General features: G+C 40.1%; 2 protein-coding genes across 2 annotated transcripts; one reads left to right on the forward strand and one right to left on the reverse strand.

The window, feature by feature from the left end:
* Positions 1-2,807: 2,807 nt before the first annotated feature.
* Positions 2,808-21,057, reverse strand: LOC306949882 (neuroserpin; the record flags this gene model as incomplete). The annotated part of the gene is made up of 8 exons (XM_079539931.1): positions 2,808-2,884; positions 4,156-4,245; positions 5,451-5,537; positions 11,127-11,224; positions 15,101-15,305; positions 16,257-16,451; positions 18,779-19,009; positions 20,808-21,057. 8 exons carry the CDS (start codon positions 21,055-21,057, stop codon positions 2,808-2,810), a joined length of 1,233 nt encoding a protein of 410 aa, XP_079396057.1.
* Positions 21,058-46,325: 25,268 nt separating this feature from the next.
* Positions 46,326-50,801, forward strand: PDCD10 (programmed cell death 10; the record flags this gene model as incomplete). The annotated part of the gene is made up of 7 exons (XM_079539462.1): positions 46,326-46,421; positions 47,172-47,225; positions 48,317-48,434; positions 49,016-49,142; positions 49,500-49,578; positions 49,860-49,942; positions 50,720-50,801. The coding sequence occupies 7 exons, from the start codon at positions 46,326-46,328 to the stop codon at positions 50,799-50,801; spliced, it is 639 nt and encodes a 212-aa protein (XP_079395588.1).
* Between the last annotated feature and the right edge of the window lie 21,288 nt (positions 50,802-72,089).

Consider the following 72,089-nt stretch of genomic DNA (forward strand, 5'->3'; position numbering starts at 1 on the left):
AAAAATGATTGGCAAGGCAAGTACTTTCTCCCACTGAAGCTCCCAAGAGCATTTCCAGCAGCACTCCAGGAGATGAATGCAAGACAGAGAGATGACAGCATCAGGGAACTTCATCTTGTGCTTGAACTGTCTGCATCACAGGGTTGCAGTAGACACTCTGCATCAGACATCATGGGTCACTTACACAGCACAACCATAGACTTTCAGAATGTATTTTGATACAGCCCCCAACACAAAATAAGATATTTTTTTTTAAAGACTACACACCTAAACTCACATGCAGGACACTAACAAATCCCCCTTACCATAAAAACACTAAGACAGAAAGAATCATTGATAGTTTTGTCTCAGAAGCAATAGTATCTCTGAAAAGAATATACAAAAATCTATCTAGACTAAATCTAGACTAAAAACACAATGGAAGATTATATATCTCAAAGTGGTAACAACACTTAAGGTGCCAATGAAAATCAGTATTGTTTGAGAGCTGCATTCTTTGTGCTATACAGCAAACATCATAATTTGGTAATAAACCCATTCATATACCAGAAAACATTCATTTATCTTCAAAAAAAAAGGAAATAACTACTTTGTTAGAACTAGGCAAATATGAAGTGAAATAGCTAGTGTTTGCACTTCTGTTACTGCTTGCTTTCTAATTTGCCCATTGAGGCAATTTGCAGACTCAGACTTGGCATAGGAGACTGCCTCACTCCAATTAGTACCTACATTCAGACTAACTGCTAGGGCTCTATGTGCACTTGCCTGATATCCTTCTGACTGGCAGTTGTCCTTCCATAATTCCACAGCTTTAGCTCAAGTCTATCTTCAAAGTCTTTTCCTCAAGTAAGGAGCATCTACACTGCAAGAAACTGGTGTAAAGACAACGAAATTGGCCAGGAAGCACTTTCAGTGAACTAGGAATAAGCCCAACTGAGAGTTACCTGCTTTTCTCTCATCTTTCTATAATAAAAGCCTCTACAATAACAAGGTGCTTCAATAAGCACCTCAAAAATTGGCTACGAAGTGTTTAACAGCATGAAACTTGGGCTCCTGAGAAGGTCGAAAATGTATCCTTGGCATACCAGTTACTTTTCGATGCATTAAATGGCTTTCTGTAAATCACCTTAACACGTACAACCAGCCCTCCTGTAACTGCACCAAAGGAGCTGCATTTACCTACTCTGAGGCCAGTCCTCCACTTTCCTAAAATCAGTCCTGCTCCTACTCTGGAAGCAAAAGGAATGCCAAACAAAAAATATATTTTTCTACCGTACAATATTAAGATCACAATTTAAATTTCAATACAAAACATCTCAGATCCAAGACTAATATAAACTATGGGTAATAGGAATCAACGAAGTACCTGAAATACTATTAAGGAGCTTCATTTCTCCTCTCTGCTATAGCTCTAAACAGGTCAAGGAGGCAAGGCTTGATAAGTGCTCAAATGCCCTTTCTCTGTGGCAGTTTAACCAGCCTCCATGGAGATCATTCTTCACTTTGTAGCCTGTCCTGTAAGATTTGCACCAGCAGGATAAAAGAGTGAGCAATGTGTCAAATCTGGCAAGTTCTCCTTGCATGAATAACTTTGTTAGCAGTATCTAGTCTGTTTTGAACTGAATACAAACCAGAGAGCCCCTTTAGTAAGTTATGATTAGCCAATATATAAACTCCCATGAAATGTAGAAGACAACACTGCTATTGACCAAAGTCCCACTTATCTAGAAGTCTGTATTTATGACCTGTTCCAAAAGAGCTCCTTTCACCCTTTTTTTCCCCTATTCTCTTACCTTTTTAATAACTTCTGTTCGTCTCATGGTTTGCACAGTGAGGGACAAAATTATATGCCTGCCTGGTGATAACTTGAAAATGGAAATCACAATTAGTTCGCAAAGTAACATTTACTTGTGATGTAAGTCATTCTCCTGTCTGCCAACACTCAATGAAAACTTAGGGAACAAAAGGATTATGTTGGTCCTTCAGACACTTATGAACTAAACATCTTCAGACACTTAAATTAAGAAAATAAACATTTTCTGTATTTTATTTTAAGATCATTCTAAATCATTGAAGTGAGATACTGTAAAGCCCAGGTTAAAGTATAACAACTGCTTTTGGGGAGAAAAATGTTCACACAGTGTGACTGTTCAACTATTTTAATTTGGACATACACAGCTGTTCTACACTGACTAGCTTGAAATATTCATGCGATCAAATTTTATTGGTATCAACACTTACGGAAGGTGAATCGCGGAGTTGCATGCAGGAGCATTCATGAAAGCAGCATTTTAAAGCCACATGTTGGAGTTTACACAGTCTATCACAGTTCTCAGATAGAATCCATTAGGTTTAGATTCTTCCATTAACTTTGAGACAGCACGCTGCAGTCTGTTTACTATTACAAGATTACATTTTCCAGATGTAGTTCAACTATAAATCAAGACGGTTTGCCATTTGATTACTCAGAGCTGAACACACTGTGCTCCTGTCTCATTGATCCACTGAGTCTTTGCACTGTAAACAATCCAGGAATTATGGATTTGCAAGACTTTTTTTTTTTTACTTTACAATTCACTAAACAAGAAACAGTTGTTGACATATACACAATTTTATTTCAAGGACACAGCAATCACAGTAACAAAAACAGAACCATTATTTTAATACTGTGAACTTCTCTGGAAACTGACTTGCACATAGATCTGAAAGCATTTTAAACAATATCTTGGGGGGGACACAGCAAACCTTAAATATATTAACTTCAAACTTGATGTGCTTTTTTTCCCTCATTTTATAGCTGGCAGTAGTTAAAGCTCTTCAAAGTCGTGGCCACTTGTATTCATTGCTTCAGGGTGCATCACCCTCCCCATGAATAACACAGTACCTGTGACAAAAGGGAGGAAGGGAAGATATCAGCACAAAAAGCTGAAGTTAAATGATGATGAATACTGAGTTCTTGACCATGTGGTCAAGAATTTTTATAGGAATTTGTGTTAGAATTTGGCACCCATGAAACTGTACGGATCAATAACACTAGAGAATAAGGACTTCTTTATATTCAGAAGTGATACAGTACACAGACAAGAACAGCAGACACTGTCTGCATTTCAGTATCCTTCAGTTTATTCTAAAGCCTTGATTCAAAACCCACCACAAATCAAAACAGGTTCACTTTAAATTCCAACAGTTCTGATGAAGGCTCATAGAAATATTGCCACCGATGTAGTCAGAGCTCCCTAGACTGGAGGGGGTTCTAAGCATGCAGCTAGCCTAGCTACAACCAGACATTAAATGAACCAGACTTTCTCAACCACTTCACTCCCTCTCCAGCCTGAAATGGTGAATAACATTCCTCACAGAATTAAAAGTGAGCAAAAGCCACTATACTAATCAGACTTTTACTAGACATGGTTCATTATTTATTCCACATTTTGCAACCCACAATAAGAATTCTCTATACAAATACTTCTCAGCTATTTAATCACCATTTATAGCTTTCATGCTTATATATCTCTAAACCAGTTTAGAAGTAGTTACCAAGCACAAGCACTTCAGATATTCTAGTGAATAAGGGTAACCATTACAGTTTTCTTGCACGGTAGAACAGTTAAGATGCTCAAGCACAGACACATCTGACAGCTTGCGGCTGTATGTTTTGCATCCCCGCCACATCCACATCATTAAGATAAATACAAAACTAAGGAATTACTTAATCATTGCCCATTTTACAAGTGCTGTTCTCATCTCTTGCCTGCCACAGAACACTTCGAGAGTACAACAGAATTATAACTAATATCTGTCCATTATGCAAATCACTTGGTACTGGGAACACAGCTTATTGGTCTCAAACAAGTGCCAAGTGCTCATGGAGTACAATAATTGCAGTCATTCAGGGAGAACACTACATTTTGATGAAAAAGGTTAGGTTTTCCTTCATAGTCTTTAATCATAGAATGAGTACTATTCAGGATTACATCAGATTTTGGTGTCTTCCTTGAAGAAACACTAGGGGGACACAGAAGGAGCCAGCCTTTCAATTTTTATTTCAAGACAAATCAAGGAAAGTTTATAAGCAAGAGCATTTGTTAGAAATAGGCAATTTTCTTTCATACCCAACAAGGCACTGTGCAAAGTGTGGAGGAGTGAAAGTCTCACCTGTTCTTCTGTTTCTGACCAGGAAGAAAAAAGGATGATCAACTATAACTTGGGGATACAGTACTGCCATTCTGCTAATGGCAATCATACCTGAAGGATAAAGAACAAGAAACTTAAGAATTATTACACATTCTCTTCTGCTCTTAATGAAACATCGTTGCAGCTCATGAACAGTGAAGTTCTGCACTCCAGCACTTAACATAACCAAGAAATAGCACAAATAATTTAACCAAATATAAAGGAGACCTTTAGAGTAATGGCATGTTTATTTACCCTTTAAGAATAATTAAAAATAGAACTGAATTAGAAATGGAGTGATACAATTTCCCAGGCTGAGGAAGCAACTTCTAAAATGAAGACACTTAAAAGGAATGATGAACTGTGCCTCCCTGTAAGAATAAGATGTACTGTGCTGGACAGTGCTACTGGCCTCTTTTAACAGCTTCAAGCTGATAATTGATAGAAAAGGTAACTTAACAGGTACAGAGAATGCAACAATTAAATAGGCTGATGTAGCAGCTTTCAGCTTCGCTTCAATCTTCAAAAAAGCAGAGGGAAAGGGTGAAATTAAATAGGAGTCAGGGGGGATTTGGCTTTTCATTATTTTTATTTGGCAAGACATGATTTCCCCAGGGCATCATTTCCCAGAGTTTCATTTAGTTTTACAGTTTCACTGCACTAACAATAAAAACTCACGCATGCAACAATCTCTGTCCATGTTAATGTTACAACCCAAGCTAGTTACTGGTATTTATGATCAAGGAAGCCATCTATCTTTTCCCCCAGTACAAGCAGAAATCAGCTGATGATAGAAAACAACTTAATTTCAGGAAAAGCATGTGATAATCAGGTAAATAAACTACCCAGCCTCCTAACATCAGTACTCTTAACTTAGGTTTTTCCATTTATCACTTCCAATCTTGTTTCTTTAAATGAGCTTATTAAAATGCAACTGCAGCAACTCTGTCTTAACTGTTCTGGATCAAATGCTTTTGACCATTTCTAATTAGTGTATCAAAATGAGGAGTGCTTAAGTTGTATGAAGAGCAAACAGTTCACACCTGCCTGACATCCAGAAGCAAAATATGGATGACTTTCCACAGGACCCTCTCAACTGTGAAACACACCATATATAAGCATTACAAAAGTTTTCCCTAATTCTGTTCTGAAAACCAGTGTAGTTGTGCTGCCTTGACACTGCATACTGGTTAGCTTCCTGGTATTTCAGCAAAACAGTTAAAATACTAATTAACATAGAACAACATTTGATTTCATTCTGCTTTTCAGTCAGGTACCTGAGGCAGCAGCAGCTTCTGATCCTTCCTCGTTAACTTCTAGGAAAGCCTTATGAAATGCCTTTGCAAGGTAGAGTTCTTTATTATCTGGAGAGGAAAGAAAAAAAATACCTATTTCAAGCACTTCTACAGTAAGAGTGAAAAACTTAAGAAAACAGCCGAACACCTTAGCACTATTAGCCACCTTCTATATCAAGCCAGAAAAATTAAGAGCTCTGTGCATAGGACTGGCACGAAGCATGTTCAGCCAATGCCTCTAACAGCAGTTACCACTTCAAGATTGTACTGCTCTTCTATATATACACACACTATATGCATTAGAATGCCATGGCACTATCTAGAGCATCAGTACAGTAGCCATTATCTACCTTCAGTTTCTTTTAAGTGCATTTACTTCAATAAAAATCACCACGGAACCGAGTTATTTTCAGTCTTGTTTTCCATTTTTCTTCCCCCGTTTTCTAATTTAGCTGCAGTCCTACACTTGTTTAAGTGAGCAAATGCTCCACTATTTTTCTTCATCATCTAAACGATCAGACCTTGATCAGACCTACTGGAGTAGTCAGCACCTTGCAGGAAGCAATACATAACATCATTTAATCAGTTGGACTAAGTTTCATCAGTAAGACGTAATGAGGATTAGACATACATTTATTGTACCTGCATAAAATCCACAGTAATGACAGAGCACAACAGTTAGAGAGGAAGAAAAGCTCTCAACAGGAACTTACCCATGAAAATCTAATCTAACCACCCCACTGAGACAGCTATGCTTTTTTGCATTTCTGAACCTTAACAAACTGTTCAAAGCCAAATCTCCAGCTGAAGGCTGAGTAAGGAAGGAAAGCTTAGGATTTTTTTTAAATTGTTATCCACAAGTGCAGCCAGCATTCTAACACTAACAAACCAAATCCACAAGAGACAGTAGTTTAAGATGCCTCTCCCCAGACCTCATTACTGCTACATGCACTCAGAACCAAACTAGATCTGTTAGTTCAAACTAGTTCCTCTGTTGACCTTAAATCTCACCAGAAGCCCTAAATGATTACCTTTGGAACCAACCATAACAGACTGCTAAATACTAGAAATCCTAGGCATCAGAACCAAGCTTTCAGCAATGCTACTTTGAGAGCTAAGACAAAATTTCCACTATTGCTTTTGAATGTGGGACATGCAGAATCTATCTTGAAAACTAAGCACAATTCCTCCCTCAGCTTTTGCATCCCTTGCAAAAATTAACAAAATGCCACCAGAAAACACAACAACATTAACAGCACTTTTAAACCTTGAGTGTTGTCTATTAAAAATAGCTGGATAAACAATAAGTGTTAAATGGTCATCCTGCAAAGCTCTCATTCTTACAAACACATTAAGGCTCATGTTTCCAAAAAGTGTTTTGCTACAAACCTAGGACATACCAGATCATTTACAGAAGTGATAGTGTACAGAAGATAACAGCAGCCAGAAAAGCTAATCCCAATTGCATGCCTAGCATCACATGTGCTGACTTTGTAAACATGTCAGGTTACCAGGGTTCCTGGTAAGTTTATTGGTCAATTCAGCACATTTCTTTATTCTAGGGTATCTGTGTTTTGCTATTTTTGCTTGAGAACATTTCAAAGCTCTACTGAGCACTTAAGTTAAATATGACATAACAGAAAAAAAAAAACAAGAACACTGCAACCTTCACAGAAAAATGCTGTTTCAGAGCTTCTTTTCTTAAACACAATTAAATATTTAATAATAAAACTTTCCACTTACCCTAATCAGGCCCTTGAATCATTTTTTATCACAGTACTTCACCCTGTTCCTGTGACCTGTAATACTCACAGCAATATTCCCTATTTTAATCCTGTATGTTTGATTCTGCATAGCGTGGCATTATGTTACTCCAAAGTATATTTCTAACCAGAACACTCAGCACCTTAACAGATCAGTCTCCATCTAATGAGCTTACTGACTATTATGAAATTGAGCCCTAACTCAGCCAACACAAATATTACTAACATTTACCATCAGCTATAAAAATGAGATAGGTTGTAAATGTACTCTGGTTCTAAGTATAGAAAATACATTGTTGACAAGAATGCAAGTAGTGCGTGGCTAGGGAACAGATGAAAAACCTCCAGTTACATTAATAGCGTTTATTCAGTACACAATAAGTCTCACAGATGAAAACTACAGTGTAACTTACTCCTAAGAGTAAAACATCCTCTCATTCAGCACATACCTTATGTCCTAAAACAAGTTTCTGATCCACAGAAGGTATAAGTAGTCTTCACTCAATGTGGTGTGGACAGTTCATTGTGCTGAAGCCATTTTTTTTAATCCCAATCTCATAACCCCAAACCATATCCAAATATCTGTGGTTAAGTTTTCCATAAGAGTACCTTTATTTGGTTCCAATTCCTTGCCTTTCACTCTGATGGATATATTTGTCCTTGGATGGTGAAAATAGCAATGTCATATACCAGTTTCCTTCTTCTAGACTATTTGTCTTATACTGCTGCTATCACAGCCCTCCTTGAGTTCATTTCCATATGGGGAGCAGGGACAACACTAGGTGAAAACCTCTTTGCTGTGTTTTGCCATTGTCAAGTGGCTGAATGAGTTCAGTATCATACACAACACGTCTTTCCCTTCAAAAGAGGAAGAGATGAAATTTACCTGAGCATTTCCTATCACATTTTTTTATTAGCTTCTCTGAAACAAGACTTCCTAGGGAGCAAGTGTGCTCTGTTAACTATTACTCATACAATCCCCAGGAAGATTTGGCATCGCAGAGTTTAGGCTTTCTGCAAGCCCCTTGCCTAGATAGCCATTAATACATAGGTGTGATCTGGGGCTTATTTCTAATGTACGTGACTCTGTTAGCATCACATTTCATTTGTCACTACACTCCATATGCTTGTGAACTCCTACTCAAAGCTGCCAAATGGTTGCTCTGCAAGTCTCATTTTAAAGAAAAGCATGCAGGTTTATTGGCTTTCCTAGCTCAAGATGCCCCAGAAAAATTACATCTACCTCAGTCATGACTGTGAAGATGAGAGCACCACTGAGATGGTGCTCTGCCTATTATTTAATATTGTGAAATCAGTCATTAAGAACACTTCACAGCTCACTGAAACATAGGTCATCTTGAGCTTACAAGCAGTTGCCAGTTAAGGCATTCTACAACAGCAAAAAAAATATTACAATCATTTGAAAGAGAAGTTGACCTTTAGCACAGCAGTCTGAAACTTGCTGAAATTCTTAGTGTCAAGATACTCAAACTGCAAGTCTGGGTAAGTTATAACATCCCAAACATTGGAAGTTCTTTCAAAGTTTGTTTCTTACTATGTTTCAACTCTGAATATTATGACCACAAGATAGAATCAGAGATGGAAATAACATCTGTTCAAGTTTGGTTTTTTTTCTGAAAGTGAGTCAAATACTCACAACCAGGTAGTCAAACAGGAACATCCTCCTACTCACCTGCACAAATTGACAAGTCCTGCAAGAAAGCTACATCTAAAGCAAGCACCTAGATGAATACTTAATCTGTGGTTGCTCACAGTCCAGATATCCTGAGAGGTAAACCTGACTCATCCAGATCCATTTTTCCATTTGAGTGTAAAAAGTAAAAAACTAAACATGGAAAATTCTGCAATCTTCCAATTTCATTTGTATCCACTGAACTCACAGAATTTCACTGAAGTCAACAGTCTGTGCCTTGATCTGATTACAGGATTAGGGCTGTTGAAATCACAGACACCTTGACAACAATCCAAAGGCAACAGCAACAGAAGAAGGGGAAGAGTTATTTTAAACAACACAATTTCTCGTAAGTCTCCTTATTTTCTCCCTAAAATTAGTGGAGTTCTCATTCAAATACCTGCATTTAGGCTTTCCAAAGCACTAACAGTTGACCTGCATGTAAACTAACAGCCTCAGCTTCCTTGTTACCTGACACGCTATTCAGCTATTTGCAAAAGCAAGTTCTTAATATCCCTTTATTGTTTTTTGTTCCTTCTTCTCCCCTCATTTTTAGAAGGAGAAAAAGACAGCGTTTTAATTACCTGAAACATCATCTCCATAGCATCAATAGTGTTTTTCAGTGAAGATAGTACTTCAATAATATTTTCTTACTCTTAATTTATGAAATACCTGCTTCCTGGCAACGCATGCTCTCTTAAAAGTAAACAGAATGCTACAGTAAGACTATTGAGTTTTCTATATACACCACTTCATTTTAAAAACAATCTCTTCTTTAAATGGCAGAGTTAATTCACTCATGCAAAACATGACATTTTGATTTTATACAGTGCAATTGTCAACAATATGAAACTTCAGTCACATGGATTAAAACAAGTTCCAATCTTCCTGTTAATCTCAACTACAGAATTACTCACCAATGTTTAGGCATACTTCAGATACAACGAAATAAGAACCAAACGCTGCCTTGGAGTTCAACCTGCTCTGTGCATTTTCCATTCTCCGTGGTATTTCTCCTCAAGCAAATATTTTACTGTACATAGAGAAGCTATTGTAAAGCTCATTTTTCTTTGAAGCAGTAGAGAAATTGGAAATATTTTTCTTCAGAAAATTTACTTAGGAAGCACTATTCATTTATGCAAATTCTTTTCACATTAGCTAATTCCAGCTTTCCTTACAATTTCACAGGAAAAGGAAAAGCAGCAAAATAGCAGAATAGGCTACATATAACCTATGAACGATGTTTCTAACTTGCAAAAATGAAAAGCATGTAATTCCAAATGCTTCAACTGCACATTTCATACTTCATTACTACTACGTTGAACAAGATACACCAGCATGATTGCTTCCACAAACAGACAATTAGGAATTACTTCCCATCAGCTATGCAAATCTCTGGCTGCTTAGACAGTAACCCACAGAGCAGAAATGTACAGAGCATATATAAGCAAGCATAAGTTACATGAACATCAGTCATCCCACGCTGGTAACGTGTTTTTAGATAGAGAACATCCTGGTCTGTCACACCACAGGTCTAGACAGACCATGCTAAATATACTGCTCATAAGGAGGCTTTTCTTACACACAAGAACTTGAGCAACAGCAACACAGCTACCTTTTGTGACACTCCTGTATGTTTCATTAAAGTATTCATTAAGTATTAAAAAACTCGAATATCTGCTTTCCACCGGAAGTATTAGATATTTCAATGAAACTGTTCATAGTGCACTGAAACAGACAAGCAGCATGCATACTTCCATCCCAGAACTCTTTCCTGTTACACTTACATACAGAAGGTACTTTTGGGGATAACCAATCATACAAGTATTTAAAGCCCTTGATTCCACGAAGAAATAGCCTCTGGAGAAAGATGACAACTACCATGGTGCATAGAACTCATTGCTATGAAGGCACTGAAGCCACGCACTGCTCTAACGTGGATCTGCATCTTGCACATTTTTAAGATTCAGTTTGATATCTCAGAATGACTTCTCCCAGATCAAAAACACTCCCTCCCACTCCAATGCTCACCCACTTCAGACGCTCCTATAGAGAGCAACCCTGCATCACACAAAGCATCCCAGAAGATCAGAAGTTTGCTAGCAAGTTTCATTTTTTTTTTTTTTTTTTAAATGAAAACACATTGGAGATCTTACTGGTTATCCTGAAATGGATGATTTCAGCACTCACATCTCCTCTTACCAGACATTGCAGTGAGGTCGGCATTACGGCTGAACACTTCCGTAATTCCAAGACCTTTCAATACATCTTTCAGATCAATTTCTTGCTCTACTGTGAACCTGAAAAATGAAAGAAAAATGCAAAAAACTAATAAGAACTGCTTACATTGGTTAGAGTATTAAAATTTCTAGGCAATGACAACTGAAATAATGAGACAACATGAAATAAGAGCTTCAGTAATAGTCGTATAGCATAGCAACACTTCCTGTAAAAATGCTTACACTAATTAGTTTACTTTCACAGCTGAAATGTTTTCTTACACAGAAGAAATTAAAGGCTGCTAGTATGATGTACAATCCCTGACCATAACTCTGCATGTACAAACCTCAGCAGCTTGAAAAAGGGTAATCTGAACATCAAAAGACAACTGGATTGTCTTATACAAACCACATTCCTGATGACATATCTATTCCATCACAAATCATTTCCCAGTGAAGAATTTTATGTAAGTTAAAATAAGATCTGGAGAGAGCTGGAGACTGACAAATCACTGGCAGCATCAGAATCGGTCACGTACCCTGTCCAGATGGATTCTGGCCTATGCCTGGAGTAAAGCAGGAGAACCGATTCTTGCCATTTTACTGTTTAGGCAGTTCTCAAAAGTATCTGAAGAGGTTAAAGAGTCACACACTCGAGGAAGTTTCCCACATTCTGGTATGAAATGCATCAGCATTCTTAGAAACATAGAAGGCTTTAGAGAATCCTAGCTTTCTCACAGTTGGAAGAAACATTTCAAGGCCATCTCACCCAACTCCCCTGCAATGAACAGAGGCATCCACAGCTAGATCAGGTTGCTCAGAGCCCCATCCAATCTGGCCTTGAAAGCCTCCAGCAACTGAGCATCCACATTTCTGGGTAACCAGTTACAGTTGCTCACCATCGTTACTGTGTAAGACCTTTCCCTTGCATTCAACCTAAATCTATCCTGTTATCCTTTACCTTAATGAATGATTGTTTACAATTACAACAGTCCAGAACTTTAGGTTTTGTGTAAAGCTTCAAGTGTATTAAGTCATCTTCTATCTAGACTTTTAAGACAAGAAAAATAAAGATGGCTTCATCTTGCACGAGGCCATGCAACTCTTCTGAAATGCTGAGTTTTCAGTAGAGTTCCTAGGTGCTCAGGATCTACAGAAGAGGATTTGAGCACACTTTCCAGCTATACAGTAGAAGAATAACTACAGCCTAGTGTGACTCATCCCAAAGGCTATAATTTCAAGGCTTACTAGAAGTCCTGAGAAAAAGTGAAAAATGCCTGATTCCCAGTTTGGTTCTAACATATTACATTCTGCAGAACAAGAAGCAAAGCAATGGCTCCATTTGACAAATCAACAATTTCTTGCTCAGAAGACAGGCCTTAAGGATCTGAATTGCAATTTCAGCCCAATAAGCAACTTTGTATTATAATACCAAGCTGCCAGCTGACATCAATTCCAACTTTTCAGATGGAATTTCAGCAAGGTTGTCCCGAGGTGCTAGAACTAGCTTGCATAATTCAATAGCCTGAAAATAAAACAACAAGAAAATCCCACAGTACTGTTGTTCTGACCAGGCAGATCAAGGCAGGTTATGGTTCTCTCTGGCAAGGTCCTTCTGTGAGGGCTAAATATAGGCTGCAGATGTTGGCTACATGTACTGCAACAGCACACAGCTTTGTTTCTCTTCTGTGACCATCTCAAGAACCATGAGATCTGACCTCATCAGAACAGGACTCGAAAGAATGTAAAAAAAAAAAAAAAAAAAAAAGGTTTGTTTTCTTGAGAGAAAGAAAACTTTCAGATAAACAAGGATCTTTCAAAGTTATGTGAAGTGGGAAGGTCATTGAAGAAAGCCAAGCATACTGGGACAGACTTCAAGGGGTGATCTGGTGCAATTGTCATTAGGTAGTAGCTCTTCCTGTGTTCTTCAAATACATTACTAGAGAGTTCTGTATATTAGATTCATGGTCTGTTTCAATTCTATGAATAAATAGGATTAGACTGTTGATCGTTTTTGTCTGAGTTAAACTGCAAACAGATTTGAAAATGAAAAAGTAGTATAACTTAACACTTCTGTTCAAATTCCTCCTTCGCTATTAAGAAGAGTAATTTGCACACAGATAATGCAAACAGAAATTACAATGTTGTGATTAACTATGCTTTCAGCTAGTGTTCAGGCCCTAGGACAGCTTCGAAATTTTCACTGTATAATTTGATAGCATCTTCCAGGATATAAAAAATTAATTTTATTCCACTGCTGTTTTCAGTTTCTCAGTGGACAGAGCCTGCAGGCCACATTTCATAACATGCCTTCCTGAGTCAGAGCATAAAATATTTATGAAGTTTTTATTCTGAGCATTGATAAAATCCTGCAGATCCCCTCTGAATCTCTAATGGAAATCCAACACCTTGGGAGTGTGCAATTAATCTAATTTTTATAGGAAATTGCACTGTTACTGTGTGGTATTTCAAGTTCATGAGTTCTCTCATAACTGGAAAATGCTGAAGGTAATCAGAACCCAGTTGTATCTGTTTTGCCTTTGCTTAACCTTAATTCAAAAAGCATTTAACAATTTTCTGGAGGCTCTTAGATGAGAGTGACGGGCATGAAGACTAGCCTAAGGTAAGAATTGTTGGGTACAGAATAAATAGGTTATATGACCACACAAAAACACAGCCTCAACTCAGGCATAAACGTGTCTGAAGTTCTGGCTACAAAGAACCCTGAACTTTCTGCTTTAGGTTAAGAAGAAATCAGCAAAAACTAAAACTGCCAACAAAAAACTTAAGGCCAGGATCATTAACACAATTTAAGCAGTACTTATGTATTTACTTGAGATACTTCAACTTCCTAAATTCAGAAGCTTAGTTTTCATAGACCTCTGGATTCTGTGCATCTCATACATGGGAGAAACAGAGATAAAGCATCAGCACCTGATACAGAGGCAGCAAAATACTTCAGTTATAAAAAAGAAGCTTAAGGGATGGAAGACTCCCCATTTAATTTGTTGGTAACATCACGTACCATTTCATTGGGAAAGGATAAATAGCTTAGCAAAAGTAGTTTTCCCACCCTTTAAAGGATTTTGCCCTGTTCCTTGCATGTGCAGTATAACCCCAATTTCCAAGTCACATGAAAACAAGAATCATTTCTGTGACTACAAGGCTTCACTATGGTTTATTTTTTTCTGCTGCCTTGAGCTGTAGCAGCAAAGCTCAATAAGTACAAAAGCATGTACCATATTGTTATATAGACAGCTTAATACAATTAATGAAATCATTATGAATCTTTTGAAGACCGTTATGATGAAACCACACATTGACTTTCAGTAACAAACAAGTATGAGGTACACAAACATTTAGAGGCAGATGAAAATTCTTGGAAAGGTAGCAGTGCATTTGAGTAAATACACCTCTGAGCATATAGGTTATGTCTACAAACAAACCAATTTCACTGGTCCTCTAATGAGCATGAGTTCAACCCCTCTAACATCTAAGGAAGACATTGATTGAAATTACCTCTCAATACTCAACTATTTGTATCTACATATACCATTAAAACTTCTTGAATTAGCAGCAAATAGTAATCTAATTAGCACCCAAATGAAACATTTGTTAATTCAAGCTTAAAATATTTGTATGGTTCCCATCTTAAATGGAACTTAACCATAATGAGTTCTGCAATAAAAAGAGAGCCATCGCTCTGAGTAGATATACTTAATGAAATTCTCCTTCCTGGAGCTTATACCTGGAAGGGACACAAATGCAGCACTGGGCTGTTGCTCAACTACTGTTAAGCACTGCACACCCCCAGATCTTCTTGTCACAGCCACCTTTGTGTGGGTGCTCCATAACTACAGTCTTGGTCAAGAGCCCAGTTTTTACCTACGCTGCTATTCCAACCCAACTGAACACAGCAGCCTCCCCCCTTTTACTGACACAGCAGCATATTCTCACCTTGGTAAATATACTTCAACTTTTTGCTTTTTTACTGAGTTAGCCCACTCATTAATCAATGAGGCTTTGACAAGTGGCTCCAACGTGACCAGTGGAACTTCTTGTCTGGTAAGAACAATCATCATACTAATTTCATCTCCTTCATATGGTATTTCTAGAACTTGGTAGATACCACCTGCTTCATTAGAGCCATCACTGAACTCTCCTACAAGAGAAACAGGGAAATTCCATTAGAAGTACATTCTTTCATTTTTAGTGGAGATATGAGAAATATAAGAGGTAGGTAATGCTGACTAGGTACAGGAGTTAATTGACCCTCTACTCTGTAAAAAAAAGTTGTAGCTCTTTCATCATATGATTTAAGTCTTATACCTCCTTTCCTAAGGAAGGTAATCTTACACAATCAGTCTGTAGGTAACCATACTTCCAAACATATTACCTAATTTCCTCCTAACTTCCATTCAGTGAGTAAAGTCTAGAAGTTGTTAAAGCTAAGATCTTTGTGGAAGCAGGCAGAGTTTTTCTTTCGGAAAGACAGCTTATTAACAAAGAGACAGTAAAATATTGCCAACAGTAGACACCATAGAATCCATTAGGAGTTCAAGCTCAAAGGAAAAGCCACTATTAGCTCTGTTTGAAGAATTCATTTCATCTAGGACTACTAGGGCAGTAATGGATAAGTGTCCTTATATTAAGCATTATTTGGAATAGTTAGAAGGGATCTAGAAAGAAAAAATCAGAGCAAAACTACCCAGGTTACCAATTGGAAATTATCACTGAGGACATTATGCAAATACCTCTTGAACACTGAGGGGCATGGGAGCAACCATTTCTCTAGCAAGTCTGCTCCAGTGTTTAGCCACCCTCCCAATAAGGAAATCCTCCCTAATATCCAGCCTATTAATTTCAGTACTTAACATAGTACAAGAATAAAATTTCACCAAAAAGTAGATATAACTCTATAATTGTAAAAAAAAAATTAGAAAATAATGAACAAACATTCTGAAATTCATCATATGGCACTAAAACATACCTAAACAGGAATCATGAAGTCATTACATATATTGCTGCTGGTACAATACACAAGTACATACTATAAAAACATATCAAATAAGCATCCCTCCACTAGATTTAAACCGCTGCATTTCCAACTCACCATAATAAAACTCTCCCTGCTGGTACATCATTGGAATCTGCACTTCAGTTTCATCATCCTTAGTAAAAGAAAAAGTTCTTGTATTTTCAGGTCTGAACTGTGATTTCCAATTGCCTTTAAAGTAGATTGCGTTGATGAGAACCAAATGAGTTAGAGCACCAAAGTCTCTTGACGACACAAAATCTTTGATCATATCTAAGAAGAAAAACAACTGTCAGTCTTCATGTCAAATGGAGCATTAAATCAAATCTCAAGGCAGCTCAAAAAAAAAAAAAAAAGCAACAAAATAAAAAGCTACACTAACACGTAATTTCCAATTCAAATGTTTCATTAAATCTCAGATTAAACTCCAGTGGTTTGTAAACCGAAAGTCACAGTGTAGGTGCACAAATCTTCCTATCACAAATTAGCTGTTACTGTATCGCTACTTACATATACCCCATAATTAAATCAAGGGAGAAACAAAGTCAAACCATTTACACTGGTGCTGTAATACATTCAGCATTTTTCTCTTCATGTCAGATCATCTACACATTCTGGTTCTGATCCAAAGAAGAATTAAAAGTGGATGTTTGAAACATATGCATATCCATTGAAACTTCACCTGGGCTAGTGTTTAAGTGCTCAGTTTCTAATCAAGTAGTGTCTCACTGATTAGTAAAGGCTAATCTATATAGATTCTCAGCATTTGTTCCACTCGCATTAGCACTTGAAAAGCACAAGCAAAGACAGTGTCTGCTCTACACAAGGGAGGTATGTCAGCTAAGCATGGCAGCTGCTTCACTCCTATTCCTAAATCATTCACATGAGAATACAGTCTAACCTGCTTTAGCTCATCTTAAACAGCTGCCTTTCCAACAAAACAATTTTGAGATCACTAAATGTGACAGGCTGACCACATTAGTGGGTGTTCTTGACAAATTTCAGCCTACTTCAGATGGCTTTCTTGTTCATTTATTTTAGCTGACACCACGTACAAAGTGTTAAACACATTCCTCAGTCTGGTTATGGCTCCCTTAATGCCTTGTTTATAATACAAATTATGCTCTCTGGAGCATATGACACCTACCAACTGGTGCGAAATTTGTGTATTATACAGTAAAATTTGTTATGGGTCACTGTTCATACCTCATCCCAACTAGAACATCTTCAGAAATGAGATGTGACCCATACTTACTCTATAGTAGGAAAAAAGAAAAACTAAGGAATATGCTTGTCTTTTATTACTTAGTACATTTTCTCTTGAGCTTTTCAGTCACATCTGAATACACTGATATACATTAAGAATCACCTCTGGCCAGAGAAACCTTGACAGTTATGTTTTCTACTCTGAGCTTCCCATCATTTTCAACATGCTGGAACTGGAAAGCTGACTGTCTTGTACTCCTTAATTAATGGGAAAATGAGCCCTCTGTCAGAACTGGCAGGCAGGAGGGAATGAGATAGAGTGCTTGGAGATTATGCTGAGGGACTGTTACTATCACAACCTGATGCTAAGAGACCAACAGCTGCCTTTGTTAGCTCAGTTATTTCCAAGGTGATGGGTACAAACTTGGTCAGCAGATGTGGCAGGCATTAAGCATAAGATCTGGGTGCCCCTTTAAAAAAGAAACAATTTGGCTTTTCCCTCAGAGATGATGCATACTAGAACACTGCACTAGCTGCTGCATTACTTCCATTGCCTCTATTTTTGCAGCTTGAGATAAAGTGCAGAATTCAGCACAGTAGGTTCCATTTTCTCACAGAAAAAGCTAGATGCTTTTTAAAATGAACTAAACACATTATGCAAGATGTCTTTCAGCTTTAGTGCTGCAAGCTTCCTGTAAAGCATTACGATTCTTAAATGCACGTACAACACGGCAATCCACTAATTCCTTAAAAGAATCCTAAAGTCTGCATCAACCAGATCTAAACAGGCGTATTTATACCAGTCATTCTGTGCTTACTCCTTTCCTTCCACTGCATTTTTTTTGTTATAGAACTCTGACAGTATTTCTACAACCAAATACTCTCTAAACATGTTATCTCATAACCACACATTGTAAAGATTAGATCACAGGGTCTCATTTTGTGCTTGAAGTAACCTCCAGTATTTATTAGCCTTCCATTTCTCCATAACTTGTACCTATCAGTTCCTCAGTCCTCCACACAGACCAATAATCCCTCTGTAGATAAGAGTTTAGCATTTTACAATAGCACTTATCTACACTTGTTTGTAACTTAATATAGAAATCAGTATTAAAAATTTAAAGAGACTTTAAATGAAAATTTGCTCCTTCAGTAGATGTTACAAGTATTTCACTGGAAAACATTCAGACAGATCCCATCATATGATTTAATGGTTAATGCTACTTAGAACATTACTTCTCTTCAGACAGCTACATATTTTTTCTGTGGCAGGATTCACACTACAATTCTCTTTATGAGTGGAGAAACAAAAGAGATGAAAAGGTAAAAATTCAATGTCCTAACTCCAGAAATAAAGACGCTTACTGCAGGAAATAGAAACCACGTAAACTTACTGTTGGTATGATTCTCTACCCACTTATTGATGTGGGTAGCTACAGCTGCACTCTGGCTGAAATCTATATTCTCTACTTGAGCTTTAAAGTATTTTTTCACCAACTGCAAAAATTTTTCACTAACATGGAATCCATTTTGAACATAGAGAGAGTTAGCCATATTCAAAACGTAATGACTTTCTTCTGTAGTTGCCATATCAGACAGGTCCTTCAGAAAGGCAAACTCTTCACCTGAGGGAAGAAATACAAGTTCAGTGAGAGCACTTCAGAAAAAAAATCCATCATTTTGCACTAGAAATACAGTCATTTTATAAAGTCCAATTTGTGTTCTTACATCCAGCAGTTAAACACATGCAGTCTGACTGAAACCTGAACACCTTCAGATCTGAGAAGACAATCTGCAAAGCAGAACACATTTAGAGCTTACTCTTTCAACTCCTTACAATTATCATTAACAAGCCATTTGAACCCCACCAGACACTGTGATAATCAGTGATAATCCTCTCTACATCAAGGAACTAAAAATTCTTCTTATGAGTCATACTTCCATGCTTTGCCACCACAAGCCAACAGATTTCCCTTATGTTCTAAAAAACAGTTATTCAGGAGCTTGGCAAAGAAAAATCAGTGCTCAGTTCTGATTGTTAGGGCCCACACAGAGTTTCCCTCACTAAGACAGGCCTAGAATTTCCCAGGATATAGCATGGATCATTTGCTTGGGTAATGAGGAGTTCTGGCAGTGACAGCATCAGGTTTCTGTGGCTTTTAATCTAACTGCCCTCACAGCCAAAAGGATTCCAAAAAGCCTGCCTGAAGACAGAAAGCTCACACTGCTGCACTGCCTACCTGAAGCTGAACATTGATTCTCTTCACGATGTAACTTAAAAATTGAACACAGTTAAATATTTCAAGCTCAAGTTGTCAGAATGCTTTCAACTCGCACTGTGTCAAGAACAGTGAATGGCCCAGCTCAAATGTGCTGCATTAACTTCTTAAGTTACAGATAAGGGGTTAATTTATCAACCATCAGAAATCTGAGTTAAATGTGCACCGTAATCTCTACAGAAAGCTATCAACTGCATACAGGTACAGCACACAAAGCTTGACAAACTTTCTTCTGAACTGTATTCAGAACTCCTTCCTCAACACCCATCCACAGAGGGCTTAGCATCCAATGAGTTCTATGAACAAGGAATTCCATTCAAGTTTTCATTATTCCAACATCAAAATTAGTAAAAATTCACTTCAAAAATATTTTCCGCCATTCATTGATCTTCTCCATTTGGAGACAAATCAGAATGGTTGGCATTGAATATGTGTTCTGTGGCACTACATCCAGATGCGTGACTTTTTTGCTCATCCCACGCTATAGCAGTACCATTGCTCTGTTAAATAATGCCTCTTGTTTCTCAGCAAGAATGACAGGAATACATGAATCACAAAAACACTTGGAAGGGACCTTGAAGATCACCTAGTTCCAACCCTTGGAGTACATGAAGTATCATGCAGAAACAACCAAGACGTTGCTATTTCCTAAACTAGCTCGCACACTATATTGTGTAGTGCAAACAGAACACAGCAGACATGTTAAGCTAAAATCTGCATGTCCTATCTACAAGAACAAGTTCCATCAAAGTAAGAGATGATGCTTCTGGTCTTACTACTGAGTTCTCCTACTTCTAAGCAATATTGCCTAAAACAATCCTTTCCTTTTCAGGTTTCATTATAAGCCATCTTACAACTCCAGAGGCAAGAGCATCCTTTACGGAGAGAAAACATAGATCAACAACATGCTGCAATCACTTGGGATTCAGCTGCCCAAGCCAGGATTGTCCATTAGCATTGCTGCTCACACAGAATCCACTCAAGCATGCTCCAGCACGCTCAGGCCATCACACAGAATGTCAAGAAGCCCCCTGATTAATAACCTCTGGACATCATCAGGCCATTTCCACGGTTGCTGAAGCATTGCCAGCTGTTTCTTTAAGTCTAAAAATCTGTTGTAAAGCACGATTATAAAAGTCCTTACCATTTTTTAAGCTGTCAAAACCCAACGTATGTCGAATTTCTTTCAAAGTGGTTCCATGGGCTCCAAGCTCTATCATTCCCATGGCTATTGCAATGCTCAGGGGACAGAAAAGAATATTCTCATCTTCTCTTGCAGCTCGTAGCTGATTGTAAACATTCACAGAAAGCTCAGCAATAGTTTCATCAGGAAAATTTGTCTTGAAGGCTTTACTTGGCAGAACAAGCAAAGATAATAATCCAAGGAAATACATGTCGTGAGATATTAAGACCTGCAAGACAATTTTAGAGGAAATAAGTTAACTCCACATAACAATAGATTAAACTCAAACACAGTGGTAAGCTCGGCAAATTTCAAATTTTTGTGGGAAAAATCTAGGCAAGGAGTTAAGGGCACACTTGAGTTTCCTGGAGGAGGCACATACACCCTTCAAAACGAAGCAATGAACCATTTCCCCCCTGAAAATTAGGTATTGAATGACTTTATGCTTCTGCAAACTTTCAATGCAATAATAAAATTCAACTCCTACAAAAAAACATCAAACACAGCCATACTTTTCCTACTTCTCCTTGTCAAGTTTGGTATTGTTAAGCAATGCTGGTGTAGAAATGATATATATTTCTGCACTTTTTTCCACCAAGGAGACTTACAAACATGTTTCTTTCATTTGATCTTCCAAGTAAGAAATTACTTATTCATCTAAGTCACACTACTCCAGGAACTGGTAAGACTACTTCAGGAACAGAAAAAGCTTGCTGACACCAGTGACAAAGGAAATGTACCACGATGTTGCTTGGTTGCAAAACTCACAGCAAGCAGCCAAGATGTCTGTTAGTAAACAGCAATAAGTTGACTAGCTTTGACTAGTTACATTTGCTAACAGACAATAACTTTCCTATGCAGGCCCCTGGAGCAGGTCAAATTACTTTATGTAACAGCAGGAAAGATTCAGCAGTGGAAACAGGAAACTAGAAAGAAATCAAGAGGATTAATAACCTAACTTACCCCCAGGCTTTGCTAAAAGGCGTCAAACAACAGTTCTCACTCTACCCCAGTTTGGCTTGTCACACAACTACTAGCTTAATTAAAACTGCACATTCTGGGGCTGCATACACATCTCCATTTCATTTCTCCCTTTCACTTCACACTACATTGGCATTTGACCAACTGGTCAGTCACGGGAGCCAACACAACTTGTGCTTAGCTTCTTCTCCTGGACGCTTACAGCTTCAAATACCATGAAGCAAACAGATTTAGTCCAGAAGAAGCATTTGTATGTTTCTGTGCCAGGTTGCAGGGCTTGTCAGCATGGGATAAATTCATGTGAATGCGCTACCCTGCTGTTCAACTGAAGTCAATTTACATGCTGCTAAAGTGCCTCTGCCTTATGCTTCCCAGCTGTGTGCCTGCAGTTACTGTGGGCCTCTTCATACCTGACAGAGACCCTCGATAAGCTTTGTATGCCATTTGTATCACACATTTCATCTTCAAAGGACTATGTACCTGTTATACAATCATCTTGCAAAACACTGAATGATACATAATATAAACATCACTCACATTTCACAGACGAGAAAAACTATGAAAAACAACAAGGTACACACTTTGGCAGCAAGCAACGTGGTCACTGTTTAAGATTCTGTTTCCTGGCCACAGCTCAGCCTTCTGTTTATTTTTCATTGAGGAAATGAAACAGATGAATTAACACAGCAAACACACGTTTCAGGGAAAAATGGCAGGTTCTTAGAGATGAACCACAGCCCTGCTTCTCCCCCTCCCTACCTCCCTTCTATGGTCTGCTTACATGTATGAAATATGCTCTGTTTATCCATGTCTAATGATCCCTCCCCATGTCAACAGTTCATCTTTCTGGATGAACTCATGCATTTTTCTGATTCTCTGCAAGATATCAGAAATCTCCCCCATAGTTTCCTATTCTACTTAACAGCACACACATAAAATTACATGAGCCCACATCAGCAGCTTCATATTGTGCAAACACTCAATACTGCACTGCCTTTCCAATGGAAACCATTTCAGTCCGAGGCATAACCATCATTTCATGAACACAAATTTCATGGACCAAAAAGGTATCAATATAGCACAAATTTCTCCAACCCTCTTATTAATAGCACTGTTTTTAAACCTGTTTATTAGTTATTTAAAGATATTACAATTCCTATTGTAGTGAAACAAATGAATTTTGGAGGGGCAGAGGGGAGAGGGTGGGGTGTACTGATCTCAACTTGAAAGCCATACAAGGTAAAAAAGTGCTAATAAACTTGCCATGGAGGCCATCCATAGCAGTAGCAAAAAGCACACCAAGATCAGCTCAGCTAAGCACAAGGCAGTATTGGGGCTTTTTAATAGGCCTGTAAGCAAGTTTGCAGAGTTCAACAGGATTTTAATTATGCAGACAACTTGATACAACTGTTGTATCAAGACCACGGTATTAAATTGCTCAAACACTGAGACAAATGAATTCTCAGTTTTAAAAAAGGAAAACGCCCCAGCTTTCTCATTGCAGAGGGAGCTACTCAGCACTCCATCACTGATCTCTGCCATACGCCTGACTGTGAGAAACTCTTCAATAATTGCAGGAGGTGGGTATGGGTAGAAGATGCAGTGCAGCCCTGCAGTGGCAGCGCTCTCAGGCTGTTTGTGAGGACTGGGCTCTCTCAACATACAAGTATAAAACAAGGGATGATGTTTTAATGCAAGCAAGGTCTGTGGGAGAAGGCTGCAGAACAGAACAGACACTTGGTCAAGCTGCTTGTCTCTGTGAAAATCATTTCCTAGTTATGTTTTCCTCTCAGTCTAATCCAAGGCATTGGGGGTAAATTCCCCAGATCCCTTTTCCTTGTACTGACAGCACATGTATGCACTTCTAACAATGGGAATCTAGCTCAATTATCATTCTAGTCATAACAGTTACTGCCTCCAATTCCACCTTGCTTTAGGCAGTATTACACTTGATTTCATACTTTCACATGCCTCTTCAAGCAGCAGGTCTTGGTCCAACAAACAGCTGAGCACTTAAAGTACAGCACATTCTCAGCATCTTTCTTCAGTAAGTTAAGGGCAATCGTTTCCACAACAACACAGAATCAGAGCATTTTTAAAATACCTGTACTCTACCTTAAGTGAAGGGAACAACGCTGAACATTGTGCAATTTCTGCTTGGGAAGTTGAACAAGCCCTGAATACCATCAGAATTTTGACAGTCTTTTCAGACTCAATCATGAACAACACTGTCATAGCCTTTCTTATCAGTGAAAGCTAGTTAAATACTGCACCAGCTAAATAGCAATTCTTTTAACTACTGTTCTATGTGGACTTAGACATTAATTTCAAAAGTTACAGGACACATTTTGCACTGGTTGACACATAAAAAACCTGTTGAAGCTGCTTTCAGCCCTTACGTAAACAAATATTAATGGCTGAGACATGAATTTCATTTGAGCTCCAATCAGTGACAGAAACTAAAGCAGCAAGACTTAGATTAACTGATACACAAATCACATTCCAGGTAAAGAAGCAGCAGCCCCAACTCCTCCAGCAGTAGCATCTTCTTGAAAAAAGAAGCGTGCATCACAAATCATCTACAGACACAGAGGTCTGTAAGCATGTTTTACCCTTGCTTGCATCAGTCCCCATTAAAAAAAGCAGCAGCAAACTAAAGAATGCAGCACTACTCCAAAACAAACACTTGTAACTGCACAGAATATATTATAACAGCTAAAGGGGTTATTTAGCAACTTCAACCTCCTGGCATTTGTTTTCAGTAGAGAAATGCCCATCTCACACCCCAGGCCTTCTTTAGGTTTTGGACAATGCTCTGTAGAGGGTTTAAGACTTTACGGAAATGGTCTTAATGAACAATATTACTCATTTTTGTCACTTCTCACAAAAACAGTGAAAAAGCTTTGGGATCTACATCATCCAGCAAGCCTAGTTTAATTCCTTCAAAGTTTTTTCTGTTCAAAATTGCTGGAACCTTTCATAAAGCTTTTACCACTCCCAGAATTCTGTTTGATGCTTTCCCACAGCAGGTCCCAAACAGCTCAGTGGGCAGTACTTTTCCTTTCTGCTTTGGCCAGCACAGATGTACCCCTATACACGAGCAGAAAGAAAACCCATTTCATAATGTGTGAAGAAAAAAGATGCATAGGCTAGAATACTGGGCTGATTAACTATAGCTCTTGCCTTCCTCCAAGCATAAGGCTGCAGTGACTAAGAGGAAGTAGAACAACATCACCCCCTCACACCCACAAACTGTGAACTATTCAGATCACTGCATATGCTTTCAGAAAAAAAAAATGGAAGGGGGCAAGCATCCTCTGTGAGCCAAGATATTTTAAGACGTACCAACAAACTCAAACGGTTCACAGAAATTAAGTACTTTGAATTTTGAAACAGCACGAATTGAACTCACAGTAGGAAGGTGCCAAAAAATTCAATTAAGGATTGAATTCTAGTGCCTTGTGCATGCCAGACAGGTTGGAAAGAAAAAAGGTTATCATTTGCTTGTCTCTTACACCTTCAGACTGTGGGTTTTTATAAAGAAACTCCTTTACAGCTTTAGAAGCCTAGCAACTTCACAAAATAGAACTGTGATATATTGCCTTAATTCCTCAGCAGAGACTGCACTAAGATTAGTTGCCTTGAAGATTACTCTTGGCTACATGCAAGCTAAACATCAAAAGTGTGGGAAGTATATATGAAAAAAAACTGCTGGTTCCTTCCAAGCAGTGTACGAAGAAAAGCTTGGAGAGAAAAGAACACCACCATTTCCACCAGCATACTTGCTTTGCTGTAGGGAGGAATATCCATGAGCGCAGATGAGTCCAGCAAAACAGTCCTACAGAGCAAGAGATGAGATTGCTACCAAGCCAACTGCCTTAAGAGCATGCTTACCCACTCTATTAGGTCATGTTTGTACCTGGAACTGAAACAAGAGCCTTCCTGAAAGCCACAGAGGGTAACAAATGTATCAGTGCTCCCTAATTATGATCTGTTGTTCTGAGGTCCCACTGCCTAGAGTCAGGATGATACAAGGAAACAGGAGAATAAGGAGGTGTCTGCAAGATGCTTCAACAAACAGCCATGGTGGACAGCATAAGCAATACCTGACAAAGTATTTCTGTTATTAAAATTAGTTTGGTTGTTAGAATTAGTGATCATCTGCCTAGCATCTGGAGACACTGGGTAAATTGACATCTGCGCTACCTCCAGCAGGCTTTACCTGCAGCTAGAATATTAACTCCTTCATATGAGGACACACATTGTCATGAAGAAGTCTGATTTTTATTCAGAAGACATTTATCTTAGACTTGTGTGAGCATACGACCTTGTCAAATGGAGATTCTACAGACAGATGTGGCATCATTAAGCTTGTTTGACTCTGTTTCAGAGATGTGCAATTACATTCATATTTCAATCTGCACAAACATTAGTAATAAAGTCGTGGGATTTTGTCACCATCTGTTAGTTACAGAGTCATTGCCTTCTGGAGAAAGAAACCTGGAAATCAGTTTCATTAGAAAGCAGCATAACAGCTATGTATCAAAAACCTCTCCTACCTAAACCAGAATTATACAGGTGCTAGAAAAGAAATGTCTGGGCAGTACTAAGACTTTCTTCTCCAAACCACAGCTAGGCAAGCCCTGCTGGACCTATTTTGTAAAGCCCCATAACATCAACAGCTTCTGGAAAACCTCTGAGAACATACACTGAACGCTTTCATATTGAAAATTTCTACCATTAAATCCCAAATGTTTTTAAACTTCCACAGAGCTTGGCACCAAGTCATTAACCTGCTGGGACAATTATGCAAGCCAAAGTTGTCTTAATTGAGCTTCCTCAGGCGAAATCCCTCAGCTCCAATTAAAAAATAGTGGAATAGATTGAGAAACTGCCCAAAATACTTACTTTTGAATAGCCTAAATCAAACATATACATCCACATCTAGACAATCGAGGTGATCTTTTTTCCCCAATAACTGCAAGGCCTACAATTCTGAGGACCCATTTTCAACTTCTATATTTGTTTTGTTTAAGAGAAAAACATTAGAGAAATTCTTGGGTAACAGTGTTTGTTTGTAATCTGCAACAGATACATCACCCACAAAGAACAACCTATAAATAAGAAAGAATTAAGAACTCTGATGTAGATAATTTTGTGCAGTACAGCATTTGGGCTCTTTGAAGGTTCAGAACTGGAGGTCTGAGGAAGACAAAGACTAAGGGTGAAAGCTACAAGGCTACAGGCTCAACTCGCCTTTACTTTCAACAGATCAAAACTGCCTACCATTCAAGCCCCATAGAAACACCTTAATCAGACACAGATTTTTAATAGATAATGCATCTCTCAGTGAGGGCTGTCAGTACTGAGCACCAGTCAGGATGAGACCGCTCCCAAGCACGTTGGTCTCACAGCAAACATTTTGATCTCAACCCACTGACTGAGGAGTAGAAAGAACCAGTAACTCATTTCTGAAGCATCAGTTATACCTTAGGCAATTTTCTGCATGCAACTTTCTTTGTAGAGAATTTAAGTAATAGACGTGGGGCACTACATGAATTCTAACACAACCATCTAGGAAAGATAACCCAGATTAGATCAACTTTTCCTTCCTCAGATTTCCTTTGTGTGGCTTGGGAAAGAAAGGAAGAAAGGTTCTGACCTAATTCCATAGGAACTTCCTATCAGAAACAGCAGACAGCACAATAATGAGGTATTTTAGATACAGGAACAACTTCTTGTCTGCTCTTGCATGTACTGCAAATTCTTTCACAGTAAGTCACATCTCTGCTATTTCACAATGAAATCCAGTTGATCAGCAAGCTCCCAGAAGCAAGCTCCCAACCACAATTTAATTAAAAGGGCAGTAGCTGAGTCCCCCCATATGCAACTGCCAGGTGCAATCTCTGCAGTTTAAGTCTACAGGCGACGCTGCTGCATGTACTGGAGCATAGTCTTATATGTGATGAAAGCTGTCACTTATGTCAAAGACATTCCTGTAATGCATTATGATATTAGTTTCAGCAGAATGAAAAATTATGCTTTGTGAAAGCATTTACAGCCTGCATGTCTGCAAACACAATGTTTCCAGTGCCAGACACTTGCTTGAAACTCTGTATTTTTACACAAAGCAATTAAGAGATGTTACATTAAAGAACATACTGAGTCCGGCATGGTAGGAACTCATGTAGCCACTACTGGACTCTGAGAAGGAAGGACTAAAGAACACAGGAGTAAAAGACACAACAGTAAGACATTCACTGCCCACAATGATGAATACCATGTTAATACTACATTAAAATTGTCTCTACTTTAAAATGCATCAAAACATCTCCAAAACTTACCAAGGAAAAACTCTTAGAAGTCTCCAATAAAATGCAGTCAAGAACTAAAGATAGCCTTTAATTCACCTTAAAATCTCTAAATAGACAAGCCATGCACAAGCTGTGAGCTTGTTTTGAAAGTTCAGTGTACTGAAGGATCCATTTCTACTTTATTCAGCTTCCTTCAACTGGAATTCAGAAAAAGATTATCAGACTATGGATACAGTGATAATGAGAACAAAGTTAATTAAAACATCACAATTTCAGAAAAGGAGTCTCATTTCATTAACTGAATGAAAACATGACATACCAAACAGCTTCTTAATCTACAATACAGTATTGGCTTCAAACTCGTAAATGGAACCCAGTGTAGATCGCATTTGTGTAACATCACTACTGCAAAGAGTGGTTATTCACACATTAACAGCACTTAGATCAGAATTAGTTTCTCATCACAAAGGAATAAGATACACAGATGGCCTCAGGAAAGAATGGCATTTAACACTAGCACTGGAGGTAGACATTATGCCCCAATTACAAAATGGAAATTATCATTAGAAATATTATTTGATGCACTCGCATTGTTTCTTCAGCACTTTGCCACTCCAGGGTCTGTTCCTACACCCAAGGCAAGCTCCCAGCCATGGGTGAGATTCCAGTCAGCTATAGTTGCTCCAGTACAAAAGTGCATACATCAGACCCATCAGGACAGCCAAGACCTGACAGGCAGCACAACTCGATTAACCATTGTACCACGATAACTCAAGCACAGCAGTGTGCCAGCCAGCCTCCCTGGGCCACCAGCAGCTCTGGCACCTCCTGTGCTGGCAGCTGCTCTGCACGCAGTCAGGGAGCCGGGCTGGCAGAGCTGGCCGAGCCATTGCCACCCACTAACAGAGCTGTGCTGGCAGAGCTGCTGCAGCCATACAGGACATATGAAGGACTGCTTTTGAAACCAGTAGAGTTGTTCTGGCAAGCATGATGAGACTGACAGAGCCATCATCAGTACAGAATTCAAGTGAAAGCAGCTGTAAAGCTGATCCTGTGCAGAAACTTGAGAAAAAAACACAAGCAAGCTATTAATGAAAGGTAGCTTAGTTCTGAACCAGCAAAAACAGAAGCAATGAAGAGCACATTTAACAAAAGACAGCAATCGTTAAAATTTAATACTGTTACTATGAAACATTCACAGCTTCATGTATTTCTTTAACATACCATCACAAAATCCATTAAAAAATAGACTTTGTAAACAACTAAATAATCCGGATGCAAAACTCAGGTAGCAGGAGCATGCCTTACTACTTGGCATGAGGGGAAGCTCCAAGCAAGGCACACCACAGTACTTCTGTTTTAAAAGTTAGAGATGCTGATGACTAATCATCCTAAAGCTATGAGAAACCTGAAAAGTGCACCTGTAAATCAAAGTTCAAGTTACCCTTCTGCCTAAGGTCAGTTCCAATTCTTAACTCTAAGGCTTCAGCATTACTGTTACTTGCAATGCTAGTGCTCATCTACATGCACATACTCACTTTTGAGTTATTTCCATGATTTCTTTGACTGAAAGCTACCAAGCTGATATCCCCCCCTACTTGAGACCAGTTTTGCAAGCATGTAGAAAGGGAGCAAACAGGACACCAGTACAGACAATTTTTCAACTTATGGTACATGGTCAAGGAGAAAAAAACAGCTAGCTTGAGATAGTGGATGGAATTGCCACTGAAATGCTCACTTCTTTCTCCACAATAGTCAGTTCCTCCATCCCTCTCACTTCTCTGCAGCCATGCATTTACCACATTAAAACAAGACCCAATAATAACCTCATAATGTTCAAACTGGATAGTTGAGCAAGATATGAAGAAAATTCAACATCCCACGTCTCTAGAATTGTTTGGGGAGTACCTGAAACATCAAGGGATCAGTGAGGAAACGGAAAGGAAAAGGCAAAGGAAAACCCCTCCTTTGCAGGTATCTTATCCACAAGAGACAAGATGCCCTAACCAAAGAAAAAAGCTTCAGTTAAAAGGAAAAAAAAAAAAAAGCTGACTTAAGTACAAAGAAAATATCCACATTCTCATTCTAACAGTGCTGTTTATCCTGGCCTTTGAGACCTATAGCTGATGATAGAGCACTCCTGGCTCACCATGGACCAAACAGCTCAGCTTAGAGTCCAGTATTCAAGCTGTCCCTAGAAGGTGGAATTTGGCTGTGAAGATCACTATTCAAGCCTCAGCAATTCGTGTTTATGAGAACTGATGCTGTTCCAAGTACCCTCTCTATGATGGGCCATTTAAACAAAACACAAAGAGGTGAATTGGATTTAATCTTGCTCCCTCAGAGCTTGCCACACAAGCCTGGCTCACATTAGATCCAAACACAAATGCTGAAGCCATTCACAAGACTAAAAGCAAACATGAAGCACCCAAGATCACTGGTTCACATCTGTATGATCTCCCCAGGGCAGTATGAACTTTGTTACAGAAAGATTTCTGTACTTTGACAAATCCAGTCCCTTACAAAGTTATCAACACATTCCCAACACACACAGTGAAAAGTGAGGGTTGATATCTTACTCTCTACTATGCTAGAAACAACTGCTCAATTTTCAGCAAGTCATAAGTATTCCATCCCAGACATCCTATGGCAAGTTAATATTCAGTTCTGGCCTGCTATGAAGTATAATAGCAGTCTATAATAGAAAACATGGGGCTATGATTCATGCGTATCTACTTTTTTTTCCATTGGTGGGTAAAAGCACAAAACCCTCATGAAAAAAATCAGGTTCATCATAATTAACTTGGCTTTGAAAAATTAACAGGCTATCCAAAGTTCTTGTGCCTGGCGGTATCTCAGTTTAAAAGCCCTCCTCAGTTTAGGTCTAAATTAAGGTGTTAAATAGCTGAGGTGGGCAGCAGCACCTCCAAACAGGGGATTTTGACCCATTTGTGCCATCGGTTCCATTAACAGACACAGAAGATAGTAATCTTCAATCAATATATTTTCAGCAAACTCATTAGCCAACAATCAGCTAGAACACATTGCCTCATACAGACCTCCTGCAGTCAGTGCAGCTGTTGCAAAGCATTGCTGGAAACAGATTTTAGTTACTCGCTGCAGAACAGCCATTCTACGGGTTCCCAATACATCCCACAGTGTGAATGGTCTCATCCTTACCCACACGAAGTCTCTTAACCCTTCAAGAAACAAATCGTTGCACATAGAGCTGTAATAGTTCCATACTTGCTGTACCTACTAAATACAACATTAATGATACAGGTGTGAGCACACATTTGTCAAGGTAAGACTGGCATCCCCATCCAGAAATTAACAGCTTAAAAACTTGCCTTCCACGATTCAATGAGTTTTGGCAATTGTTACCATTATTACTGTGTACTAAGAAGGGCAAGAAAGGCCTAGTAAGGTAATGGATTAAGAAAAATACTTTTGTTTCTAGAAGACATATCACTGAAACACAGCATAAAGACTCCATTTGATGGCTAAAATTCGGACCACTATTTTTTAATATTAAACGCCATTAAATGCTGCTTGTCTCTGAAATGTCTTCCATCAGCTTAAACGAACTCATTGTTTATGAAACTAATCTTTACCAAGATTAACAAAAGTAAAAGGTATAAATACCATTAGGAGAACACATACACAAAACACCAAGTTCTTAAGATTACTCCTTTCATCACAAAAACAGGCTATCTGAAGTGAAATTCAAGCATTTTCTACCAACAATAATGCAACAGTTCAAGGAAAGAGTCTAACCATCCTCAGTTGCTGAAGCAGGAGAAAACTAAGATCTGAAATGGATATTTTCAAATATAAGAGACCAGCAAGTGAAAGAAATACTGAAACAAACTGCCTTATCTGTAACAATATAAAAAGCCTGCTTGCAGCTTGATGCTTGTACCTCACCAACACAATGCCTTTATGTGCTACTGAGGTTGTTCTTCTGAACTGTTACTGAAACACCACCAAGTTACTTCTACTAAAATACTGAGTCTCATCTTCCTTGTTCTGAAGGTAAAAAAACATCATAAACTGGGACAAAGTTGTAGACTGGTAAATCATAGAGATGGTAAAATCCTAGCATTTCATTTATAGGAAGAAATTCCACAAAGAAATTCCATACCTCCCTTGACATATAAGTATAATGGTTATACATAGGTTGCTCCAAAAGTAATGACTCCTATTGATTTCATGGGAACTTCGGATGCAAGTCTTCCAGTAAAATAAACACACAGCCTTTGACATGCTTTTATCAGTGCAGCAGTTAATCACAGGTGAACCTGATTCAGGGCTACAGCACAGCACTGCTCAGGCCAGAAAACACACTGAACCAAATTAAAAATGTACCATGAAGAAAAATAAGTGATTTCCCTAAGTATCTTCATAGCTTGTATTAAGACATCAATTACCATAGCTTGTCTTTTAAATTAATGATTCATAGTGATGGATTATTCATGCAAGTCAGCTAGCTGAACATTATACTTTGACTCCAGGGAGAAGGTATAGCATGTCTTAATTAACTTTCTTTTGAGTAAGTTAGAAAACAGTCAAACTTTTTATTTCTGTAGTCAACCAACTAAAATGTAAGAATACAAAAGCAGCACAGCAGCTGAACATTCTCAGTAGTCTTAACAATTCACATATGAAGCAAACTATAGAGCTCAGAGGCAAGGTGCTTGTAAGGCAGTTCTACAGGGCTGTCTAGTTGAAAGAACTGACTTCAGATCTACCCTATTTAAGCACAGAGATGATGGACATCTCATGTCAGTGTCTCCTGTCATAGGCACAGCCCTGCAAGACTTCAAGGATGGAACAATTTATTCCAGAAGATTAAAGTGTTTCCACTATTGACTGGAATGGTTCTCAACACTGGATTTTTCCTAACAAATGATAATACAGTGTTCTCTTAAGCTGATAATCTAACTACCTCCTTGAACAATGCATCAATACATAGCAGAACAATTCTACTTCAAGCAATCTCTTGGGCTTCCAATTTGTACATTTCAGACAGTGTTATTCAACCTCTGTACCAAAAGACTTGCAAATTAAAAATGGAAAACAGATGACACCATTTGCCCCTAAAGTAAAATGAATCACCTAATATCTCAAGATCTACAGCAAGATGCTCCAGAATGGTAAAAATAATCATACTTGATGAATATCAAGGCCACTTAGTTGCTCACACAGCTTACAGATAACACAGTGTTGTCTGAAATATTAAATCCATTCAAATATACCTTTAAAAAATTAATACTTAATGCCTGACAGTAAGTACTTATTTTGTTAGGAAGTGCCTGTTTTCATTTTATACTGGAGAAATACACATTGTTAGACCGAATGACTTGTTTTCAAATCCCTTCGTTATGGGCAAGGAAAGTTTTCATTTCTTTAGAACTAGGTTATCTATTGATAAGTAATTGAGTAGTAACTCACAGGTGAGATAAATACAGGATTATTCCCATTAAAAAGAAACTCCTTTAGGAAACAAGGAGTAAATATCAGTCCACTTCTACCAATCCTGAAGCAAAAAAACCAGCAATGGATACAACACAACTTCCTCTTCAGGGCTTTCACTACAGGTAGAGATGAATCCATATAAAATAGACACAGCTCCAAGTAACCACTGCTATATACAGGTTTGAATTTATGTTGGTTGATTCTCCTTGACAATATGAATATTTTCTTGTTGAAAAATATCCATCACAGAATGACCTCAGTTGGAAAGGACCTTGAAAATGCACTAGATCAGGTTCCCAGAAAAAGTCAAATGAAACTACCACCACATGGGCTGAGGAATCAAGGGGGGCATAGAGAGTACTCAGCATAACTATAAAGTGTTGGACATCTGCTTGCCAGTCTGATACACACCTATCACTTCAATAACTTATTTCCTATGACCAAGGGCTTGTCTTCTCAAAACAAAATGGTATTTCACACTCACTCTATGAAAATGCAAACTCAGAAGCATACCATGTGTTGATATTATACGTACATTTTGCTCCTTCACACATGAAAAAACAATGACATTGATTCCTGCATGTAAGTGCCCCAAATATACTTACAGCTACCTTGTTCCTGACTCACTCTCATGGATAACCTTTCTACCTGCCCTAATTAGACACATGCTTGCTTGTTTTTCCTTAGCATCTCCTCATAAAACTAATATTCTGCTTTCTTCAGTATTTCAGTGCATGCACTACAGGGAGAGCAGACTGAAATTGCCAGCTACAGATCATGCTAAGTAGCTTCTGTGCAAGCAGAGACCCAAAAGGTTCCAAATCCACATGCTTATTTGTGCTACTATGACATTTTCTTTGCCTCAGAGATACTGAGGAGGACTAATGAAAGGCTCTCCTATGGGAAGGAGAGAACAAGCATAGTTGCAGCATGCAGTGAACTGAGGAGCTGCTTTCAGACATTAGTGACATGTGACTGTCCCCAGGACAAACAGGAACACCCACAGCCCCGAAGCACCACAATGGCTCCATGCTGCTCACTCCTTCAGACATGCTTTTATTAGCAATGTTTCCTCACGCCCTGCTGAATTTCAAGCAGCCATTTAAGGATGCTCTTCACATACCTGTCCCATACCCTGGGAGCTGCGGAGCAGAGGAAGTTAGATATCAACCATTCTCTCATTCCTGAGATTTTAAACACTTTTTCAGGGGAAGCTCATCAGGCGGTATATTTCAGAAACTATTTCCTGTTTATGCCAGTAGCAACAAAATCCTTCCTATTAACTCTAGAAGTCAATTTCATTACATTAGTATGAAAACAAAATCATAGCAACAGAAGACCAAAACTGTTCATTTAAGGTCTCAGCTCTGACTCTCCTACAATTACATTACAATTGATAGATGTATGCTCTTTTAACACTGCCTTATCCAATTCTCATACACTATGATTTCTGTATTCTCAAATCCTTAATTACGTGGTCTTCAGAAATAACTTCTCTCAGGGCAGATGGAAATGGTAGAACATGGAATACGTGTTCATGACTTCTGACTGGGAGAATCACTGCTGGCATCACAGGACAAGAAGCTAAAGAGGTATAGAAGCACGCATGGTGTTCAAACAAGGTCCTCTTCCACATTAAGCTGCAGCATGAGAGGTTCATAAAGCATTAAACTAAAAGGCTATTCTGCGATCTTCAATTCAAATGTCACTTTTGTCAAATATTATCTGAGGCTATTTTAGAAGCACTGAGTCAGCTTTGTTTCATTATAAAACCAGTTGCTGCCTGTAAAGTTATTGTGAACAAACAATGCTACTTAATAAAGAGGTTCTCATTTACCATATGCATGTACGCATGCTTTACAAAACAATTACTACACTACAGTGTCTTAGAATTTAGTTAGAGAAGTTTATTTCTCTTGAGTTCTTGTAAGAATCATTAGACACCTTTTGGTTCCCACTAATAACTTGCACTTTTTCAGACATCAGCATTTCCTCCTCCTGCTTTTTGAGTAAACTGAAATTAACAAGTCAACAAGCTGACATATCTACAGCAAAAGCAACTTGGCTTACCTGTCTCCTCCCCACTTCTCATTCCCCTTGGCTGATACAGATATCACTCACCCGTGGGCTTCACCACTACTCACAACACTGAGACCTACCCCTCTTTCCTTCACACCCAAAGGATCTCCAGTTGAAAACCTAGTATTACAACAAGCTCACTGTCTGGGCATAGGCTTTGATTAATATTTTTAAATAGTTTAGAAACCAGATCAAATGCTTTTTGGAAAGAAGTGAGAAAGAAAACATGAGTTGGTTCAGCAAGTTCAAATTGCGATGTGAAATACCCGATCATTAAATGCTCAAAGAGCTGCTTTGGATTTAGAAGTGGAAAGAAAAGTATTCCAAAAAGGCAGTTTTAGTTTGCCAATTAAAAAAAAAAAAGAAACCTTAAATCTTTAAACCTATTTTCTTTGTAGCTGTAACTTATATAACCAAGATGCACACAGGGAAAACTGGGGCAGCAAGCATTACCTTAGACAGGAATGGTTGTTACTGAAAAACAGCATTTTGCTCTATTATCAAGGCAGGAGGCAGTCTCCAGTGCCTCAGTGATCATGAGGAATTCAGACAGGCTGACTTCAGTAAAGTATCCATGCTTCCAACATTACTCTGACATGCCAAGATCAGTTCAAAGATAACATTATGAAGTGGATGTCCAAGCTCTCTAGCTTACTCTAAAGTTCCTTAGCAAGCCAAGGGCTGCAGTGGTATCTCTGCTCAAGCAGCTCACTAGATAAAGTTCACATCTGGTACAAGCATTCGAGCACATTTTATTGTGAAGCTAATTAGTGCTTTTAAAATCTGAGCAAAAATTCAGTCAATTCCAGAATTAAAACAAAATCTTAAATACGTTGTCACAAGAAGTTGGAAAGCAGGTGATGAGAAAGCGCCCTTCTCATGCAAGGGAAACCCCAAGCCCACTCCACAGACAAATGCTCAGATAACAAAACACATGAAAACAAATGAGCTCAGGAACTGAAAGACTCAGGAGATCACTCTTAGCTAAGAAGCATTTCTGTTTGTATAAGCAGGAAACCTCACTGAGCACATTTTCTATTTGGATAGAAGTGATTTTTCTAGAAGCCTGCAGCCCACCAGTCTCAAGCCATCATGAGGTCAAACTTTTCCTCAGACACGCACAGCAGATTAGATATCCTTCACATTATTAAGCAATTATTAGTTTAGCAGTAACAGTAATGATGAAAAACTGCAAGGCTGGAGAACAACCAAATCAACAGGAAGGTATCTCTAATTAATAGGCAGCTATTTGGTTAAAACTGAGCACAACCACACTGCTCAAATTCCTTCCAGCAGGAATACACATGTAACTATCAGTTGTCCCTCCCCAAAAAACAACAGTCTCAAGATCTGAGAAAATATTCTTGAAGAATTACCATATTTAAACACTCGACAAAACCAAAAATTTTTCACAGTATAGAAGGTCAAATCTTATTAACCAAAAGCAAGGTGCATATTTAACTAATTAGCTTATATCAACAAAACATTCTCTTTTCCCATCTCATAGCTAGAGCTGCTTTGCAATGACTCTAGAAGACCAAGAAGAACGTGGATAACTCACACAGCTTTTATCACATTAGCCACACTCTGCTGTTTTCATAATCATTAGCTTTGAAGTGTATTAAACAAAGCAAAATGTGACCTTAGAGTTGATATTTTTATCACACCACATAAGAGCAATTTCTTATCAGTCATTTCAGGTCACCAGAAGAGATGCAGCTCAGAATTACCCACAACACAAACAGACAAAAGAACACCACTGCTGCCCTGCCAAGCAATGCCAGGCATTGAGTAGCCTACCAGGGAGGGCTGGCTGCTGTTAAAGGCTGTGCTACAGACACCCAACATTGGCTTGGCTGAAGGAGCAACAAGAAGTGGATTGCATGTGTGAGATGAACAGGAAAAATGGAGGCTCATTAACAGGATGCACAGGTTATCTTACCTACGCTTACATTTAGTTCTACCCAATCGCTAACAAAATCCACAAGCCTTCTAACATGCACATGACTAAACACTCAAAAGAAATTGAACCCAACTATTTTGAAGATGCTTCCAAATTTAAATCAACTACTCTGGTCTTTAAAGGTACAAAGTTACCACTAAACAGCTTACTTCATAGATGCCCTACCCCTAATATCTGCCCATCACTTTAAGTATTAAGGGTTACCTCCTACGTCAAAGAGAAGCAACTGTATAAAACAAAGAAAACCAGGCAGTTTTAAACCCATGTTCCTATGCCAGTTTTAAAAATATTTTTAACCACAGAGAATCACAGAGTCCTGAAGTCCTGAACACAGGACTTAAGACTCTGTTAATTCATGTTCAAACAGTGACTTTACAAAGACAGAATAAAGTACTGCCTGCACAGAACATGGACTGTCAAGTTACTTTAAAAGATACTCAAGCAAATCAGAGATGTGTCTTCACAGAAGAAGAGCAGCACAAACTCCAGTTGGAGAAACCAGTAAGACAGTGTAACAATCAGAAAGGTCAACACAGTGGAACAGCAGTATAGAAACACAGTAGCAAAGGGACTAATGCAAATGAACAGCGTTACAAAGGAAGAGCGCTCACCCATCTCTGAAGGCTTAGGTTCACAGGAAAACTCCACAAGGGAGGAATCTCCAAACTGAGACCCTCCCCCAGTGGCACGCAGCCCTTCAATGAAGTCTAAAAGAGGGGCAGTCAGACTCGACCCCCTCTGGTCACACAGCTGAATTGCCTTCACCTGTGCACCAAGGGCTGATCAGGTCCTTTCCCCAGGTGCTCAGTGCTTCAGGCCATGACTCAACAGATACCATGCAGATACATTGGTTGGACAACATTCTGAAGACCTTGGAATAGCAAGAGCTTGATGCAAAGAATCCTACCAGCACCAGCTCCTCTCCACTGCTACATTTAGTCATGCAACAGAAGCTGAATTAAGAGACAGGTAAACATATGACATTTACACCTACAGAATAAGTGTGGGGAGATTACAGTGACAGAACGCTCAGACACTCCTGGAGCTCTGCTGAACTGTCTGAACATGTTCTTTTACGACTGGAAGAGGAGAAGGTAACAGAAGACCTACATCTTAAGAAGCACACCATAGCCATAGGTTCCAACAGAATCAAAGACACTTAACAGGTGCATTAATTGCAGGCCATTTTCAGAATCAACATAAGTCAGCAGCACACTCAGGATTTCAATAGACCAACGCATACACAAGATAGCTCATAGTTTCAGAAAAATGTGAGTAGACAAATAGCAGCTTCGTAAATGCTTTTGTATACACATGATGAAACTACTTACTAAAAATAATGAATGAGGTGAGCGAGTCAAAACAAATTTTAAAACCTAAACCAGATTAACCTCACCACATGACATCATGTTTTGTTACCTCATAGCTGCTCTGTGCAATTCTATAGACAAAACACATCTCAAAGTAAAAGCCTTTCCTCCCTACTCTCACCTCCTGAACAGCCATTCCTCACCACACTCAACCAAGCTACCACTCTGAAAAAATAAAAAAGCTGAAAAAATAATGAAGTAGGAAATAGCTTATTGCTAAAATAAAATCTAGAAAAGCATTATAAAGTATTATTAACTCTATGATTTCAAATGAAATATTAGCACCAGCAGGACTGCAGCTTTGTAACTTGGCTTTAAAGCCACCAAGAAGTGAAAATATCATAGGCATATATACCTCAACCCACACCATGACATTTTGGTGTCTCTCACCTAAACTAACCAGCAAGGCTTGCTGTTGGACTGAAGCACTGATCGCATCAGAAACAGAAAGAAAATAATTGAGGAATCCAAACAAACACTCCACGCACATAATAAAGCACTGCAAATCCAGCACTCGTTTTTCAGCATCCTTCCTTACCTCCGTGCAGATGGTGGGCACTGGTACCATGCATGGGCAGCGCACACAAGGCTCTGCTCCCACACACAGATGTCAGTGCCTTCCCACTTCAACACCTCGGTGCTGCAAGGAGATGCAGCCGGCATTCGGGAACACCGTGATTTACCCATTTATCACCTGCTCGCACTAAAACCCATGCGCCTCTTTAAAGTCAAACGGAATATGGAAAAGTTGCACAGCGATACATCAGGAATAGAGAAGCAAACCCAGAACCGAGTTGCGTTTTGACCAGAATTCATTTTCAGAGCTTCCCAATAGCGCAGTTAACAGAAAGCACAGAAAGTAAGGCGACCGCTCTCAAACAGCCCACATCGGGGACGCGTGCAGAGCAGCACCGAGCCAAGCACCTCAGCACAAGGCTGGGGCAGCAGCCGCGTTCCATTACGCTCACCCCACAGCCGGGACAGAGCATCAGGATACCGCAGCGTGGCGGATGGCACACGCAGGTGGACAGGCAGCAGGTGCTGGGACAGCGGGAGGCTGCGTTACCGCTCCTCTCTCCCACCTCCGTTCGCTCCCCACGCAGCCCCGCACCGCCCGCCGCCTCCCCTCAGGCGCTAACGGTCAGCGCGGCGCGAGCGTTCCTGTCCTCCCCTCACAACCCAGAGACCCTAAGCGCCTCACACAGCTTCACGCTACGCAAACAACGAACCGCACCCCCCCCCCCACAGCACAGCACCAACCGCAACACCGGTACCGACAACAGGCTAACAGCGCTTACCCAGATCAGCACAGAAGCTCAGCACCACCCCCCTCCGCGCTCCACCGTCAGAAGTGCTGCCACCGCCGCTGCCTGCGCCGGGATATGCCCGCCGCGCCCCGCCCCGCCCCGCCGAGGCTCCGCCCACTCATCCAGATCTGAGCTCTGATTGGATGCCCTCTCCTCCTCCTCTTTCCTCCTCTACCCGCCCCTTTTGCTGCCGCGTTGCATTGTGGGCTTTGTAGTTAAGGAGAGCGGACTACGAATCCCAGGGGCCTGCGGGGCTGCTGGTTAGTTCCGGACAACGCCTGGTGTGTGGTAACACGGCGGACGCTTCCTTCTCGTAGGGCTTCCGGTACAGTGGAGAAGCCCCTCGGAGCTCTGTGGGCTTTGCGGGGGGCGGAGGGGAGCTGAGGTAAGGGGGTGAGGTGAGCTCTTCGTCTTCTCTCTTGGACTGGGTGTTGCGAGGATAAGGGCACGTAGAAGAAGGGAGAGGACGGGGGTCACTGGCGTGTTTGCGTAGGGCCCGGCTTTTCCTTTGGGGCTGTGCTACGTTAGAAGCGTAAAACTCTTTCGGGCATGGGGACCGGATGGAGGCGTAAGAAGTGCCCGCCGCAGGTGAGCGTAGTGTGGGCCTCGGCCTTTTTCTCTCTATTGCGGGAGCGGCCCATCAGCGGCGTGACCCAGGCCGAGGGCTCGTCCTTGTCCCCGTCCTTCCTGCTCGGGGCCCTCCTGGAAGGGCAGGGCGGTAATCCCCGCCTGCAGCCCCTCGGCCGTTCCTGGCAGCGCTAGGCCCGCCGTGTATTTGTAACCCGGCCTCGTATTGCTGAACGGCGCTGATAGGGCCGGGCCCGGCTCGCTCTAGGTGGGGCCTTCCGTCGACCCTGAAGGCAGAGGGAGGAGAGAAAGTGCCTGTGAGCACCGAGCTTTGGGCTGGTGTTGGTGCTATTATGTGATTAATGAGCGATGAGTGTCCGGCCTTCCTGAGGCTTGCCCATGTAGGGGGCACGAGTATGCTGCTGAAGCCTTGGGCAGGTGGATGTGTGCTTGTTATCAGACGGACTGATTGCTGAGCGCTGGTTGTTTACCCATGGCGATGTGTTATTGTGTTTGGAACTGTTTGTGGCTTATCTGTCAGTGGTTGATAGGGCAATAGCAACTGAATGGTTTTACTTTCAACTTCCCAAGGAGAAGAAAAAGAGCTTGAAAGTGAAGCAAGGATGTGTTGTCTTATTCTGTGTTGTATTGGAGAAGAGAAGGCTTAGGGAAATCTCTTTGTAGCCTCCTAGTACTTAAGGAGAGCATATTAATAGGAGAGAAACCACCTTTGTATGTGGGTCAGTAGTGATAGGACTAAGGGGAAGGGCTTTTAAAACATAAAAGAGAGATTTTGGTTGGGACATAGGGTCCATAGGGACATAGCTGTGGTTTCTCATGCAATAGGCAGACTCAAAAACAAAGTATTTATATTAGAGCATATTAAACAACTTCCATTCTGAATTTCAGACTGCAAATGTACTGTAAGCCTGATTTCAGAATAGGTTTGGATTTTTTTAATGTAACTGTCTAAAAATAGGCATCTTGGGTTTGAGTTTGTGCAACTTGAATTAGTCACACAAATTGGCCTCACAATAATAAAATGCACAAGCAGTTATGCTTTGTCAGAGTGCATTCACCTGGAAGTGGCTGCAATAAATGTGCATGCAGGTATTTGAGAAGTGAATGTTTGCTCTTGGCAGATTGAAGATGCTTATTAAACTTCAGTGCTATTTTCTGATAATACTCATTTTGCATCTCTTTAGTGAGGCTGCTGAATATAAGAGTCAGCAGAACACAGAACCTGTACAGTAGGCAGCCTGTTTTAAGTTTCTTGTTGTCTTCACTGGTTTTAGAATGCGCAGGTTGTTATCATCACAGCTGCTCTAGATACCAATTTCAGTGAATTCAACCACCCTGTCTACAAGTCTCCCAGGCTCTAAAAAAGATAAGTAGCTCATTATCTGAGGCACAAAGGCTTCAAGCTTTGTACTGTACAGTCAAAGTTGTACAGGGGGAGTGATTATGATCTATAATTGGAAATACTGTGCAGGTAACTTCTCTCCTGACAGGGAAAACTTGTGTGTTGTTTTTTTTTTTTTTTTTTTTTTTCCAGTTACTTCTAAATAACCATTAATAAGAGAAACTTGAAGGTACCAAGCTATGCACCGGGTACATACACTGTTAGAACAGCATATTGGCCATGCACATTGGTTTTACAAGTGGAGGTGAAGATCTTTGCCTCTGAATTTGGGACAGACCTCAAGTGAAGTGTTTGTTTTTACCCCCATATTTCTTACTGAGCTTAAATAAGTTTTTCTGATAACTCAAATCTTGGAGGATTTTTTTCTTAACACAACCTTCTTGAATCCTCATTACAAGAAGTGGAGCAGAACTTCTTGGTAATGGGGATAATCTGTTTCTATAGGAGCAGAGCAGTGACTTCTGGTTCTGTCCTAAAAGCCAACCATTGAATTAATCATGCAGGTAGATCAGTGCCTCAGGCCTTCTTCCTCTTAGTTAGTTGGCTTAAAAACAAATAGCATGAATACTTTAAGATTTTCTACATCTGAGATAAATGGAGCCTTGAGAATGGAATAGAGACAGCACCAGTGGTGTGGGTAGGTGACATAGCTGAGGAGTGAATTCAATTTCTCTTCAATTCTGCTACTCGATTTTCAGTGCCTGTCAGAAAACAGCATAGATGAGAGAAGCAAGCTTATATCTTGGGCACTGATAACAGTAGCTGTACATTTTTGGAAAATGTGGAGTTTCTTGCTTTTTGTCCTTTTTGCTTTACAGGAAGTTTATGTGAGTGTGGGGTGTTGTGTGGCTTTTTTCCTCGACTGTTCAATTGAATGATTGAAAACCTCATTGGGTGGATATGGAGGGATAAGTCTGTAACAGAATTCATTGAAATTTATCTAAAAATGTGCCGGTTTTGCGACTACTGAATAGTTGGGATAGTCTTTTGGTGCTGAAACATTAAAGGTTATAACGTAAGTTTTGTATTGACAGTGAAATTAGATTCTGTATTAGTTATTCTCTGGGAATAGGGCTCGATGCGTTTGGCTTAATGCTGAACAGACAGGATTGGATTAGCTTGCATCTTAGTGTTGTTTTCAAATTTAAATTCTCTTGACACTCGCTATATCCATCTTGTTCCTTCTCTCTGATGATTGATTTCATCTGATAGGGGTGAGGCATGGCTTGTAATTACACATGCTGGTGAACAGGCTACATTTGAATCTGTGGGATTGCTGTGTAAAGAAGAAAATCTTCTATGCAGATGATATTTAGCAGTCTGTCTTTTCCCATAGCTCTTACAGTGTATCCTAATTTCTCCTTGTCTTTTCCCTCAGACCAATTTACAGATTGGCCAGTTGAGTAACACCCTTTTTGCATCTAACAGCAATTTGCCAGGGCTCTCCATACCATGTGACAGCGTGGTGTTAGAATGGGTCACCTATTAATAGGATCTTATTCCAGCTTTTTTGAATGTCAGAAAAGCCCCACAAAGCAACAGCATTTGAGGGCTGCTGGTCTATCTAATAATTCAGCTGAATAATGGGGTTAATTACTGTTTTGATGGTCTAAATTGTATTTGAGACTTATTTCTGATGCTGCCAACAAAAGTCTTTGATTCTCTTGCCTGTTTTTTGTGTGCACGTGTATTTAAAAGCACCTTTTGTCCTCAGTCTCAAAAAACACCTCTTGTCTTGAGTCCCTTGAGTCCTCTGTGATAATGTGAATCCAGGGTTGATTTACCTTGTTTGAGGAATGTCTGTGCCTGCTAAAGAGGTAATGGATGGTGTATAATTGTTTTTATATGGGGTGTTTAATGGTACCATAGATTAGTAACAGTAGCTTATAGCTCTTCAGAAAATGAGTCTTTCATGGTAGTCCACAGTGCAATAGGTTTTCATTGTCATAAAAATCTATCATTTCAGTTAGTCTTTTATTTTCTACCTGGATACTGCTATCCCATAAAAACACTGTAACTATGTCTAATGCTTGCTTTGTCCTTTTTTGCCCTTCTGCTTCTGATCAAAAATCTTTGGGTAATGTTCAGTGATGTTCAGTTACCTGCTTGAAAAGCTTGCTCTGACAGCACAATACTTTAGATAAACACTTGCAGGCAATCTATGAATGCTGTCTTCTGTGATGCTCCTTTGTGTGCTGTCTTGCTCGAGTGTTTGTCTTACTGAGCTTCCAAAGACATAGAATTAAAGAGGAAAGCAAACAGCTCTCCCTCCACCCTGCCCATGACATGGCAGAGTTGCTGGTGCCAGCAGTACGCATGTGTAAGAAATGGGACAGCTTGTACTTGCACTGGTGGAGGAAACTTGTTCAGACCAGTCATCCCCCCCCCCTCTTATGGGTGTAGACTTGGCATCAATTTGTGTAACTTGGAAACAAATGGTTTAAAGATGTTCCCATTTGGGGGAAATGATGAATATTCACTTGTGTTCTTCCATGTTGTTGATAAATGCATGTAAAATAGCTGCTGGTAGGTAGCAAACAGAAAAATAAGTGAGTCTTGATCTGGAATACCATTCATGCCAACATAGCTGTACATTCCTTTATAAGGACCCAGTGAGTCTGCTTGTGTGTCACACTGAAGGTTTGAATCAAGAAGAGGAAAGATAGGAGTTTTTGCAGTAGATAATCCATGTCACAGTTTGTATGAAGAACTGTCACTTGTTTCTATATTTACATTTAATTTCTTCTTCTTAATGTGCTTGCCCAGCTGCTGGCTATTCCTGTAATGTGACCTGCTCCTGAGTGCGATCACACTGGGCTGTATCCATACCCAGTCACATGCACACGTGAGGCATGCGTGGCATTTGTAGCCATCCATGTTCCTCATGTGCTTACTTGGATCAATAACAAATTTCACTTCTATGTACTTGCCCTGGGCAAAAAGATTAAATGTTTTGTTACTTAAATAGTGTAGGGGAGATTTCTAGCCAGTGCAGAGCAGAATGGGGAATACAGCTTGAAGTGTCTTAGCATGTTTTGTCCCGTTCAAAATATTGCCAAGTGATACTGATTATTGCTGTCATTTTTACTGTTGCTTAAAAATGTCACTCTATTCACTTGCTAAAATATCAGTAAAATCTGGTACTTGGGCATACAGATGCTGGATGTCTGAAGGTTCCTGGGAGAGAAAAACCTCCCATAGCACATTAAATACAGAGAAAATCAAAGAAATAAAAACATTTGCATCTTTATTCCTAAATTGGACATTAGGTTCTTCAACTCAATTATGGTGTATGAAATATTCTCCAAGTCTTAACTTGTTGAACACCAAATCTAGCTGTCTGCCACAAGGATTTCTTATGAACCATGGGGCAGCCATCTTCCTTTTTTGCCCCTCTTAATTTCTGTGTCTGAGCAATGATTGCACTATCTTGGGCACGATGAGCTGGACTGGGTGGAGAACTTCCAAAACCAAGGTTCAGTGACTGGAACAATAATTTTCCATTCAGTTAACATAACTGTTGACACACCCTGAGTGGAAAGATGACTTAAGACTTGTGCTTATATAAGAACAAAGATACAGCATTCACAATTTTTGTATTGTGTATTGAGTGAAATCACTTGTAGGGAAATGAACTACATAGGAACTTGCAGTGAAGATTTTGTGGCAGCATGTTCCTATAAAATACCTGCTTGTTTGATAAATTAGAATTGGGAGTTTAAAATGGCATGAGGCAGCCATTCTATACTTGCTTAAACTCATAATTCCCACACTCTGGGCAGGAACTGATGTTGTTCTGTGTTTGTTTTTTTTCTATTTGAGCACTAATCAGTCATTAGCATTTATAACTACTTGTTGGTTTTTTTCCTCTCAACACAAGGACAACTTTTCTCAAGTTCTTCAAATATTCCTGCACGACGAGGAGAAAGAAGAAACATTTCAGTGAATGAGGAGTCTTTTGCTTCTATAGCATTTTTCTTGAGAAGTGGGACTTTGAATGAGGATGACAATGGAAGAGATGAAGAATGAAGCAGAGACCACTTCTATGGTTTCCATGCCACTCTATGCTGTTATGTACCCTGTCTTTAATGAGGTAAGCTGTGTGCTTTTGCTTCAGAATCTAGTAATCCCTTCGTGTTAGGACATCTGATGGCAGTAACAGGTTGCTTACCTTGACAGAGAGAACTTCTTAGCACCACTTTATTTCTGTGCATTGTTTCACCCTTCTTTCAAATAAATGCAGGTTCAAGCTTCTCAAAAGTTACTATGTATGTTGGCCCAGATATTGTTTTAATTAGGCTTTGCTGAGGATATTAGCAAAAATGCAGGTAAGAAAGACTTTACTTGACCATGCGGATCCTTATGAAAGGATCGTTTTGGTGTTCTTTTTTCCCTTCATCCCTGTAAATGCACACCCAAATTTTTGGGAGGCTGCTTTCAGAGGTGTTTCAGCTCTAATGTTCCCAGATCTGACGTAGCTTTATGTGACAAGAAGTGATGCACGGTGTAGCACGTAGCTGTGAACAGCCTGATACATTTATATTTCTACTGCTAATGGCTGTAATTGACTGGAATATTTCCATTTCTGCAAGTATCAGAGATGGACGAGATGTTCTCAGAAGTCTTCCATCAGATTTCTGCTGCTAGCTGAATAAAAACAAAGCATATCCAGTGCTGTTTGTTTGGATCATACTTCATATTGTTTATCCCTCAGATGAGATCAGTCTTTTTTCCTCTGTCAGTACCTTTCTTTCACTGGGACATATAAGGCAGGGCCTAAGTATTTTGCTTGATCTGTTCTGGTAACATTGAAATTGCTAATAATTCTAAACTTCTATTGCAGCTAGAAAGAGTAAATCTATCTGCAGCTCAGACACTGAGAGCAGCTTTTATTAAGGTGAGAAGTAATTTGTATTGAAGAATGGGCATTTAAAAGTTAAACAACATATGTTGAAACTTTAAAGAACTGCCTTGTATTACCGTTTTTTGAGGGATGCATCCTTTATGACCAGTAATATTCAATAACAATGAGTGTACAATTGCATGGACTGCAAGTCTGGAACATGTGCACACGTTAGTGATCAGAATGATTTAAGTATGCTGAGCAATTTTAAACAATCTTGCTTTGTCTACATTGCATGAAAGCTTTAAGGTGGCATAAATCAGTGAGGATGAAACAATAGAGGTAACAAATCCAGTGTTAATAGGACCAGATAATGTATGATAAGTGCTCAGAAGAACTAGGAATGTATCAGGCTTGGAAAACTTTATAAGATCAATAGGGGCTTTTTTTTGTGGATGAAAGATAAGTTTGGTATTTGGTATTTCCATTTACTTAGATCTAGCAGGAAATTGAAGAAATGCTTCTTTTAATTTAATATATTCTTAAAGAATGAAGATTTAAGTATGATTCCATAATACATTTAGTAGCTATCTTTTGGGCTTTTAGCAAAAACAACAATAAACATACATGCAAGATACACTGAGCTTTACAAGCAAGCTGTGCTTTTCTGTTTCTCCACTTAGTGTGCCTGAGCAGTCTCAGTTCTCAATTAGAGCTCTTCCAAGTTAAATGTTCTTTGCAGATAGTGCTGAGGAGCTAAGCTGAATACAAATAACAGAGAAACTGAGATTGCTGGAAGTGGTAGTTCTACCTCAAAACACACACACTCTCATTCTTGTTCAGCATAGCATACTTCTGTGATAGCAAAACAGGTACTGTGAATACTGCTAATGTTACAGTACAGGAGTGCAACAGCATAAAGTAGTTTCTGTCAACTTGAGTAAGAAGAGTTTTGTAATGAGAAGAAGGGTTTATTGATAAAGTCATTCATATAAAACCACTGATGTAACCTAAGAAAAAATATAGAAAATTTTCTAGCAAACTCTCTGGTGTATGAAGCAAGTTGCATTAAAATCTGCTTTTGTGCTTGCAATATTATGGTTGCATTTCCAGAGCATTTTTAAGAGTGTTTTCTTACAATGCAGGCTGAAAAAGAAAATCCAGGCCTCACACAGGACATTATTATGAAAATTCTGGAGAAAAAAAGTGTGGATGTGAACTTTACAGAGTCTCTCCTACGTATGGCAGCAGATGATGTAGAAGGTAATATCTTGTCTCATGTTGCATAAGGGGTTTCTCCATTGTACTCCAAACGAGAACATGCATTGCCCTGCCTCTTTTCAGAACAGGTTTTTGTTTGTCTTAGTAGATTCTTTTTCAGCCATGCTGAAGAGTAGGAACAGCTATTTCTCTGAACACCTGTTTTGGAGAGATTGAAGAAACAAAGTCCCACCACCTCAACTCCCCAGACATGTTCTTGACTAAGAGGAAAAAAAAAAAGTGCATGCTTTGAACTGTTTGTGTGGGAAGTTCACCTTTTGCAGCTCAATTCAAATTGAAAGCATCAGTTATGCTGACAGGGAAGCAACATACAATAGGCTTAAAATTCTTTTAACACTGTTTGGTTATTGTAACGTTGTCAGCATTATTTGGAAATAAAAATGGGGCTCTATTCTTTCTCCAATTTTCAGTAAGAAAAGTTATTGTTCAGCTGCTTCTGTTGATACCTTGAAATCCATCATAGCAATGCCAGTGCATATTGTGAAGTGATGTTTTACTTAAGCTGTCAGTGGGAACTTTGGGATGAAGAACTAATGGCATTTTTCATATATCTCCCTTATTAGAGTATATGATTGAAAGACCAGAACCAGAATTCCAAGATCTGAATGAAAAGGCACGAGCACTTAAACAGATTCTTAGTAAGATTCCAGATGAGATCAATGACAGAGTGAGGTTTCTTCAGACAATCAAGTAAGTACAATATTTTATATCTTTATGGAGTTTGAGGCCTGACTTTGCATTGAGAACTGAATGCTCAAATCCTGTGGGAGATGCTGGCAAAATTGTTCCCAGTGGAAGAGTTTCTCATACTCTTTCTCAGTAGTTTCTCAGTAGAAGTGAAAACAGCTTAACATTTATTAAAGATCCTCATGTTAGTAGATGGTAGTTGAAATTACTAATTAGCAAGTTCAGTTCATGTCACTTTTTTTAGTGTTTGATTTCTCTACATCCTATCTGAAATTCCTTCTGTGCCACTGTTAAAAGAGGATTAAATTTCTCTGAGTTGAATAGCTTGTGGATATTACAATGCTTTTCATTGTCAAACAGGGACATCGCCAGTGCAATAAAGGAACTTCTTGACACAGTAAACAATGTCTTCAAGAAATACCAATACCAGAACCGGAGGGTATGTGGAATAACTTTTTGATACAATATTTCTAATAAGAGAAGAGGAAGTATATTGTTTTGATCAGAGGCTGAGTAGGAGAGCACAACTGGTCAGTGACAGTGGTAATTCTCTACAGTTTTGAAGGAAGACTAGTTGAAAAAAGAAAACGCACAGAAAAAGAACAACCCATCACCACAGTAAACCTATTCCTTTCTCTACATAATGCTCACATACTTCTCTCTTCAATAGAATGTACTCAGCAGCATCTCAGCTTAGACTTGGTGTTTTTCTTTTCTTAGGCACTTGAGCACCAAAAGAAAGAGTTTGTAAAATACTCCAAAAGTTTCAGCGATACTCTGAAAACCTATTTTAAAGATGGAAAGTAAGTGTCTTTTTGTACTAAGCTTATACACAGTGAAAAGGTCTTGTTTGCCTAACTGGTGTGCCTGGGGGGAAAGTAAGACAAAATGGGGCAAGAACTGTGTTATGCATTTACCCTGTACATGCTGACAAAGACCAGCTTTATTCAGCCTGATGTGAAGCAAATGCTGTGCTCTGTGTGTTGTAGATGTAAGCTTTACAGTGCCTCAGGTCTGATCAGTATTGCAGAAAATTTCAGGTAATGTCTGTGTTCCTTGTGGAATAAAAAGTAATTTGCATCTGTTTGAACAGTGTGTGGGCTAAGATTAAGATACCCTGTTCGTATGAGGAAGGAAGAGCACTAAATAAAATAGCCACTCTTACAGGTGTCATCGAGTTGGAAAGCTCAGTGACCCCATGTGTTTGAAATAAGTTGCTTCCATGTGCCTGCATGCTCAGTACTTGAGTAAAAAGTTTCTAATTCTGAAATTATCATGTTCACCTATGAAAAGAACAGATGTAATGATGTCTGCTCTGCACTTCCTTTGTTACTTAAGACCCTAGAACTGTGTAATCAAGAACTGAAGCTTTTTCAAGTTCCTGCCAATGGACTTCTTAGAAATAGCTATGCACACAAGTGCTTGCCAGTTGTAAGCTTCAGGTACATCATAGTATGCTAATACATCAAGATGCTTTCACTTTCCCTAGATGCTAATATGCTTAGTTATCCAGAATGAACTCTATTTATTATGGCATTCTTTGAGAAGTGACTAAAACACGATCTTTGTTTTTCTAACAGGGCAATAAATGTGTTCATTAGTGCCAACCGACTAATTCATCAAACCAACTTGATACTCCAGACCTTCAAAACTGTGGCCTGAAAACTGTATATGTTGAGAGTTGTACTTTTCAATGGTGGATAGGGTACCTTTATATGTAAATTTTAAAGTTTTGACTGTATAAATTATCAGCCTCTCTTGAGGGGCCTAATGCAGGATTTTGAATGGGATTATTGCCATCTTACACCATATTTTTGTAAAACATTGTAGCTTAATCATAATCTCACGATGAAGATTTTGCATCACTTTTTGCTATTATCATTCTTTTCAGAATTATAAGCCAAAAGAATTTACGCCTTAATGTGTCATTATGTAACATTCCTTATAAGAATTGTAAATATTTGGTGTTCTGTTTCTGACATTTTAACTTGAAAGCGGAAAACTGCGAGATGATGTATTTAACAATATTGGTGGCAAATATTCAATAAATAGTTTACATCTATTAGACCGTCTTTTTGTATGTGAACAGAAAAGCGTAACTCATCTTAGAACTGCAGAGTGTTCATTAAATTGAAAAATTGAAGCCAGTTGGCAGTCCAAATCAGTACAAAATAAGGGGTTTTCCTTACGAGGGAGGTTTTTGGCTGGGATTGGACACTAGATCAGAATACCAGAATAACTCTATTAAAATGTCTTTGACAAAGTAATAAAGAACCTCAGAAGTGAGGTGTGTTTTGTTTTTTCATAGAAACAAAATCCAACTTCTTAATCTTTTTGTTGATGGTAAGTTAATGCTATTTGTTACTATTCTGTGGTTTCGAGGAGATTACTCTTAACTTCACCCATCCCTGCATATATTTACATTTAAGTATTGACAGGTTTTTTTTTATATTGGGTACCCTTTTGGGAAGGAGCAGGAGAAAAAAGTCTTCTAAAAGTGATGTTGTTCTTATGCCATAAGGCAGCTTTTGCCAGGGGCTTAAGTCATGTGGGGCCTGAATTGAAAAACGTTGCTGTATTGATGATAAAGAACTACTGATTGACAGAGTGAAATCTTGTCTGTGTGATTTCATGGGTGTGTTTGGCAATTTCCAACAGTATTGTGCATTTCCCTTTGAAGTGCATCTTCATTTTGTTTTGAAATACGTGAAGTCTTTATGGAGTGAATTCCTAGATGAAGCAATTTGTAAAGCTGCAGAAGCCTGTTGCAAGAGGATCACTGGACACTGAAGGAGCACAATTACTGCAGGATTAATTTTTCATCTATGAAGAAATGTGGTCAGGCTTTCTTCCACAGTAATTTGGTGCATTTTAGCTCATCTGAGGTAACTGCTTTAAGCAGAGTACATCAGGTGGGTCTTGGAAACTGTTTGCTTGTTTAAATGATCTAGAAAAGAACATTAGATACCTGCTGTCCTCTAAAACAGTCCTGCATACTGGTATGTGGAAGTGTTCTGTGATTGAAGTACTGGTTATAATGAAATAATACAAAAGCGTGAGGGAGAATATTAAGTAAAAATGAATTCTATGGAATGTATGTTAATTTCATGATTGCATAAAGCTGTAAGCAGGACAAGGTCCTTAATCCTGCTGTGCAGGATGGTTTTGTTTGAGACACTGTGTGCTTACTAGCAAGCTGAGCTCAGTAACATGATAAAACTGTTCTTTACAACTCATTTAACAAGTAACAAGAGTTTCTAACTATAGTGTGCTAAACTGGATGGCAGAAGAGAGCAGTGAGGAAGGAGGCAGCCTGCCTCACTGAATGTAGTGATTGGATTTGCATCTTGGAATTAAAATGAATGATGTAAGCTTAAGTCCTTGTTCCAAAGGGCATAATGAGAAATAATTAGATAAAAGGCAGGAAAAAGTCACAGCTTGTAGTGCTTGGTTTGAAAGTAGCGTTTGGTACTGGGGAAAACTGTACAGTGGCTGTAAGGAGAGACATATTAAGCTTGGTTTACTTTCTGTGAACTGGAACTAGTTAATAAAACTGAGGGTTTTTATTGTTTTGGAGTGAGGAACAGCTGGCAGTCTTATCAGCTAAATGATGGCACTGTTTATGTACTTTGTTCTGCAGGTACAGGTAAAAATATATGCATTTATTATGACTTGGATCCCAAACATGTCCTGCTAACTGACACCTTGACATTAAAATCAAAGAAGCTGTGAAATGAGCATTTGTCTTCATCAGTTTGTCCTAAAACCTTTATTGGGTAACGATACCTGGTGTAGTGCTGCACTTCAGGTATTACAGTCAAAGCTCTGTTTTATTTGTAAACTCTGTGTTGGTTTGGTTTTTATTTTAACCTTTAAAGTAGTGTGAAGTTGTTCACTGTCACCCATGCCTGGTAGTGGGAAAGCCTGGAAACCTAGATCAGGTCACTGTTCTGTCATGTGCAATGAATGCATATCTGGTAGTTGTAAGAACTCAGCTTTATCTTTCACTGGCTAGGGCACATCTGTCAGAATTGCATTGTGGTTTTGCACTTTATCTTCAAGTTTCCCGAGCAGCTAAGATAAGTTGCTTTCCTTAGGATTTCCAATACAGCAGCTGGTGTTGCAGATTCCTGTCAGAAAATTTATACTGTGAACGTGGGTTATAATTGATACGATACTGTTAATGTGCAGAATAAAATTTTGTATGTTAATGATGTAAAGAAGCATGTCTTAAGTGCTTGTTTAATCTGTGCAGAAATGTTGAAAGGCCTGGATTGATTTATGTCTGCTTTAGAAGTCTGTAAGGCATGTCAGGTGCCTGGCTTCCATATGAGCTTCACCTTGAGCTGGAGTACAGATGTGGGTGTGATATTCATGGAAGAACTGGTTGAGGCCTCATGTCAGAACATTGTCTGATGTAAGTAAGATGGTGGGATAGAATCAGCTTTGATTAACCACTATCTTTTCATACAACCTTAGCTAGGTTATCACCAAAGTGTTTTGTTTTCGTGTTCTTTTCAAATCTTTCGCTGTATGACAAAGGAAAACATGTCTTGTTTGTTCCGCGGGTGTTATCTGATCTTTGTGTTTTGCAAAGAGACTAAATATGATTCTCTGAGTTGGGTGGGGAGTGAAAAGGGTGTCTAGACAAGCTCGCCACAAATTTCTTTTCAGATGATTCCATTATTAAAAGAATGAGAGGGAGATAAATGTAAGTGAACGTGTGAGATAGCAACCCTCACATTTGGCACAGCAGTGATTATCACTTAGCTGGAGATGAGGCACTGGCTGTTCCATTTGAGAATACTGCTGTGCCATGCTCAGTCTGGCTGTCTGCAGGACTAAGCAGTGCCTTCTGAAAACAGATGCTGCAGGCAAATTCTGCTTGTGAGCTGTGGGAACTTTGCTAGCTTCATGTAATGATTCAGTGCATTTGTTCACTCTTGTCTTTTTTCACTCCAGGGTTTTGGTTTTCTCTCTTCTGGGCAGATTTTGCTTTCAAAAGAAACTAGTAGGAAGCACATTTTGGGAAACGAAACAGAAAAGAGCTGTAACCTTGATGCTACAGCTGAAAAGATGCTCCTGGGTCACGGCCTTGGCATCTCGTTACAGAAATTCAGAAGCAGCTACCGTATGACGTTGGTCATAAATCTATCAAGTTCTGTTCTAAAGCCATTTTCCTTGTCCTTATTCCTCTCGTTAGATAGCATTTTGAAACAGTATGGAAGGGGTAGAGAGCCTTCAAAGATTGAAATTAAATACCTACTACAAATTTAATTTATGACGAAGAATTCACTAATCTTGTTCACAACCAATTGTTCTTGTTCCCTTTGCTTGGCCTCTCAGTGTATGATGAGGTACCAGTTTTATGTCACCCTAGGCTTCACTGCTTAAAAATAGCCAGTCCCAAGGTTTTGGCCTTACCTAGGGAGAGCAGAGGTGCAGGGAATGCTAAACTGATCGCTTTGAGGCTGAGATGAAACAACTTTTCTTCATGCTGTAGCAGAGACTTGAAGTTTACAACAGAGGAGCTGTTGCCTCCAACGTGGAGAAGGAAGGCTTGGCTTATTTGAAGGGTTTCCATCAAAGTGCTGTCCCTCCTCAGTGTCTCTGTCTTGCTCTTCTTCCCTACAGCTTTCATGTGACCTTATACACATAGTACTCAATTTCTGAGCCAGTGCAAAATGGTCCTCATGAGCTGTAATGCTCACCCAGCTATGGCTGAGGCACAGCATGTGTGCTATGGGACCTGCGGGTGGCCCCAAGTCCCAGCAAGGGTTTGGGCAGTGTGGAGGGGGAGACTGCTTCACAACTACTGCCACCAGCTTTGGTTCCTGAATGCTTGTATGCGACTGGCTTGTCTCAGCACATATTGCATGTCTCCACAATAGTTTGCAAAATCTGTGCAAGCATATGGTTCTGCTTAATGCCTGTTGCAAGGATGAGGAGCACAGTTTGCCAGCTTTCAAAGTGTGTGCCTGCATTGCACTCATAAAAAGCTCAGGCTGTGATAACGATACCTGGACACTATCAGAGTACACGATTACAGGATAAGGGGCATCATCTCTTTCCTTCTGCCACCTTGCAGTGCTTCTTACCGCAGCTCAGGTGGTGTTAAGATGAGTAAGATCTGACCTGGCAGCACACATAGTGAGAATCTGCGATGTTAGGAATCTGCTGTTGCCAAAAATGTGTGTTGTGTGGTGATGATTAGGTTGGTCTAAAAACTCCAGTTTAAAATTTGTATTCATTTAGACATCACCATTGGTATTCTTGTAGAATTTCTCAATGAAAGGTGGATTTTTCAGCCCATAACTGAAGGTGGGCATGAAGGGAGGTCGGGGTGTTGGTGTGGGGACCACCAGGAGCTGTGACACTTGTCCATCAGCCTCAGTGCTCACAAACTGACTGCTCTCTGGAGATGTTCAAGTCTCGCCTGGACGCCTACCTGTGCAACCTGGTTTAGGAAACCTGCTTTGGCAGGGGGGTTGGTCCCAATGATCTCTAGAGTTCCCTTCCAACCCCTACAATTCTGTGATTCTCAAATGTTACGCTTTCTTTTTTTTTTATCCTAGAGACAGAAGTTTTCCTGCTTACAAAGTGTATTCAAAAAAAGGAATGGAATTGGAGCGCTAAGCAATGCATTATTGGTGACACAGTGAGCAAAATAGCTTATCAATTTCTAATGCACTCTCAGCAAGGCTGTAGGAAAGCTGTGCAAATTTGCTTTCTGTGCTGGCCAAAAGCATCATTGTTCTGTGTGGGTGCAATGATGGGAGAGAATAGTTTGTAGTTCGCTAAACGAAGTTTAAACCACTATATCTAAATTAGGCGTTTTCCTTTGACGTCTTATTATTTCGTAATTGTAACTAGGAGGCTTTTCAGAGTGGGTAATTGCTTTTTTTTTTCCCCCAAAAAAGCTGCATTAGTCTTCAAGGGCAAGTGATGGTAAAACAGAAGCCTGAATGCCTGAAGTTGTAAAATAAAGAGAATCAAGCACGAGCTAAGAGTATAACTCACATCGAAACTCCCCTTCAGCTGCTGGGTCCTTCGGAGCTGGTGGAAAATGCTGCAGAGGGATGGGATGGGTAGAACCCTGACAAAAATTCAGGACAGTTTCATGGTAAGTGAATTTTCTAATTAAAATGTTAATTGGAAAGATTTTGCATCGCTTATGGAGAAAATGCGGCAACCATTTTTCACTGCTGTTTGCATAACTGTGTGGTATTAATAATTCTGTGTGCTTTTCTGCATCTGCTTAATGAGAGTGACAAACTGCCCCTGGAGTGCTTTGTAACGGGAGATCAGAAATGGGAGATCAGGAATCCTAGTTAAGGATGTTATGCAGGGGAGATGCGTTATCTTCTCAGAGGTGGTGATGGGCCGAAGTTGGAGCCATGGATGCATGTAGAACTTCCCAAAGAGCTGCGTGGTTGTGGCACGACAATCCCATCTCTTCCCTTGTGGGATGTGGAGTTAAGGAAGCCATCCAAGTCAGAGCATCAGAAGCCAAAAAATAAGATATAAAAATGGGGTAGCACAATGCACCAGCTGGAGTTCCCACTCAGAGCTATTTAACATGCTCCTCTCATTCCAGCATAAGGAAAGCCCTTTCTATTGTAGGAACTACACACAGCAGCAAATGCTGATGATGCCAAAGTGAGGGAGGTTCAATCTGTTGACCTCTTAAGGTCTGGAGCTGTTTCTCATGGGCAGGCAATAATGCTTCTGTAATTCTCTGCCGATATATGGAAGCAACTTGCTTTAGCAAAATAATGTATAAGGCTAATACAGCTGAGGTGCCAAAAAAGCCCTAAACACCTGTTGTAATCATGTCTTTGCTAGATGCAAATAAAACTGCAAGGCTCACATGCCAGAATAATTAGAGATAAAAACTGTCATTTGTCCAGTTCGCATTTACTGAGGTGTCGGGGTGACGTGGGACCTTCCTCTGTGCTTCAGCCACAAGGGCACCGTGGGATGAGCTGTTCGTGTGCCCTCCTTATGGGGGAGGAAACCTGCAGCACCTGAGCTTACGTGGATTTTGTTCACCCAACTCACGGGATGCTCAGAGGGAGCAGCCAGCACTTCTTCCTCTGCCAGCTTTATCTATACGTGTTATTAAATATAAGTGCAACATACATCTCGCAATTTCAAAATGCAGGAGGGACCAGGTGCAAACCCTACTGACTTTTCCAGTCACTTCTGCAATGATTTGAGCACGAACCTCATTCTTTATTTCTACAGATCTGCCTCTCAGCACAGCTCATGGGTTTAGGGCAGGCCTTGTAGCCTCTGGGTCTGCTGCAGAAGGGCATTCCCCTGCCCTCAGCCACGCTGTTACTCGTTATTTATTTCCAGGCTCTTCTGCCCCTGTGGTCCTGGAGCTGCTTAAAATGGATGGGAGCTGATTTGCTGGAGGTGCTCCTACACAGAGCCATTTGTTTTCATAGCAGCAATCATTCAGTTTCCCTTTGGGTGCTCAGCCTGCAAGCTCCAATTTCTGTTCTCCAGGCTATTAGCCACTGGTGTAGCTTTAAAACAACTGGAAATGTTCATCAAAAATGCCTAAAATAAATGGATTTTACCAGGGGAATGGTCCAGCTGCAAGCTGCTGTCATTTCTGCTCATCTTGAGACAGGCTGTCATTCTGATTCGAGTACACAGAATTACAGAGTTGGCAGCTTTGTGGGTTCTCCAATTTTTAAAAGCTGGATTTTAAACCTGTGCCACTTCCGTGCCTCACAGGCAGAGCTTGTGGTCACTGCTCTACTTTCAGAAAATTGTTACAGAGAGCAGAGTGGTAGGAGCAAGCGTTTGAGTCATTTCTGACATTTGTTTCCTTGGCCTCAGGAAGTTAACCAGTGCTTAACGTTAGCCTCTTCTGCCACGATGGAGTCACAGCTGGGATGGAGACAGGAAAAGCAGGGATGTGGGGCCACACGTGTCAAGTCCATACTGCTCTCTTACATGTGCTCATCTCTGCTTCTCCCATTTTTGCTATATTTCTATTTCCTTAGACCAATTGCTGTGACTTTATTATTTCTGCATCTTTGACATCTTGCAGAAGACCGGCGGGTAATGAGGATGGACACGATTCCAACTGTGGTCACACATCCAGTGAGATCACACTGTGTGACCTCAACCAACGTGCTTCATTTCTGCGTGCCTCAGTGCCCTGTTCATTATTTAAGGAGTACACGCAGTGGGGACCCTCATCTCTGCTGCCTTACTGTAATAATAATCAAGTTTCCCAAGCATAAAGGAAAGCTTTGCAAGCTGATGAATCTGTTGCAATTTAAAGTGCTGCGTAGTCTTTAGAATGAGAAACATTTAAATGTGAGCAGAGGCAAATCACTTACGGTATGGGAGAATTCAAAAGCTAAATAGGACCTTCTAAATATTTTAGTATTGAGATAAAAAAAAAAAATAAATAGATGTCTTTCTGGTAAAGAGCTGAGATCATTTTCTGCATGGATTATGTTGCCAGAGCAAATACTGGAGGGGAATGGTCAGGGCTTGCAGAAAGTGGTGATGTGAAAGGTGAAAATCTTTGCTACCTCATTAAAATGCCTATGCGTGGTTATCTGAGAGCTTCAACAATGTCTTGAGCTGAAATTTTCTTAACATTTCCCTATTTCTTTGGTATCTTTTTTATTCTAAGAGTATAGTAGGAGCTTTCAATCTTTATGAAAAATTATTCCTAGGTGGTCTCTCTTCTAGACTGATTCTAAAAATACAGCATAATTGATTGTATTGTAATACTGAAAGTTGTCAGTTCAGAGTGAGGTCCTGCTTCGCTTCGTTCTGTGCAGGGATAGGAGACAAATGAGGGGTGAAAGAGCTTGGAGTTCAAAACAGGCTGACTCACAGAGTCAGAAAGAAGAGAGTTTTGCCAAGGATCGCTGATACAGTGTGTATAGAAACCATGTTTCCTTTGCCCCTGCCTTTTGTCCTAGCTATTGAATTATGTCATTTCTTCATAGACTTGCCTCTCTAAGGGGAAGAAGTCCTATTGTTTGACTTCAGAAAGGCTGCTGCCAAGATGGAATGTCACAGAAAATCATGCAGAAGTAGTATAATCTGTGATATATATAAAAAAGAAATACCTCTACACGATGCTGGTGGCAGGGAATGGACACATGGCAGACTGCAGGCTGCAGCCCAGTCATACGCTCCATCATCCTTGATTGGCGTTGCCTGTTGATGACAAGGTGCAGATTGCAGAGTAGGACAAACTGGCTGTGTTAAAAAGATGTATTCAATCTTCTGCTTTGGAGCCTATTGGCAGGGGCTGGCAGTGGTTCTGCTGTGTGTATTCATTTTCAAAGCATTACAATTTGTAATTGAGCTGGTTGAGGGGAGAAAAGAAAAAAGGATGGGATCAAGAAAGGAGAAAGTAGAGTGTCGGAAAGACCAGAAGGAAGTGATCTTAAGCATCCTTATAGGTTAGAACGGCCCCAAATATGAACACATTTAGCTTGTACAGTCTTTGTGGTAAATCATGTGCTAAGAAGACACCAAGTTGTTTATGTGTGTTTTGACTTAAAAAGTCTCAGATAGTGAGTGTAATGGAAATAAAAAGTGAAACTCTGGTGGAATCTTGTGGATTCATTGTCCTGATGCCTCCTTCGTGCTGTTGTAACCAGCAGCCACTATAATGCTCTTGCCTACAGAGCAAGGTTTCTAAGCAGCCTGACTGTTTGTATTCAAGATGATGACATTTTTAGGGTCTCATGCTGAAAGAGAAGCAGATTATTTTCACGTTTCAGTGAATCTAGGCCAAATTGCTCATGTGGAGTGAATGCAACCACCAGTGTGAGGAAGACCTGAGGAAGGGTCCTGTGGTGATCGCCTTGGAGCAGAACAGGTGAACCATCTCCTGCAGCTTCAGTCAGGGAGGCAGGCTCTAATCAAGATGAAAAATGAGAAAATGTGTGTATGGTTTTAGTGACCTGTGTTCAAGAAGATTGCGTTCGGTGGGGATGGAACCAGGGAGATGTGTTTTAGAAGTGTGAGGAAATTGGTTCAACTTCTGGAGAAGAGAGATTAAAGTTTGGTTTGTTCAAAGTGTTATCCACGTAAGAAGAAGGGTTAGCTTAAATATTTGTGATGAAGGAAAAACAAACTGCTGAAGCTAGAAGGTGATGCAGTTTCATGACAAAATTATTGTGGCTACTATGATATTAGCAGTTGCATTAGACACTAAAATTGGGGTTTCCCTGTTTATTTGAAGAATTTGTCTTCCTCCAAACACCTTGTAAGGAAAAAGAATCTAAACGGCTTTAAGGTGGAGTTTGCCCAATTCTTGGAAGACATGTAACTGAGCAGGAGAGTTTGTGGAGACAGGAAATGAGATCTAAGCCTATAAAAATTGGAGGCTTATCTACAGAGGGTTAAAGGTTGTTGTGTGAATGCTTTCCACAGAACGTGTGCCCTGCATTCATCATGTGCTTTTGCTGGTCACTGGCTGAGGCCAGGAATTCCTTTCTCCCCTTGCCTGAATGTTGTCACTGGCTTTTATTTTTGATGGGATATTTGGGCTCTTTCTCGCTTCAGAATTGGGCTGGAGGCTGAGATTGTTTTGGTGCTCCTGCTGGCATACATGTGTAAGCACCTGGACAACGTGAACTCACTGTGTACGTGTAGATGGTGCACCTCAGGGTAGTACACAGGCAACTGCCCTCAACCTTCTGTGCAGCACTTAGAATCTGTAAGTTTCCAGGAAGGATTTTGTGAGTCTGTGACAGTATATTGAGTAGATGCACTGAAGCTCTATTCTCGCCTATGGTTAGGTGAGCGTGTTCAGACCACAGAACTCTTGAAGTAAGAAGTGCTACTTAAGATAGCTTAAAACTACTACTAATGTGAATCAAATTTTGTATTTTGAGAAAGTAAAAGTACAGGAGGGGGAGGAAAATGTTAGAAATTGTAGGTTTAGTGTAGTATGGTTTGGGCAGGAAAGGAGCCTTGAAGAGAAATAAGATAAAAATGAAGAACTCTTTAATACCTGCAAAGTCAAGTTTTGTCATTTAAAAGGGTGACATCTTATAAAAATAACTTTTAAGCTCCACTTCTTGAAATGTTTTTTTGACAAAACATTTTTAGTAGAAGAAAACCCATGATTCAGTTAGAAGAACAGTTTTATATGTCATGATGAGAAAAATGATTTGGTTTATTTTTGATTTTGGGTTTAAGCCACCAATCCACAACATCACTTCTCCCATCTCTACTCTTAATGTCCCACTAGCAAAGCATTTAGTGCAGGTTGTTCAGCACCTTAGACAAGCAGGGTATGCTTACATTTTGTGAAGCAGAAGTCTTTATTCTTAGGAGTGAATTCAAATGTATTGCTTATTGCCTACACTATCATGATGTCAATGTAAAATACAGCCTTGTAGAAACAGATTGTTTCTGTTATTGTTTTTTTATTGCCGAGTTTTAATTGTGACTTTTCTACGCAAGTGAAATTCAGCTTCATAATACTTGTTTCTTGTTTTTATTTGATAGAAAAAGAAAAGACTGCTCGCTAATGTAGATGGGAACGTGTCATCAAGACGTGAGATTATATTCTGAAGTCCATGCTCCACTGCTTTCGGTTAGTAAAAGGCAGTGGAGGAAGTTGAGGTAAAATGCACTCTGGATAGTTTCTCAGGAGGTGACTAATAAGCTACAGCAGCTTCCAGCCAAGTTCACCAGATCAGGGTGTGCCCAGGAACCACAAATCGTTACCAGCTGACAGCTATTCAATAGATCTTCCGAAATAAGCTTGTGGTCTCAGGTGTCCAAACTCAAAAAAAAAAAAAAAAACCTCTTTAGAATTGGAATTACTTTACACCTTTTGCCATTTCAGCAGTGACCAGCCTGCAGAGAAGGCAATACCACTGCATTCCCCCAGGGAACTGAAAAGTGCAGGAATTTTTCTTTTCCTAAAGCTAAATAGAACGCATGACAATCACCCTTGCCCTCACAGTTGGAGATCTCAGCAAGCTGTTGGGTGTGTGCACTTCATCCTGGGGGTGGAACTCATCCATGGATGTCAGGAAAGCTGCCAGAAGAATCAGCTCTGTCTGAAGCTCTCACTGCACCGTTCTGATCCGTTGGCTCAGCCTTCTGTTATTGATGGTGAGATGGGGGCTGGGCTGGGTCTCAATACCTTTGTGTCAGCTTGAGAGGGCTCTCTACTTTTTACAGGTAAGGCTGACAGGAGTTGTGTGCTTTATTTCCTTGCTGATAATTAAAATATCTGGATGAGTTACACTACAGGTGATAAAAATCAAGCATTTGGGGGATATTTAAGAGTTGTTGGCATGGATGTGACTGAATAAAGCTGCTTTTGCTCTTTGGAAAATACAAGTTTAGATTAGTGAGCAACAGGAACTCACTGGAGGTGTTTTCTTGCCATTTTAGAAGTCTCTAGGGTGAAATGGGTCAATGGAAAGAGACAGCAGGGAAGAGACTACAGAGCAAATGCCTTAAACAATCAGAGACACCACAGCCAGTTGGTAGCAAGAGTAACCAGTTGAAACCATGGAAGTTTCAACATCCACATAATGCAGTAACTCTGTGTAATTTCCAGTAATGTTTTGTTAGAGACAGCGGTGGCTCTTCGACAGCTGTTCCTTTTGCAGGCAAGAAGATTTGGTTCTGCAGCCTGATTGCTAGCAAGAAATGGTGTGGGTTGGCCTGGAGTGCTTGCACAGGGACACTGCTGTGTACAACCTTAGATAGAGAGCTTACAATGGGTGCGAAGCCTTTGTAGCTTGTGGAGATGCTAACACTTGGACTCTCATTGACAATTTCATAGTGCCATGTATTTTGGCAGCAATTCTGTGATAGCTTTCAGTTTTCCACTTCAAAATGAAAAAAAAAAAGATCGTTGGTTAATAGAAGGCTGCTTGGTCTTGTTTTTGTAGCCTTCTGCATATTTGTGGTTTTGGTTTGTTTTCTTTTGTAAGCCCAGAGCTCTTTGCTAAGTCTGAACTAGGGGAAGCTATGATTGTGTTCATATATATTTTAAGCTAATAAACAAAGTTTTAGATAAATATTTGGGTGAAAGGACAGTGCTGGCACAAGAACATACATAAATTGGTCCTGAAAGATTTAAGTATGCAATTATCATTAGGGCAGCTAGTTTCAGGGCAGCTGTCCAATGGGAACTGTAAAAAGAAATTATAAACGATCAGGAAGCAAGAAAATATCCAAACTGCATTAAAGTTGGATTATTAAATTTCCAAGAAGACTTAATATGTCGCTCACAGCAGCAGAGGTTTGGACCTGCAGGCTGAGGAGGTTTGTTCTGTTGCTGTATATATGCATGACCTGAATGGGATGAGAAGGTAGGCACGAGGATATGTCACTGTGTCCTAAGACGATGGAAATTAGAGGAGAAAAGACCTCTCGTGTCACTCACTCCATTTCCTTGACAGCATGGAATATGAATTCGGCTCAGAGCGATTTCTAATACTCAGGATAAACTGCCCTCGTCCTAGCTGCAAACCATTACTCGCATTTATAATCACTGTACCATGCTAAGCAGTTTGTTTTCTATTTATGTTGGCTGCCATCAATGACTCTCACACTGTCTCCCTCTGTATTTGTCACGCTCCTGGGCTGTATATGTTGATGTCTTTCAGTCTCCCCTTGTAAGCAAACCCCTTCTGTCTCATTAAGGAGAACAGCTGTAGCAGTGGTACTAAAATGTACAGACCTGCCAGCTGGGGATGGTTAATAGGGCTGGATCTCTGTGCTGCCAATAGGGAAACCACCTTCAGCTGGTTGGGAATATCGAGGTTGACAGAACTTCCTCCCTCCCCCCCGAATTTGATCTTTCTTTGGCAGGTACAAGTTAGTTCCTTCACTGCTGCTCCAGTTTCCCTGTTTGAACCATCAGCTCATTCTCCCAAAGGGGAAGGCTGCAGCATTTCCTTCTTGAGCCATCAACTGATCCTTGCACCCACAGTGTCACCTTATTGAAGTGAGCAGTTACGAGTGCCTGAGTACACACGCACTGAATCAAAAGCACCTGAAAAAGAGCAGTGCCAGGGCGAGGTGTCAGTGTGGGATCTGTGGTGTGGGTATGGCTGGTGCTGGGCCCTACCAGCACTCTGCTACTGCATCCTGTGAGATGGAGAGGGCAGCTGCTGGAGCTGCATCAAAAAAGCACTGCCGATGCTGAGGAGAACAATTGTCAAAGCCGGTTTATCTTGGTTGTCATTGATTTTTTAACTTGGAACATTGCCCAACCCCTGAGATACAGTAGGAAAGATCCCCAAAAGTTGGTAGATCTTAAATATAAAACTCGTGTGCAGCCCACTGCTGATTGTAGGTGAAGTTTGCATACAAATCCTGGCCCACTGGATGAGGGAGAATTTTATTCTAATTTTTGCTGCTTTGCATCCAATGCAGTCACTGTGCAATTTCAGCTGTAAAATTATCTTTGAGAACATAGTTTGAGTTCCATTTAATTCCATCCTTCAGATGGGTCTTCTCAGGGTACTTCCTTAAACTGAATACAAAGGAACACATAAATGCAGTTATCAGTCAAAAGGAAATGATTGGAGGAAGGATTTATAGTTATTTAGTAGTCTATGGTGGGAAGCTATTGATGTGGAAAGGGCTGAAGGCCCTAATGCACATGGCATTAAGCATTTATGGTATAGATTAAGCAAAAAAGTAGAATGCAGAAACTTTCTAATGAGAAATGTTGTAATATCTGAAAATGTGAAAGGAAAAAAAAATGAGGATAGCTGTTTTCTCTCTAAGAACGAGAAAAGGATGTGGATTACAAGAAGCTTTATTTATTTCAATAGGTTAAGATGGAGTTGCTGAAAACTGGTAGACTCTTTACTTTCTAACAGGTCAAACTGAGTATAGGAGAGTGGTTTTTCTTCTTTCTTACATTTAACTTTGGGGACATTTTCCCATGCAGTGAAACACGCACCTCCCTGGAGCAATGAAGGTTTATACCTGCAAGGAGTCTGCTCTGGGTATCCAGCATTTCTGAAAAATGATTTTGAAGAAGTCATTGCTGACCGGTTGAAAATCAGATGCTCTGCTTTTTAAAGCAGATTTGACATTGTGGAGCTTATAGACAGGAGGCAGATCAATTCTGTACTTGGGCACGAGGGGGAATGGCTTTAAATGAGAAGAGAGGAGATAGAGGTTGGACATCAAGGGGAAATTCTTTGCTCAGAGGGCAGGGAGACCCCAGCACTGCTGCCCAGAACTCTGCCCCATCCCTGGAGGTGCTCAAGGACATGGATGGGCCCTGAACAGCCTGAGCTGGTGGAGGCTGTCAGCCCATGGCAGGGGTTGTGGCTGGTGGTACCCATCCCTGATCTCTGGCTGCTTGTATCCCTCCTGTTCCGTGCTCTGACTGCTTCCTGAGCTTTCAGGAATGCCACAGAGGACAGTCCCCACATGCCCTGCAGGCTTGGCAATTTCCTGTCATCAAGAGCACTTACAGCCATATGCTTAATAAAAACCCTTCACAATGCACCAAGTAAACAGTGGCTCAGAAATCACCTACTCATTTATGTGCACGACAGACCCCGTTTCCATCTCAGCTGCTGATCTTCTGCATCAGCCCCACAGGGGATATTTATCATATCGCTTCCTAAACCTGCATTAGTGGCTGCAGAGCTCAGGTTTAACCTGCCCAGGTCTTTGGAGACCCTTGCAAAACAGAGGCCTGCCAGTGCAGTTTCGAGTCGTTTGAAGTTTCCTCTGATAGCTCTAATTGCTTTCTGCGTGCGAGTGATTTGTGGCCGTTCCGATTCTGCTTCCTCTCATTTGCCTGAGTGTAAAAGCAACGTCTCAGTGCAGATGCATCAAGTGAGAAAGGCACGAACTGCAGAAAGAAAAGCATGATTCATTTGCTGAGGTGTTGCACTGTAGCAAGACCAGGAGCGGGGCTGACTGCAAGCCATGCCCTTTATCTGCTGCATCACCTTGGATGCATCACTTGTTTCCTGTTGATGCACACTTTAAACATGCTATGCATGAGCTGGTCTGACAAACACTGTCTGAAGAGCACGGGACTGGGAGGACAGACTGGGGTCTTTGAGCTGATTCTCTTGCAGTTGTGTAAAGGAATGTGGAAACTGTGAAACGTAGCGTGCTGGAGTAGGAATGGGATATGGTTGGAATATATTGTGTATTCATACCATGAATAATAACCCAACAGGGCCCTGGCTGTTGATATAAAACAAATAATAAGAGAAAATAGTCGTTGACAACTCATTATAAAATGAACCCAAATGTATTTAGTGGTAAATGAGGAAAATAATAAGCAAGGCACAACTTCTGCAGAGTGAGCTATTCATCTCTGAATCCCCTTCTCAAGTGAAAACTGGAGATAATTGGTGATCTCTCTATTATGTTTGCAGGTGTTGGGGATCTGGGGGCATTCAGCATCAGCTGTGCATCCAGAAGATTGCTGGCTTCTTCCCAAAGAGCTGAAATCTCATTCTTCTCTCTGTTCTTTTAATGAAGCTCACAGATGCCCCTTTATTTCATTTGATAAGCAGCTGAAGTTCCTGGAAGAGGAGCAGGAAATGAGTGGAAGGGTCAAAGGCAGCAGAAAGGTGTGAGCCGGGCAACTCAGTGCTGAAATAGGTGAAGGAAAAGGGTGAACCAACCTTCCTGCATTTCCCTGACAAAAAGCTTGAAAGTGCATGCATAAAAGAGGCTTCTGAAAGTTCAGAGGGGTGAGGAGAAACCCTGGAATGGAAATCCCATGGAGATGGAGCCTCACTGTGCTATTTTGATGCTTCCTGGAGGGAAATATGGGCATCTTGCTTCTTCAACCTTTGAGCTGAAGTGGTACACCAGCTGAAGTCCTTCACTCTTCCCTATCTGAAAGGGCTTCATTTCTGACAAAAGGTTCAGTGTTACAAAGAGATATGCCAAATCTTCATGTGTCCCGTGCTTCAGCAAAGCACTGACAGCAGCAATAAACCCCCTGAGGTGAGATGTTCTGGGGTTATCTCTGAGGAAGGCCGCTCTTCACGCGGCTGCCAATTGCAAATGAACTGAGTTACAAAATTTCCCTTTAATGCCACCTTTCCATATCCCTGAGGTTAATTCTGAAATATGCATGAAATGTAATTAGTGCAGATTCGTTTCTGCCAGCACGTTTTACACAAGTGGCTCCCGGTGGCAGATCTGGATGTATTCATAATAAAATGATTCAGTTAAATGTAATACCACTTGGTATGCAGCAAGAGTGTTGTTTGTCTTCACAGCACTTTAATGATGCACTGCAGTCTTTGGTATCGAGGCACTACCTGCATCCCAATGAAGAGCTGTGGTTGCTGTACAGGGGAACGCCTCTGATAACATTTCCTTGAGCTCAGCCCAAACTGCATCCTTTATCTATTGCTTGAGATGCAAGCTGTAGAGCATGTTGTGTCCTGATAGGGGCTATCATGACTTCGGTCATCACTTTGATGCAAGGGGATGTTTATACAGGGCAACAGTGCAACAATCTGCTTAAAGAGGAAAAATAGGAAGGAGAAAAAAATCAAGCCATCCACTGATCTAATTCTCATGCTGGGTTAAAGAAGCTAGTATTTCTTAAACATCTCACTCAGAGCTCTAAGAGTATTCTGAACCCTCTCTAAGAAGCTTATTGTCTGTTTCACAGAATTGCAGGACTGCAGTTCTGGATTGGAAGCGATCTGCTGAAGCAGGTTCCCTACAGAAGGTTGCACAGGTAGGCATCTGGATGGGGCTTGTATATCTCCATAGAAGGAGACTCCACAACCTCCATGAACAGCCTGTTCCAGTGCTCTGTCACCCTCACTACAAAGAAGGTCTTCTATGTGGCTATCTGGAACTTCCTACATTCAAGTGTTAGGCCATTGCTCCTTGCCCTGTTGCTGTGCACCACCAAGAAGAGCCTGGCCTCATCCATTTGCCTCTCACCTCCCTGTAGGCGTTTGTTAACATGAATCAGATTCCCCCTCTGCCAATCTTTCCCCCAGGTTCCTCAGCCTTTCTTTGTAAGGAAGATGATCCAGGCCCTTTATTGTCTTTGTCATAATTGATGATTCATTAATGGAGACACCAACATGGTCTCTTCTTAGAAGCCTATGTGATTAACAATCATCCCATTACAAACTTTCTCAGACATCACTTGGTGCTCGCTTTAGCATTGCCATCCTGCCTGTTTTATATCTATGACTTGTTTTGCTTGTTTGAGTCCCCTTCTGTTTGTAACTGACCAAGACTTCTTCCCCTACCACCCTGCTATAAAACATTGGTATCCATTTGTTGGGACATATCAGAATTTCCTTGGAAAATGGATCAATTCCTGTATGCTTTCTATTTAAGACTACAAAGGAAATTAGGATTTGGAACACTAAGTATGAATTTAATTTTATTAGTAGCAAAATATTACTTAGACTGACATTGTTTTCAGTGTATATATAACTTCAGATTAGCTGTTGAAATTGAACGCTCTGTGAGCTACAATCAGAATCAAACAAAAGATGACTAATTGCTGCAAGAGAGAAGCGTCGCTGGGTGCTTCTATTGCAGGGACAAAACCATCTAAAAAACCTGTTTTTGGTAGTGGTATTCAGAAGTTACATATATGTCTGAAGTTAGATAATTAATTTGTTCTGATGTAACAAGAAAAGATGAAGACCCAAAGTGCAGACAGTACAGACAGTACTTTACAATATGGCCTGATGTTCAGAAGGTGATACCGACGTGGCAGTGCTGAGCAGCCCCTGATTTGGAGACTTGTGTTGGGCTGAGTCTCTTCTTTATTAGGCATGTTGGGTCTCTTACTCGTTTGTCAACATTAAAGCAGTAGCAATGGAGCAGTTGGTGAAACAGGAGGAAGGGCACTTGTTCCTTCAGGATTATGAAATACTGCTGTACACAGAACTCATGAAAAAGCCGTGTTCCTGCAGTATGGAAACAGCCTTCAAATAGTCTGGGCTTGCTCTGAAGGGCATCACCTTGCAAAATGAAGCCTAAACCGAAATTTTGAGGAAGTACCTATTTGAAGCTAAGAAAAATGGTTATCACTGTTATTTTTGCAAATCTTTTCTCTTGCTTCATACCACTTATCCTCATCTCTTTTATGTCTGCAGACAGCGTTTGACATAAGTGCTAAAGAAACTCAAGAAACAAGATAAGATGTTGCCGCATGGTGATTTGGGAAAAGACACTTAAGTACCTGATCTGATTCCAGCTGCAAGGAGAATCATGAATTTGATCTGAAATGTTCCCTTTTTCAGTACCTTTTTCTGAAGTTAAACGCTTCCTTAGGGAAAGCTTGTAATAAAATATTACCCTTATGACGGAGGAGAGAATTGTCTCAGAAAAGAGTGAAATACATGTCTAGTACTTGTTTAGATGAATTTTGCTCTTCCGTAGAGTTAATCTGCTTCACAGATGGGGGTGATCTAGATTTATTTCTTCAGCTATTTTCTTCAGCCTAGTTTCTTGACCAAAGGTTGTGTGTTATTGCTAAATTTAGTTTTGCTTTTTAGTATCTGGACTCATGGGGAATGGCCAAATACCTGTGTGGGCTCAGCCTGCGTGACCATGAGGTGAGCCTTTGGGAAACTCTTCTTGCTTCTCCTCCACCTGAGCCACTCTCCATCCTCACTCTCTTCTCTGCAGAGGAGATTGGAGAGCGCTGACCTGCTGCTCAGAAGTGTTGGGCTGGCACATGTGGAGCACTTGGATGTGAAGATAAGAATGCATAGTGCAAGTATCTGTGAAACCTGTGTTTTCTGAGTTTTAGGCCTCCATTTTCACTTTGGTGTGGGAGCTTTTGATGCACTCTATGCTGTTGTATTTTCCCCTTTTAACCTTTATGCAATTTTAGATGCTGATTTTCTTGAACAGAGCCATGACTGTCTTCCAGTAGTACATCTGAGTGTCATGACCAAGATTGCTCCTGCGAGGTGCCCATCCACAGTGCATCAATCATGCCTTGGTGTGCTGGTCATGTCCTGCACTGTTTGCGCTCTGAGTAGTGGAGAGCTGCAGTCTGTTGTGCCATGTCTGACAGCCTCGACGCAGCCAGCCTCAGTGCTTATATATCTTAGTGTCTGCTCCTTGCTTTGCTCAGTAGTTATAACCTATTGTCCCTTGCTCCATGTTTAAATCCTGGTTATGAGTCCATCTGAACACTGAGCCTGCTGGTCTGTACCCACAGAAGAGCAGAGTGTCCCAGGAGGTGACCTTGTGGCACTACAAATTGTTCTTACACTAAAATCTTTTGCTAATGGAGGCTCCATTCGTTCCTCAAGCAATTTATGCTGAGCCTACTTTCTCCTTAACGTTAAAAAGCTTTTTCTAAAGCATTAGCATTCTCCTTACTGCAATTTGAGGTCCCTCCTGCTTGTCTTATCCCCCTGTGGTCATGGACAGCAGATTATTACTTTCTTTTGGTGCAACAGCTTCTAGGGAACCGGAGAAGGTGGAATGAAACAAATTGTTTCTCACTTAAGTGACTAAAAAAGGTCTTGTAAAGGGTAGCTTCACACTGCATCACTTTAATGAAATTTTCTTGTGTGCAAGAACGTTCCTGATAGTTTTGGCCAGACTTTACTAGAATCAATTAATACTATGGATTTAAGCGTGAAGATCAAACAGTTGTTCATGCTGGAGTTTTTCTGCAGTTTAGTTATATGCTATGGCTGCAAGAACTGTTGTATTTTCCTACATTAGAACAAGAATATACAATCTTATTATCTCATAAGGCTTCAGAGAAATAATGTGAAAGTTTTGTGGAAGGAACTTGGAAAACGATACGGATTTGCTTCTAGGAAAAATATACAAGTTGTTTTTGTATGTTGGATTTTCGTTAGGAGAGGAAATATTTCAAAAGCAGGAATTGCCAGATAGCTTTTGTTGTTATTGCAGGCTGTGCAGAAGCAGGAGTTTTGCACTGTGAGGAACTGCTGAGTGAGCTGTTACAATGGATAAATTTCAAATGCCTGTCATAGTTCTCTTTTCTACACTTAAAATGGGGCTATATCCATGATACTTCCGTCCAAAGGAATGTGATGACTCTGAGCAAGTTTGCAATGAGTAGTCATTTTCATTGCATTCTTATAATGCTGTACCTGCATGGCTGTGCACAGGGGAAAGGTTTTCACCTGGGCAGGTGTCCTTTTGACCCATGGCTGTGACAATTCATAGTGAAGATGCTTCAGGTTTCATGGGTGTTGAGTTCACCTGCCAGGAAGGCAGTGTCCCTGGAGTAGCCTGATTAACGCTCCCTTCAAGGCCTGCTGGCTCTGGGATGGATGTCCCAGGTAGAGGATATTCAGCATTTATTCTTCTGATATCTAATGTAATGGTAGCTCAGTTTGTTTAGAATCGGGCTTTGACAGGATCAGACATTTTTAATGAATAAAAAAAGGAGGAAAAAAAAAAATCAATGCCAACTGCTCTGCGATTTGCATTTCAGATGCTAATAATTCTCCAATTTCAGAGCACATATGCGTAAGATGACTGTAATGAAGATACACAGAGCAAGACAATATTTCATCTCAGTTTCTGTTTTCCCCTACATAATTAGCTCAACACAGCATCCACTGCTGTCTCCTCAGTGACTGGCAGTGGGCAGAAAACCAAACATCGGTTGGTTGTCATGGCAATGCTGAGTTCCAGCGCTGTGGCCCTGGATGCAAGTAAGCCCAGGCTTTAACTGGGAGCACAAATGGAGCCATAAAGGTGTAGCAAAGTCCTTCTCCTGTAATCTTTCAAGGAATTGGCTTCTCCTGCAGTTTTACCCACACTGATAAAAAAAAGATGTCAAAACAACAACAGATTTTTCCACCGCCTGGCAAAGGAAGATGCTGAATTCATAGAGTGGTTGGGGAAGTGCAGTTTGGTGTCATTGTTTTTCTAAGAGCTGGGATAAACACAGAAAGCACGACGCACTCCTTGCTCTGAGAAATGTGCAACATGTGG

This window comes from Tetrao urogallus (assembly GCF_951394365.1).
Source record: "Tetrao urogallus genome assembly, chromosome: 9".
Classification (NCBI taxonomy): domain Eukaryota; kingdom Metazoa; phylum Chordata; class Aves; order Galliformes; family Phasianidae; genus Tetrao; species Tetrao urogallus.